Source organism: Bubalus kerabau, chromosome 3 (assembly GCF_029407905.1).
Source record: "Bubalus kerabau isolate K-KA32 ecotype Philippines breed swamp buffalo chromosome 3, PCC_UOA_SB_1v2, whole genome shotgun sequence".
Classification (NCBI taxonomy): Eukaryota; Metazoa; Chordata; class Mammalia; order Artiodactyla; family Bovidae; genus Bubalus; species Bubalus kerabau.
The window spans coordinates 34,016,562-34,088,650 of NC_073626.1; the positions used below are offsets into that span (position 1 = coordinate 34,016,562).

General features: G+C 46.9%; 1 long non-coding RNA gene, 1 other non-coding gene and 1 pseudogene across 2 annotated transcripts; all 3 read right to left on the reverse strand.

The window, feature by feature from the left end:
- Window positions 1–24,888: 24,888 nt before the first annotated feature.
- TRNAG-UCC (transfer RNA glycine (anticodon UCC)) lies at window positions 24,889–24,961 on the reverse strand. Its single transcript has one exon. It is a non-coding gene; the product is annotated as a tRNA-Gly (tRNA).
- A 14,458-nt stretch (window positions 24,962–39,419) lies between these two features.
- LOC129647599 (uncharacterized) lies at window positions 39,420–41,335 on the reverse strand. Its single transcript, XR_008712369.1, has 3 exons — window positions 41,139–41,335; window positions 40,261–40,386; window positions 39,420–40,114 (listed from the first exon to the last, which is right to left on the reverse strand). It is a non-coding gene; the product is annotated as an uncharacterized LOC129647599 (long non-coding RNA).
- Window positions 41,336–68,419: 27,084 nt separating this feature from the next.
- On the reverse strand, window positions 68,420–69,833 carry LOC129647219 (cyclin-I2-like; annotated as a pseudogene).
- Between the last annotated feature and the right edge of the window lie 2,256 nt (window positions 69,834–72,089).

Here is a 72,089-nt window from a genome sequence, read left to right on the forward strand (position 1 = left end):
CCAGTTACTGAAGGACCTTGGGTAATGATATCCAAGGCCTCCGTTAAAACAGAAATGGGATCCCGGAAGGCTGCTTGAGCCATTAAGTCAGCTTTCTAATGAGCGTCATGTTCGGGAGTGGGACACGGAAGAGATCAACTTTGGTGAAAGAACTGAGTGTGCCTGGGGAAGGGAGACTTTGAGTCTTTTCCTTAGATTCGTAGTTAATGTAAAATAAAGTCCTTTTCATAGCATCATAATGTTTTAGCTCTGAAAGGTACCTTAGCCATCATCTGGTTTCTTTTACACACAAGGACATTGAGTCCCAGAGAGGGAAATTGACCTACCCAGGGTCACATTGTAAATCTGTGGCCAAGCCCAAAGCAGAAATCATTGTCCTAACTTCTTGTTGTCCCAAACTCATTTTGACAGTGGGAACCTAACACTGTAGTTTCTATTTAAAGCCAGCTTGCTGCTGCTGTGTTCGTCTCCAAATTCTCCGTGAAGCGGGTTCCCTGACCACATTCTCCTGCCCTTTCGCTCTGGGATGACTTGAGATAAAGATTTTGCCAATGACCACCCTGTAAAACCCAGACCAGGATGGGCCTCCAGAAACCCAGCGTGTCAGAAAGATCTCTGACCCCAAGAAGTTCCAGCTCTGGGCCAGTCATGGGATGTGGATAAAGAAGAGAGGAGGTCAGGGTAGGAAGAAAACTCTCTCCTGGTAGAGAGAAATGGAAGGTGATTCTCAGCTACCGGGGTTAGTGCCCTTCCCAGGTCCAGGGCATCTGAGACCTTTGATTACGATGGGGACAGAAAGCTGAGCTCTCTGCTCCTCCGTGACATTGACCCTGGGGAGAGGAGGGGCTGGTGAGACACTCCCTCCTAACAGAGGTGAAGCCTGAAGACAGAAGGAACTTCAGTGTCCTGTGTGTTTTGTGCAAGAAGATGACCTGTGCTTTACGTAATGGAGGTGATATTGAGTTAGAAGACTATATGCAAAGAAGCCAACATGAATTGTATCTGGCTTCCCATCAGAGAGAATCTGCCAACTTGTTACACCCAGGTGAAAGCAAACAACACACGTGCCCTTGTGTGAACTGTCAGAGCGTGTACCTTGGGAAAGCCAACATATCATTTGAGGTCAACCTCTTATTCTTCTTTCACTTTCCAATACAATGTTCTTCCCATCACTGAATACACTTGTTTATTTCATACGCCCCCACGCTGGAAATGATTTCTGTGCTCTGAACTCTCACATAAGTATAGCTACACTTCTCCCCAAAGGGTGAATCATTTCTACTTCTTATTATGGTTCTAGATGCCCGTGAGCAACTTGAGGAAAGGTCTCCTGCCTGCCCTGCCCCTGACTCCCCTCCCACAGCACCCAGCGTGTGACAACCACACAGCAAATGTTTACTAAATGAACAAAGGTGTTTCGAAGGTTTCCACCTCTCGAGTGAGGGGTCTTAGCCTCCATGGATGAGCTGAAGAGGAGCCATAAACCTTTTGAAATCATCTTTAAATTTATTCAGTCCATGCATATATGCTGTTTGGGGAAGAGAGTCTACAGCTTCAATTAGCTTCTCAGAGGGATCCAGTTTCCAAGAATTAGCTCCAAGGTTGCTGTGTTGCTGTTGTTCAGTTGCTCAGTTGTGTCCAATTCTTTGCAACACCTTGGACTACAGCATGCCAGCCTCCGTGTCCTTCATTATCTCCTGGGGTTTGCTCAAACTCGCATCCATTGAGTTGATGTTGCCTCCAACCATCTGATCCTCTATCACCCCCTTCTCCTGCCTTCAATCTTCCCCAGCATCAGGGTCTTTGCAGTGAGTCAACTCTTCACATCAGGTGGCCCAAGTATTGGAGCTTCAGCTTCAGCATCAGTCCTTTCAATGAATACTCGGAATTGATTTCCTTTAAGATTGACTGGTTTGATCTCCTTGCTGTTCAAGGGACTCTCCAGAGTCTTCGCTAGCACCACAGATGCCATGAGGACAGACCAAAAGACATGGTGTTTATTAGACAGTCTGGACTCCCACCTGGGGTGTGTCTCGTGTTGAGCTCCTGGAAGTCAGCAGACAGGTCATAGTTCCACACCTTCTCCCTCTCTCCACACCTCACTCACAAGTAACAACATTAATACCTGTCACCATTTTTCAAGGGTCTTTTGGGTGCCAGGCTCTGCTCTAGTGTTTGCTCCATTACAAATAAAGAAACCAAAGCTCAAAAAGGAGGCGGTCACTGGGGCTTCGGGCTGGTAATGGCAAGGCTGCCTTCTGAACCCAGGCCTGACTCCTCTGAGGTGAGTCAGAGGATGCATGCAAACAGGACTCCAAGTAGTGCTCCTGTGATGGCAAGGGTACCTCAGAATGTGGCCTTATTTGGAAACAGGCTTGCCATGAACAGGATCAGTTGAGATGGGCTCATACTAGGCTAAGATGAACCTCTAATCGAATACGACTAGTGTCTTTACAAAAAGGGGGAAATGTGGACACAGACAAGAAGGACACCACGTGAAGATTAAGGCAGCACTCTGCAAGCCAAGAAACGCCGGTGATCACCAGAAAACCACCAGCAGCGAGGGGAAACAGGAGACAGATGGTCCCGCCCAGCCCTCACAAGGAGCCCGCCCTGCAGACATCTTGGTCCACTCCAGCCTCAGGACTGGGAGACAATACATTTCTGTTGTTAAAGCACCCCCCCACCACCCACTTTGTGGTGCTTTGTGATGGCAACCATAGGAAACGCATACCCTCTCTGTCTTCAAAAGCAGAGTGAAGAAGTCTACCCTGGTGGTCCAGAGGCTAAGACTCCATGCTCCGAATGCAGGGGGCCCAGGTTCAGTCCCTGGTCAGGCAACTAGATCCTACACACTGCAACTCAACTAAGAGTTCCCATGCAGCATCTACATATCCCCCTGCAACAAAGACCAAAGAATACACACGTGCTGCAACTAAGACCTGGGGCAGCCAAATAAATAAATAAATGCTGATTAAAGGTGTGAAAAGTACATGTGAACTGAACCCTAGACCTGCTCATGTGCCAAATTCTAACCTATAAGTCCCTTACCTCCCACGGAATGGAGACAAACAGGTCAGTCAGTACTGGCATGGCAGGACTGAGGGAAGGCATTTTTGAATGGATTGCATTTTGGCTTGGTTTTCATCAAACTTGTGTTAGATTGTGTAAACTTCTTCTTCATTCAAACCACTGTTCTCCAGAGCTTGGCATTACTTGTGTACTTGTTTACTTTCGATGATTTAACTAATCAAATCAGAAAACCAAGGTTCTGGAAATCTGATTGAAACACACCTTCTCCAAATGTCTAGTTTTACAACAGGACAACCCTCCAGCCTTAACTGGGACCCCGATGGGCTGGACCCTGGGCAAGCTTCACTGAGGGAAAAGAAAGCGGCCTGAGGACAGCTCCCGCCCACAGGGGTCTGCTGCCTAGCCAAGGAGGTAAGACTGAGTGACACACTCAGTGATACACACTACAAGGGTGACTGTGTGTGACACACACTACAAGGTCTGAATCAAGAAAAACAGGCAAGAATTCTAGAGAAGTCACAGCAATGGCCAAATGAAAGATGCAACAGCCAGGGGACCAGTTTGGAAAAGGGAGCAAGAAGTTTAGGCACGTCAAAAAGATGAGGACAGATAAAATGCTCAATAGCTTGAAATTCAACCTTTGCCCAACACAAGGGGAACTTGAAACTCAAGTTTCCAGATCACAGCTAAATTTAGAGCCAGAGTTTTAAGTGGGTTTGAAATCTGGCCAAATTGCCTATCTTTCAGGTTCTCTTGATATATTTGAAGCCACAAATGTGGTATTTCTAAACAGAGGAACTTAAAGAGAGTCAGCTGGGGTGGGTCCCTTAATTATCATTAGTGTCTCCAAGCCCTAAAGGAACAAGTCATTGTAGGGGAAAGACCAGGCCTATTGTGCTTCAGATGGGTTATCCATCTTATAGTCACTCCCTTGGATTGGGGGTTGTGCATGCCTGCCTACATGCTCAGTCACTTCAGTCATGTCCAGCTCTTTCCGACCCTGTGAACTGTACCTGCCAGGCTCCTCTGTCCATGAGATTTCCCAGGAGTAATCCCAAGAACACTGGAGTGAGTTACCGTTCCCTCCTCCCAGGGATCTTCCTGACCCAGAGATCAAACCTGCATCTCTTGCATTGCAGGCAGATTCTTTACCTCTGAGCCACTCGGGAAACCAGGTTGGAGGTTACCAAGCACTTAGTATGTGCCTAACAGGGCTTAACAGCCATCAACTGAGAAGCTTTGCTCTCTCACAAGCTTCCCAATCACCCCAACAGGTAAGCCACAAATCATTCAAGAGGACCCAATGACTTTGTTCAAACCTCCCTTCCAGAAAACTGTGAGGTGGTATTGATATCAGAAGGGCTAATGGGCACACCTTGCAAAGAGGAAAGACCTAGGCCACAGAGCAAAGAATCCAGGATAAGAGAACACCTGTATTTTTCTGATCAGCTGTTGGCTGTGGGGGCAGAAGTGGGCTTCCACGACTCCCACCCCTGAGGAGTAGGAGTCCCAACTTTCCAACAGGAGGGCCTCTTTTTAACATAGAAGTTGTTGATAGTGGTCATGTTTTTCCCATCTGTGGTAGAGAAAATTCCTCCCAATGAAAAATTACTGAAAATTCAGTAACATTTTTCAACTGATTTGTGTCTGGCTCCTTCCAAAGGACCCACATCTGTCATGTACTCTGTGCAATGTCAATATTGCTCTAAGTCTAGATCAAGACATTGGCTTGCCTACTGTATGGACTTACTGAGTGAACTCACTGGCGCGGCTTTGTAGCTTTTGTCAATTTGAAGTTTGGTTGAAAGAATGAAAGTCTCTACCCTAAATCTGGCCACACATCCAGCTTGTTTCAGGATTTAAATGTTGGTGCCACTGTGTTCAAAACAAGAGAATCACTTTACAATGGGAAGCCCAGCAGAAGCTCAGAAATGCTCAACTGGTACAGAATGGGTGAACTATCTCATTATAGAAAATTTTAAAAAGTCATTATTTCATTTCCAAAAGCCAGAAAAGAAATTGTTTCTATCAGGCACAAGTGAAGAGCTTAACAATTAAATTGTAGAATTTAAAAAAAAAATTTTTTTTTAAACCACTTGGGACTTCCCTGGTGGTCCAGTGATTCCAATGTAGGGGGTATAGGTTCTATCCCTTGGTCATGGAACTAAGATCCCACATGCCATACAGAGCTGAAAAAACAAACAAAAAACCCACCAAAACTATTACTCATGTTTGTCAGTTGGGAAGCAGCAGAAGTTAAACATTCAGATTTGGGGATAGACCTTAGTTTGAATACCAGCTCTGCATCTTATTAGCACTCTGACCTTGACAAGTTCCTTAAATTCTCTGGGCTTTGTTGTTATTGTTCAGTCACTCAGTTGTGTCTTCCTCTTTGCGACTCCATGGACTGCAGCATGCCAGGCTTCCCTGTCTTTCACTATCTCCTGGAGTTTGCTCAGACTCATGTCCATTGAGTCGATGAGGCATCCAACTATCTCTGAGCTTTGGTTCTCTCCAACTGAGATGCATTTATTCTATATCAGTGCATGAGGAATGGCCACAAACAGTGGCCTCGAACAGACATCCTTATCTCACAGTCTCTGTAGATCAGGATCCAGGCAGGGTCCTCTGCTCAGGGAGTCTCAAGACTGACATGAAGGCGTTGGCCAGTCTGAGTTCTGCTCTGCAGGTTCTGAGGAAGAATGTTCTTCCAAGCTCATTCAGGTGTTGGCAGACCCAGCGCCCAGCAGCTATGTGCTGAGGTCCCTGTATTCTTGCTGGCTCTTGGGCCTGACTGCTCTTGGCTCCTGAAAGTTGCCATCAGCTTCTTGCCAATGTTGCCTCCCCCACTGGCCCTTCTCAACGTGACAGCTGACTGCTTCAAGGCCAGCAAGAGAGACTCTCTCCCTGTCATAGTCTTATAAAACCTGGTCATGGGCTCAGCAAGCCCATCCCTTTCGCCTATTATGTAACCTAATCACAGGACTAACATTCTGTCGTGTTCACAGTTCTGCCCACAGTTAAGAGGGAGGGACTTCCCTGGTGGGCCAGTGACTAAGACTCTGCACCCCCAGTGCTGGGGGCCTGGGTTCAATCCCTGATCAGGGAACAAGATTCCACATTCAACAGTGAAGATCCCTCATGCAACCAAGACCCAGCACAGCTAAATAAATAAAAGAAGAGGGATGTAGGATGTGTGTACAAAGATGCAGATGTCTGGGGCCATCTTAAAAGTCTACCTACCAAAGTGGTGTGGGATTAAATAAGACTCTTCATGTCAAGTGTTTATCTCTGCACCTGGCATGCAGAAAGCTTCTACAAGTGGTTGCCATGGTCACCACCATCAATATGTGCAGCAGGCAAAATAATGACCCCCACCCCCAAAGACATCCTTGGGACCTGTGAACATGTTGTGCTACATGGTAGAAAGAAGTGAAGGTTGCAGACAGAATCAAGGTTGCTAATCAGCTGACCTTAAAATGGGAAGATTTTCCTGGATTAGCTCCTTATGTGATCACAAGGATCCTTCAAGGTGGAAGAGAGAGGCAGAAGAGTCAGAACCAGAGAAATGGCAGCATGAAAAGACCTGGCCCAATGTCGCTGGCTTTAAAGATGGAAGAAAAAGGTCACGAGCCAAGGAATGCGGGTGGCAAGATATGTGGCCAAAACTGGAAGGGGCAAGGAACAGATTTTCCCCTGGAGTCTCCAGGATGCAGTCTTGCTGTCTATCACCTTCATCTTAGCCCAACAAGATCTATGTCATACTTCAAACCTCCAGACCTGTAGAAGCATAAATTTGTTTTGTCACATTTTCTAGTAATTTGTCACAGCATCCATAGAAAACTAATACTATACTATGTATTTACTGGGGCTAAAAGAAAGATTAAAATGATAGCTTTTTATATTTAAAATGGATAACCATCAAGGACCTACTGCATAGCATAGGGAACTCTGCTCAATATTATGTGGCAGCCTGGATGGGAAGAGAGTTTGAGGGATAATGGATACATGTATTTGTATGGCTGAATCCCTTCACTGCCCTCCTGAAACTATCAAAACTCTGTTAAATAGCTATAATCCAATACAAAATAAAAAGGTTTTTTTTAATGATAGCTTTTAGGGAACATGTTGATTCACTGACAATTTGTAAAAGCTGGTTGGGAAACTGAAGTGGAGAATCTAAAATGGGGTAGGTGGCAGTCTCCTGGATCCTCCCTGCTTGGCTTGCATTTATGTTGTGTGAGGCATATGGAATGTGAAGACAAGCAGAGTGCTTTCAAAGGAGACTGATGTGTCCTAAGATAACAGTGGAGAAACTAGGGCTGAAAAGACAGTGGTGTTGTGGGGATTGGGGTTGTTGGGAAATACTTGATGGACTGTCTTTTGGAAGAGAACTTAGAAACGTGTACATTCCCAAGGGGAGATCTACTGGATGGAGGCTATCAAAACTCATCACTCAGCTCCGTCTGAGTAATTGTTTCCTGGAAGTCAATGATCAGTGATAACAGAGACCAAAACTAACAGTGGCTGAAACAAGAGAGAAGTGTCTGTCTGTTATGGTGAATGTGAGTGGAGGCGAGTAGTCCAGGACTGGTTTGAAGGCTCCATGACATCATGGATCCAGGTTTCCTGATGCACTGCCTCCCCAGGGTTGAGGCTCTCGGCCCCATGGTCCAAGATGGAGAAGCAAATCCACATTAACAGCTGCAGGAAGGGCGAAGGGCACAACCTTCAGTTCACATCCCAGAAACTGAACACATCGCCTTCACTCTCATCCCAGAGTCAACAACATAGTCTTATGCCCTCTTCTGGCTACAAAAGAAACTGGGAGATTCATCCCTATTCTGGGTGGCCATGCAACCTGCTGAGAAATTGGAGATTTTATGATAGTGGAAGAGGAGAGAGGAGGGAACCAACTGGCTCTGCATAAGGATGACAGGGCGATTTTTGGAGGCAGAGATTATTTATCCTCCCTGTGCTGGCCCCTCACTGGTTTGGCATTCCAGTAGCATCCTAATTCCTTTTTGGGAAATGAACTTTTCTCCCATGGAACTATGCAAAGGGACCATTAACAGAGGTGCTTCCCTGCCATAGCCAAGAGCTCCATCAATCACTCTACCTCCAGCCTCAGGGAGAGAGTGATTTCTGGTCCCCTGCCCTGAACTGCCTAGTACCTGCCCTCTTTCACACTAGTTCTCAAACCTTTCCTAGTCTGTCTAAAAATATCTTTTCTGCTTTGATCAGTTAGAGGGGGTTTCTGTTACTTGCCACCTTTCTGTTACTTGTATCCTCACAGATACACTTGTTTTGAATCTTCTAGCAGAAGTTTGCAACATCTTGGCAGAACTGAAAGCAATCCTGTGGGTGGTACACTTTTTCCTATTTCATCTGAGAGTCAGAAAGCAAAATACCCACTAAATAAAATGATTTATGCGAGGATTTATATTGCCACCAATAAGACACTCGGAGATAAGCAATCCAGAATTGGCTCAAGATGCCTTAGTGCCATTAAAATGAACTTTTTCTGAAAAAATCAGACCATAAATACTTAGGCTTTGCCAGTCACACAGACTCTGGCACATTACTCCATCCTGCATTGTAATGTGAAAACAGATGGGCATGGCTGTGTTTTAATAAAGCTTTATTGACAAAAACAGATGGCAGGCCAGGTTTGACGTATGGTTCCTACTTGTCCAACTCTGCTGTTAAGGGCCCAAAATCTTTCTCTCTCCTCCTGCTCTGCTTTAGCATGTGGCTTTTGTCACCATGCTTGTCACATCATTGTCACAGGTGGCTACTCCATCATCTCCTTTTAGAGAATCTTGCTAGATCCCACTGACTTCCACCTACATGTCACATGACCACCCGGAAGAGTCAATAAAAAAATTGAAACATAGTGGTCTTTAGAGGAATACTTTGCCACCCTGAATAAACCAGGGTCCATTATTGAAGGAAGAAAGAGAGGGATGGAGAGTGAGGACTGGAAAGGAGAGAAGGGGAAACAGGAAAACGGGTGGATAAAGAGCAGGCGATGAGCAGTGTTTACCGCACATCCTGTTCACTCGAGTGTCTCCACAGTGCTGGGCACACAGCGAGAAAGAGGAGGAGGAAGGTGGTGCCAGGCTAACCCATTTCCATTCCTTGTTTGTTTAGCCCTCAAACCAACCCTGCAGCATGGGTGTCGTTATCCTTCCAGGTCTACATGCTGTGGACCTGGAAGCTGAGTCCTGGCCAAGGTCACAGTCAGGAGGTAGCAGAGCCAGCGTGTAGCTTTGCCTCTGCCTGACTTTCAGCCGTGCTCAAAGCCACCAGGGCGTGTTTATGGAAAGACCGAGGCTGAACCAGACGACCTAGACGTTGACGGCCCCTCCACCCTGATAGGCTGTGATAGCTACCGTTGCTTAAGCAAACTGAAATGGAGCCTCTCTGTGGTTTCAACCTCATGCCCAGGACCAGGCTCCAACTACTGTCCTTTCCAATTTCTCTCTCCCCGGTTATCCTGAGCATATTTTCTGAAACATAAATCAGGACACATTCATCTGGCCCTGGCCTGACATGTGGCCTCCCAACACAGCAGACTGTTTGAAATCGAGACTTCTTGGAAATTCTGGGATGAGGACTGGCTGCTCCAGGGTCCATCTGAATCGAGGATGAAGGCTTTGCCCAGCCAAGACGCAAGGACCAGAGCCACCACCTGTGACTCTCATGTTCTTTAGGAAAGAGGGAGGAAGAACGTGGACATTTTGGAAATAATGAAACTTGTAGGTTTTCCACCTCACAGCAGAGATCAGGCGATCAGAAATCGGCTGGAAATTTGGGGTCTTTGGGTTATGAGATTCTGCTTCACGGAGGCAAAGACTGTCAGAGAATCAGAAGGTAAGAGCCTCATAATGATCACGTGAATTCTCCCTAGAGAGCCAGGAAGGAACCCACAGAAATGAGTTCAAAGAGAAGCTAGGGGGACTTCCCTGGTGGTCCGGTGGCTAAGACTCTGTGCTCCCGATGCAGGGGGCCTGGGTTGGATCCCTGATCAGAGAACTAGATCCCATGTGCTGCAACTAAGGATTCTGCGTGACGCAGCAAAGATTGAAAATCCCATGTGCTACAATCTGAGGCCTGGCACAGCCAAATAAATAAATAAATATACACTAAAAAAAGAAAAGAAAAAAACAGGAGCTAGCAAGGATGGCCTGGATGGTTAGGCCTCACTCAACCTAAGAACCTTTAGATTAGGAATGAGGAGGGAGCCGTGACCTCTTGCATTTTCCGCCAACCTCCTCCCCTTTAGAGACAACCTACTACTCCATCTTCTGCCTCCATGTGTCTCCGAGCACCCCCATGCTGCCCCCAGGTAGCCCAGCCCCCTCCTAGAAGGTACCTGGATCTAACAACCTCTCCCAAGAGCTGCTTCTTCACCAGAGGTACCTTCACACCCTCACCTCTAGTGACACAGCATCACTAGAGACTGGGTGACATCTCACTGTAGCCCAGAGGAGGGGCTGGAAATTCAGGCCTAGAAAACCCCCATCGCCACTCTCGGGCCCACTAGTCTCCCTAACCCACTCTGAATGCAGACCTAGAGATAAATGGGAAGACTGTGTAAGCAGGGCAGGTACATGAGGTACTATTGGGAAGCTGGTACAAGGACCAGCAGGGTCACCACAGTCTTCTGGGCTTGAACTGAGCAAAGAGAGGACAGGCTGGGCCAGGTCTCTCCCCAAGGTCTCCTCTGACCACACGCCAGCCTCGTAACACTTGCAGATTCCCCAAAGGGCAGTGATGCCTCTGAGTTTCTGCTCACACTGCTCTCTGACACAGAACATCATTTGCCACCACCCCCCACCAGAAAACATGACCATTGAGGAAAATAAAGCCATATTGCATGACCCAAAAAGTGCTGTTTTTCATCTGTAAATTGAGAGAGAGGATGTTCACCTTCACGAGTTGCCAGGAGGATTTGATGAGATGTACTGAGAGTGCCTATAACCACACCAGCCACAGCAGAGCCAAGGAGTGGGAACATGGAGAAGTCGAAGAGTTCTGGGTCTCTGGACCATCTCCCCCATGGGGGAGAAGACAGGCTCCACGGCAAACCGTGTCCATGTCCCAAGTTGTACAGTTCTTTTCTAGCCTTGATATAAACTCTGCCTTTGGACAGAAGTGAAGCATGGGTTCTAGAGCCTGCCTGCTTGAGTTCAAATGGCAGGATTTCCTTCCTTTTATGGCTGAGTAGTATTCCATTGTCAGGCTTCCCAGGCGGTGCAGTGGTAAAGAATTCACCCGCCAGTGCAGGAGATGAAAGAGACGTGGGTTCAATACCTGGATCAAGAAGCTCGCCTGCAGTAGGAAATGGCAACTTACTCCAGTATTCTTGTCTGGAAAGTTCCATGGACAGGGGAGCCTGGCAGGCTACAGTCCATGGGATCACAAAGAGTCAGACACAACTGAGCATCTGAGCATGAAGTATTCCATTGTAGATAGACCAATAGATAGATAGATGATAGATGGATAGACAGGTAGATAGATAGAGATAGATAGAAATCACATCAGCCAATAATATGACCAATAGTGTGTTAATATTCATAATATATAAACAGCTAATATAACTCAATATAAATTTAAAAGGAGCAGGAATCACCTTAATGTCTCCCCAGCCATGGTTGAGAACCACTGGGTCAGACCATGAAGGTCTTTCAAGGGCACATGTTAGGGATTAAATCTGGCTCTATTCAATCCACCTTTAATGGAAAACTGCCCTGTTGCATGAACTTGTGTCATGAAGTGTGAAGATGCACAGGGCAGGCTCCCAGGTGAGAGTGAACAGCTGGAACAAGACGATGCCCTCTCAGCATCTCTCAAACCCAAGACCCAGGGCACCACGATGCACAACTGTAGGGGATGCCCTTCACACCACAGATGCTAGAGATGTCTCCAGAGGGTGCTACCAACATGGAATACATGCTTAGGAAGCCCTGCAGCCATGCCACCTGGAGGTCCTGTGGGAATGTGAGTAGCTAATGAAGGCCGAATGCCAGTGCCCTCTTTGGACACACATGGATTCCCAACAAGCCACTCCCCACCCACAGTCCAGCTTTATCTCACTTCACTCATTCCAGGAACACGAGCTCACTACATTGTGAGCTCCCAGCAGCATCTTCATACTACAGATGAACATACAATGTATGGTCCAAGCCAGGGAGCCCCTGACGTTAAAAGGAGGAGCTAATAAGAATGACATCAGGACTCTCCTGGTGGTCCAGTGGTTAAAAATTCACCTGCCAATGCAGGAGACATGGGTTCGATCCCTGGTCAGGGAAAATTCCACATGCCCACATGCCTTGGGGCAACTAAGCCCGTGCACCACAACCACTGAAGTCCACTCTCTAGAGTCCATGCTCCACAACAAGATAAGCCACTGAAATGAGAAGCCCCCACACCGCAGCTAGAGAGTAGCCCCCGCTCACTGCAACTAGAGAAAGCCCGTGGGCAGCAAGGAAGACCCTGCACAGCCAAAGAAATTAATCAATCGGTTTTTAAAAAAATAATTACATCAGATTCTGTTACATGTTTTTCTCCTTTTCCCATTCACTTCCTATATTAATTATCTACTGCTATGTGACCAGTTATCCCAAAACACAGAAACTTAAAACCAAAGGAAAAAAAAATAAAATTACATCAGAACTACAGGTATAAGCCAGGACCACTGCAAGCAATAGGAAGGGTGCCCCCCCCCATTCCGCCCACCCACATCTACTATTCCTCCTATATCCCCCTCAGGGCTGCCACAACAGAACTTTGCACAGGAGAAATGCTGAGAATATTTAAATATTCTTTCCTTGATGGATTTACTTCCCTCTTAGCAGCTGAAAAAGTACACACTTCGTTTTGAGAAGTGGAAGTCTCTCAGTTGTGTCCAACTCTTTGCGACCCCATGGACTATACAGTCCACGGAATTCTCCAGGCCAGAATGCTGGAATGGATAGCTGTTCCATTCTCCAGGGGATCTTCCCAACCCAGGAATTGAACCCAGGTCTCCCTCATTGCAGGCAGATTCTTTACCAGCTGAGCCACCACAGAAGCCCTCGTTTTGAGAGGGTCCTACTTTATATCACCAAAGAAGCAGGAGCCAGCTCAGGCTCTCTGTGTTGAATTAATTTCCCTGGTGTGTGTTAGTCATTCAGTCATGTCCGACTCTTTCAACCCCATGGACTGTAGCCCTCCAAGCTCCTCTGTCCATGGAATTCTCCAGGCAAGAATATTGGAGTGGGTCACCATTCCCTTCTCCATGGGAACTTCCTGACCCAAGGATTAAACCCAGGTCTCCTACACTACAAGCAGATTCTTTACCACCTGAGCAACCAGGGAAGCCCCATTTCCCTGGTAGAGCAAAACCAGATTTCAGATTCACTGACTTGAAAAAGTGGAAATGTTAGTCGCTCAGTCGTGTTTGACTTTTTGCAACCCCATAGACTGTAGACCACCAGGTTCCGCCCACTTGAGAACACACCAAGTGGCACACATCCTACTTTTGCCCCTACTCTGCAGGGATGGTCAAGGGGCAAAGTCATCTCCCTCCCTCTAACATGGAGCCTTGAGAAAGGATTAAGTCCTGGGGTTTAGGTTGAATCTGGGGGAGACAGAAAGGGGATTTCCACTTCCCTGGTAGAACATAGTAGAACAATAGGAGAGCTTTGGCAGAGTCATCAAGGATCGGCTCCATGAACCTCTGGACCAGTGCATGGCCCTGAATCCAATCAGCCGACCAACACAGTGAAGCTGGTGAAATCGGGACTTACTGCCTCTCTATAATTCTCAATCAGTACCAGTTCAGTCGCTCAGTCATGTCTGACTCTTTGTGACCCCGTGAACTGCAGCACGCCAGGCCTCCCTGTCCATCACCAACTCCCGGAGTCCACCCAAACTCATGTGCATTGATTCAGTGATGCCATCCAACCATCTCATCCTCTGTTGTTCCCTTCTCCTCCAAAAGTGTATTATAATTCTCAACACACTTTTGCTAGTTACCAGGTACCCAAGCTGCTCCTCTCAGTAGGAACTTCCTCCACTGGCAGGGACTTTCCTCTGCTTGCCTGCATATCAAAAGGCTCCTGTCCTGTGTTACCTGCCCTTTACCATGGACCCTCCCCCTCCAAAAATATAAAAACCTGCTCAGAGGTTGCTTCCTCTTCATGGTAAAACAGCTGTTCCTTTTCGACAGGAGCCTTCTTTTTTCTTTTTTTTTGGTTGTTGTTTTTCATGCTTTTATTTTTCTATAGCAGTGTGTACATGTCCATCCCCAACTCCCTATCACTTCCCCCATTTTTCCCCTTCCCCACCTCCCCCCGTAACCATAAGTTCGTTCCCTAATCGACAAGAGCCTTCTTGACCTGAAGTCATGTCTCCTAGGAGGAGAATTACTATTTCAGGCCAAGGCGTAGCTGGACATCTCTGAGCTCTTTAAAATCACATCCTATGTAAGTGGACACTTCTCGCCTGACCCACAAAAACAGAGAGGACCAAGGCCAAACCCATCAGTAGCTGGAAAGTGGTGCTCTGAGGCGATGGGCCGTGTTCTCTGGTTTTGTTTGTGACTCACTCACAGCCCAAGCTCTTGAAAATAGACCTGCTGCATCCCTGTGGCTCACGTCTGTGTGACTGGGCCTGACAGAGAGCCCATCTGAAATGACAGACGCTCGTACAGAGCAACGTAAGAGGACCGGCCCCATTGGGAATGCGGAGGGTTTCTTGGAGGTCAAGGGATGGGAGCACAGGCCTGCGGGCAGGTATCATGTTCCCTGGCAAGTCTAGAAGAGAAGGGGGGTGAGGCAAACAGCCCAAATGGCCAAATGACTCCGAAAGCTGGAGGATTGAAAGGCAAGGAAGAGAGCTCGCTTGTCTTTTCTCCCTGGCTCTCTTCACAGCTGTTTTTATTTTGCCAAATGTACTGGAATTAAAATACTGATTAGAATTAGAGTCTCAGTTTGAGGCTTCAAACAGGACTCTCTCTCTCTAATTAGGGGACTGAGTCTCATCAGCTACTCAGCATGGCACACATGGTTCCCACTTGTGGGGACCGCTGCGTCCCTCACCCACTGCAAATGCGTCCAGGGACTCGGCTTCTCCGCCCAAAGTTGATACTTCCAGAACCAGGCAAAAACTCTCTCCTGCACCCCCCACCCTGAGAGCCCCAATTCCCTGAACCACTGAAGGTCACCCCATCTGCCCAGGAAAAGACACCCTCCGCCCATCGTTCAGCACCTCCTCATCCCTGCTTCAGCGGGGGCCTCCCTGGACAGTGCTCCTCCCTCAGAACATTTAGGGAGAAGGAATACTTGTTGAGTATCTGGACATCCCAGGTATTCCACTCGGCACCTAACACCACCATCACATTTCCTCTCTCTGATCCAAAAGCAAAGACAGAAGTATCTCTCTGATCACGTAAATGTCCTTGTCAGAGTGAAAATCTGAACTAATCTTGACAGCTCCAAAGCCCAGGCTCATCCCTCCACTCAAAACATAGTTGTCAGCCTTTCTAAACCTTTGGTGTCTAGCTCTCTGATAGCTTAAGAGCCAGAAAGTGCTCAACTGTTCATAGTTTCGGACAGTTTCAATGCCTGCCGCTGTCTTCCTAGCTTAGTCAGAGACAGCTGACTTTCAGTTCTGGATATCCAGGTGGTATCTCTCTCCCCACCTCCACCCCATTCCTGGTCTCTTTATCTGTTGCTGCCAGACCCTCCCCTCTCCCCCCAGATCCCAGCCCAGCACCATATGAGGGAGAAGCCAGGTGCATGGAGACCAAGCCTGGCCCTTAGCTATTGCTGTCACGTTGAACAGATCAAACCTACCATGGATTTGGAGATGTTTCCATCTCCCAAAGGCCTTCCCTCTGTAAACATGTGCCTTATCTCTGGGTTACACACCATTTGCTCCCTCGGAGTTGTTGCAGTTTGTGAATCCATATGTCAGGTAATGTTGGTAAGTCACATAATGGATATAAATAGAGAATATAACATACAATTTCTCAAATGTCTATAGATTAATAAAGGAGAAATTCATTTAAAAGTACTTTGTACTTTTCAAGCGTAGTTTCTGTCATGCAGGTATCTATGAAATGTTTTGAGCTTAAAAGGAGCCTTCCTACATAAAAAAGGTTGTGTGTGTATGTGTGTGTGTGTGTTAGTTGCTCAGTCATGTCCGACTCTTTGCAACCCCATGGGCTGTAGCCCACCAGGCCCCTCTGTCCGTGAAATTTTCCAGGCAAGAAACTGGAGTGAGTTGCCATTCTCTTCTCCAGGGGATATTCCCAACCCAGCGATCGAACCCGGGTCTCCTGCATTGCAGGCAGATTCTTTATCGTTTGAGCCACCACAGAAACCCATTAAAACAAGGTTAGGTGTTGTGGATTAAAATGCTACAAAAGCTCCATCCCAACCTCAGCATCCTCAGTTTCTAGATCTTCAGCTTATTCAACAGAGGTTTGCTGGATGCCTACCACATGCCAAATTCTTTTCTAGGGGCTGCAGCGGTATCCATGAACATGGTAGACAGAAACCTCTGCCTTCCTGAAGCATATATTCTGGTAGGAGGAGAGAGAAAATAATAAACAGGCAAAGGGTATTATATGTTGCTGCTGCTGAGTCGTTTCAGTCGTGTCCGACTCTGTGCGACCCCAAAGACGGCAGCCCACCAGGCTCCTCCGTCCCTGGGAGTCTCTAAGAAAGAACACTGGAGTGGGTTGCCATTTCCTTCTCCAATGCATGAAAGTGAAAAGTGAAAGGGAAGTCGCTCAATCGTGTCCAACTCTTCACGACCCCATGGACTGCAGGCTACCAGGCTCCTCCGTCCATGGGATTTTCCAGGCAAGAGTACTGGAGTGGGGTGCCATTGCCTTCTCCCATATTATATGTTAGGGCTTAAAAATAAAATAGGGCAGGATAAGGGAAATTGGAAGTTTCCAGTGACTGGACACAGCTTTGAACACAGCGGTCAGGTGGACCTCATTGCGATGTGGCTTTGAGCACGGGATTGATTGATTATGGGCTTTCCAGAAACATTGCCAAGCCAATGATTTCACTTTGGGTGGGCATTTTCAGATTTTTAAAGGGTAATGGGAGACGTTAAGGAGCCTGGGAGGGGGCGCTTTTTAGAACCCCACAAAGATTCTTCGCAGACCACCACATAGGCACGGACTGTCCTCAGTTCAGGTCAGCATGGAAATGTGAAGGAACTGAATGACTTTGGTCCTTCCATTACCTAAAAAGAAATGAGAGTTCCTTCCTAAATGCCCTCGTGCGGGAGAGTAAGGGCCCCAACCTTGTCCCTGGTGGTTTCTTTAGGCAAGAGGCCAGACCCTTCACCATGAGGCCAGCTACACCCAGGCAGGCTGGCCCCGGGCACACTCTTGTTCCAGAGCCGCCTCCCTGCCCTGACTGCACTCGGCATCCTCAGTCTGTCTGTTGCCTTGACCTCACCTGGCCTGGCGCCTCTCTCTAGGCTCCTACGACTCCAACAGCGGGGCCACATCCTTTTTTCTTCCTGACTCATCAAGCACATACGCAAATGCTCCAACTCTAAAAAGCAAAAGTGTCTTTACAGGCCCCAGGCATAGTGAACCAGGAGTTTTCTGCACCTGTTTCCCACTCCCAGGTCACCACCTTGTAGATCACAAGCCACGCTTTCTCTTTGGAAGGTTTTCTTTCAACAAGAAACAAAGTCCCAAGGTAGATCCATGAGAGGAGAACAGGGGTGCTTGCTGCTCATGAGGCCCCCCTCCCATGTGCTCCCTGTGGCAGAAGTGATTCAAACTGAGCCTCAGCAATTTCCCAGTTACTTCCCGGGACCAGTCAAACTTCAGAACTACCAATGCTCTTGGAGAAGGAAATGGCAACCCACTCCAGTATTCTTGCCTGGAGAATTCCATGGACGGAGGAGCCTGGTGGGCTCTAGTCCATGGGGTAGCAAAGAGTCAGACATGACTGCATGACTAACACACACACACACACACACACAAACACACACACACACCAGTGTTCTGCCCACAAACACCAGGGGCCTTGCCTTGTGCCCTTTGTGTCGGATAATTTGCCAAAAGCTCTACTCGCAGTCCCCGCCTCCGGGGATCAGGTGGGCTGTCTGGGCTCAGGGTCACTGCTCAATGGCCTGGAATGGAACCCACATAGGGAGAGCTCTCAGATATCTCTCTCTGGGGAAGGGAGACAAGGCTTGGAACACATGAGGGATCCAGAGCTGGAAAAAGTCCTGGAAACAGCATCCCTTCATAGCCTGGCTTCCAGTCCCCTCTCTAGCACATTTCAGTCCTGGTCTTGAATTTTTCAACATTTTTTTCTTTATTATAACAGCAGTTGTCTCCTGATCATAAAAATTCAGGACAGTGGTCACATATAAAGGGAGGTTCTGGGATGCTGGTAAATGTTCCATTTCTTGACCTGGTGGTAGCTGAAAGGAAGCTGACTTTCATATGCATTCAGTAAACAGTGTATATATGTTTTAAACCTTTTTTGTAAAGGTTAATTTTTCAATTTTATTTACGTACTTATTTCTGACTGCACTGGGTCTTCGCTGCTGTGCACGGACTTTCTCTAGTTGTGGTGCTGGGGGCTACTCTTCATTGCGGTGCACAGGCTTCTCTTTGCAGTGGCTTCCCTTGTTGCAAAACACAGGCTCTAGGCTTGTGCTTCAGTAGTTGGAGCTCATGGGCTTACCTGCCCTGCTGCATGTAGGATCTTCCTGGACCAGGGATTGAACCTGTGCCTCATGCATTGTTAGGTGAATTCTTAACCACTGGACGACTAGGGAAGTCCAATACACTTCTCTATATGTACGTTATTTACTGCATATAAGAAAAGATGTTGACATGAAGACACCACCCCAGTCTTGGAAGGGCTGTGGTGAACTTAGGGCCTCACAGGCGTGTGCTCCTGACCAGATGTCCTTTCCTCTTCCCCCCACCTCCATCCCCTCTCCCGCCCCCTCCTCCTCTCCTCTTCCCCCTCCTCACTCATCCTTTGCTGTTGCTGCCCTTCTAGTTTCTCTTCCTCCCCACCTTCCTGCAGACATCACCGGTAACCCACAGTCCCCCACGCCTGCCCTTTCTTTCTATCTTTGTCTGACATTGCTGACTTTCAGTTCTGGATACCCAGATGGTGTCTCTCTCCCCACCTCCATCACCCCCTCTCTTGTGTCTTTTTCTATCTGTTGCTGACAGACCCTCCTCTCTCCCCACAAAACCCCACCCCAACACCACATGAGGGGGAAGCCAGTGAGCTTTGGCCCAGAGAGAGATGAATGGAGATGTGGCCAGGCCCTCAGCCATTGCTGCCATGCTGAACCCATCAGACCTGCTTGTGGATTTGAAAATGTTTTCCTCTCCTAAAGGCCTTCCCTCTGTAAATAGGACTAAAACTGAGAGAGGCGAAAGGATGACTCAAACAAATGAAACTCACAGTACAGTCTTGGAGAGGAAGATTCAGTATCAAAATGCAATGACCATCTCTCCTCAATTACTGTTTTAATTTAATGCATTCCCCAAGAAAGTGCTGACGTGTATCTTTTGAACCAATTATATGATTCTAAATCTCATGTGAAGAAATAAACAAGTAAGAATAACATCAACATAGCTGAAAAGAAAAGAAATGAAAAGGTTCTGCTCTACCAGATGTTGAAACATATTCAGTGTTTCAAATGACCGAGGTACTGGCACATAAATAGATAAAAATAGAACAGAACAGAAAGATCACAAATGGGTCCAAATAACATAGAATTTGTTATGATGAAGGTGGTATTTCAAATCATTGGTGAAGAAGCTAGATTATTCAATAAATGGCATTGGAATATTTTGCTAGTAAGGTGGATAAAAGTAAACTTGGACTCCCTCAATTAGAAAATTTCAAAATTGATCCAAAACTTAAAAGAAAATAAATCTATAAAACTGTGAGGAAAAGACATGGGAGAACTCTTTAAAAACTTGGGAGTTCGAGAAGGCCTTTCTAACTTTATTAGAATGTCCATATTATAAAAAGAAAGTGTGATTTGATTATATAAAAATCAAAGCTTCTGTGTAGCAAAAAGACAAAAACAGATTCTAAGCAAGAAGACTGTTTTTAAGTCAAACTAGGAAGAAACTGAACTTCTGTGGTGGCTCAGTGGTAAAGAATCCTCCTGCCAATGCAGGAGATGTGGGTTTGATCCCTGGGTAGTATTGACAAAGAGCTAATCTCTAATAAGTAAAGAGCTCCTTCAAATTATTAAGAAAAAGACAAACAACACAGTATAAAAATAAGTAAAGGATAGAAACAGAAAAAAAATTATTTAAAGAACAACAAATCTCTCTTAAGCATTTGAAAACACATTAAAACCCACTCATAAAAAAAGAAATGTATTATAATCAACATCATTTCACTTTTGTCCTATCAGAATGACAAAAGTCTGAAAGTTTGAACACACGTTCTGTTGGTAGAATTGTGCAGAAAATGACACTCTCACCTACAGCTGATGGGAATAAAAATTATCACAATAAACCTCTAGAGAGGGCAATTTAGTATCTGTCAAAATATAAAATGCATATATCCTTTGACGCAGCAATTCCACTTTTAGGGACTTACCCTCCAAGTGTACTTGAATACCTGCAAGATGACATATGTGGAAGATATTCATTGCATGAAGATTTATAATAGCAAAAGATTGGAAGCAACCTAAATGTGTACCAGTAGGGATCTAGTTAAACAAACCATGGCCTTCTTACAACATATACATCTGTTGGAAAGAGAGGCAGCCATCTTTATGCTCTTTGTTGTTGAACGGGAAATACTTTCAAGATGTAAGAAGTGAAAAAAAGCAGGATGTAGCATTGTGTCACACTATTCACAAGAAAAGCAAGGGTAAAAATAATAACGTATTTAAATTATCCCGCAAGTTTCCAAAATAAGATCTAAGTGGGAATAATGGACTAAAAACAGTGTGACCTGTCAGATGGAAGGGTGGGGTCATGGGTGGAAGGTGTCTTTTTATTCTCTACCTTTAAATACTTCTTAATGTTTAAACCTTTTCTAGTTGTTTTGTCACTCAGTCATGTGCAACTCTTTGTGACCCCATGGACTGAAGCCCAGCAGGCTTCTCTGTGCATGGGATTTCCCAGGCAAGAATGCTGGAGTGGGTTGCCATTTCCTTTTCCAGGGGATCTTCCCCACCCAAGGATTGAACCAGCATCTTCCTGTATCTCCTGCATTGCACAGGCAGATTCTTTACCACTGAGCCATCTGTTTGACCCTTATATATGTAATCTATTTTAAAAATAAATTTAAAACAGTACAGAAAGAGAAAAACAGAACCAGCACTTACGTGGCTTCGCTATAAAGGATGTGGCTGCAAACAGGCACACCCCAAAGAGGGCCCCAAATCAGGTTGAGCAATGGCAGCCCGGTTAGAACTGGGAGCACCATCAGGGTAGTGCGTCCATTGCACACTTCGTTCCGCCACGTTTCGTTTTGTGCAAAGTCTCAGTGGTTTTATTGCCACTCATCTTCCTATCCGGAGAACCAGGCGTATGCCTTCCCAGAGACTCACTTTTATGGTCCCACCTCCCTGGTCTTTCCCAAGGCTCACCCTTGCCTTCCAAGGGTCCCAAGTTGGCCATGAGGCTAAGGCTACGGAAGAAGAAGCCAAAATTCTCCTTGAAACTCCCCCTTCTTTCCTTTCTTCTACCCCACCATCAACCTGGTCCCCTACCTAGATCTCTAAGAAGCGGGTAATTTCATCACCCCCTCCACGTGTTCCCTTAACTTTCAACAGTCCTGTCTGCTAATTTTCTATTACCTTGGGCAGGTCTCTGTTACAGTTTGCTTATCTGTAAAATGGGAAGAATGGAAACTAAACTTCCTAGGGTTTTTCTGAAAAGCAAGTGATATTATGTAACTGAAAGGGCTATTTTGATGTAAATGATTATACTCATCAAGGCATTAAATGCTAGCAGCCAAGTAGACCTCCAAGTCTCAATGACTTAGCACAAAAAAGGCTTATTTCTCCCTAGGAACATTCCAGTCCAGTCAGCCAGCCTTTGTCCATCTCACAGTTAGCCCACCTGGACTATGTGCTCTCCAGAATTGCTATAGCCTTTGGAGAAACCATCTCATCTCTGCCCTATTTGCCAATTCTCAGGATGTTAACTCATCAGCTGCTTTTCCTCCACCCACCTCCCACACAGGAGCCAGGCAGCCTTGCTGGGGTGAGCAGGGAGGGGGCAGCAGTCAAGATTCCCACCTTTGCATGGGGCCAGGTGAGCCCCTTAGCTTGCTCTATCTGGGATAAGGCACCACCAGAGAGGAAAGCCACATGGCCAGACAAGTGGCACCAGGATCCAGGTCCGCAGGGACAACGTTGTGGAGACCAGAGTGAGATGGAGCCACTGGGTCTCTTTGACCTTTGCCCCTGACTTCCCCTGCTACCACTGAGCCCGGCTCCCAGGGTAACTGCACCAGGTGGCCAGCTATTAGAGACACCTCAACATTTGGCATGTGCACAGGACCATGGGGTCTACGAGGGGCTGTCACAAAACTTATTCTCTTTTTCACAAAACTCCCGTTGTAGGTGACCTCCTGCAGCCTTTAGTGAGAACCCAGCCAGAGGAGCCAGGAGAGGTTCAGGGGCCTGAGAGGCTTTCTCTGGGGCGTCCTCACCTTTCTCTGGGAAGGTCACTTTCCCATTTGGAGGCCAACGTGGTAGTGAGGGTGAAAAATAGGAGGACAACGCATCAGGGAGACGAAGCCGAGAAAACCAAAGCCAGTTCTCTCCCCGCCCAGCTCCAGTCCTCACATCCTCTCCTTCCCAGAATAGCCCAGGGGGCAAGGAAAGAGAAGGGCAGAGAAGGGCATCCTCCCGGGCTCCCTGCAGCTGCCGGTGGCCCCAGGACGGCCAGCTGCGAGGGCTGCTTCCTCTCCTGTGGGCACGTCCTCCCCACACTCCCAGGAGGGTGGTCCCCTCAGTCAGCCATGCAGGAGAGGGGCCCCTCCACATCCCAGGTGACCTTCTCCAACCTCCTGGGGCCTGAACCACCGGGCCTTCCCCTAAAGGCCGCACAGAGGGCTCCGGTCTCATCCCGTGTGAGCGTGGGAGGGTGGCGGGTGGCTTTGCCCCCAGGATCCAGAGACTCCTGGGAAGTGTCCTGTCCCCAGGACACCCATCCTGGCTGCTGTCCTTCTTCTGTGCCCCTATGTGACCCCCGTGGCTCCCCCTCCCTTCCTCAGGGCACCACAGATCCACACCTGCTCTTGTGGCAGATGGCAGGGAGGAGATCAAGCCAGGAACCCACACAAAGCCAGGGTGAGACCTCACTGCTTCAGAGGGCAGTGTGTGCCCAGCCAGCCACCGACACACACACACACACACACACACTCACACTTACACAGTCAGAACAAGCATCATCCCCCCCAAGGCCTGGTCCTCCCTTTTGTCAGAGCCCTGCCTCTGTGGCCAAATTGTCTCTCCTTTCTAGAACAACCACCACCACGACCTGCCAAGGACAGTTTCCAAATTCCTGGTTTCTTTATCAGGAGTGATTTTCTGGCAGACATCACAAAGAGGCAGAATCGCATGGTGGTCAGTGCTCTATAACAACCTAGAGGGGGTGGGAGGTGGAAGGGAGGTTCACGAGGGAGGGGACACATATGTACCTATGGCTGATTCATGTTGGTGTGAGGCAGAAACCAACACAATATTGAAAAGCAATTATTCTCCAACTGAAAATAATTTTTTTTTTAAATTGCAATGTGCTGAGTAGCAGGCAGAGCCTGGGTCATCTGCTGGGTTTCATATGCCAGCCCTGCATCTGACTGGCCATAGAACTCTGACATTTACAGACCTTTCTCAGCCTGCTTCCTCGTCTGTAAAACCAGGACACTGCTATTACTTATCCCACAGGGTAACCACCCTTTGAGGATTGGATGGTGTAACACATACAAACCACTGCAAGGGTTTGAATGGTGGTTCCCAAAAGATGTACCTACGTGCTAATCCGCAGAATCTGTGAACGTGGATTTGTATAGAAAATGGGCCTTTGCAGATGAAATTAAGTTAAGGATCTCGAGACCATCCTGCATTATCAGAGTGGACTCTAAAGCCAATGACAAGCATCCTTAAGAGACATACAGAGAAGGGACCATGGGAAGACAGAGACAGAGGCTGGAGTGATACAGCCATGAGCCAGAGTGTCTGGAGCCACCAGAAGCTGGAAGAAGCCAGGAAGGACTCTCCTATTAGAGCTTTCAGGGGAGGAGGAGAGTGCCCAACCAGCACGAGTTCTGACTTCTGGTATCCAGAACTGTGAAAGAATAAATTTCTGTTATTTCCAGCCACTCAATCTGTGAAATGTGAGCATTTGTAGAAAACACCATAGATCACCAGTTTCCATGAAGATGGGTGACATCCTGGTGAGTTGACATCATGGGCACTGGGGTGTCTGGACCAAATAAGACAAAAGAATCGAAAGGGCTTTGTAGAATGGGGAGAACTCGGTGACTGAAAGCTACAATTTCAATTGCTAATTAACTCTTCTAGTTAACAGAAATATCAAGCATGGGTTTCTACTTTTTAGAAGAATTGGTATCCAAAACATTAAATCCATTTCGAGGGTGGAAAAAAAGTCACAAAATCCAGATTTGAAAACGACGCTCTGTGGGTGGGTCCGTGAGTAAGTACTTAGGCCTCAGTTCCTATCAGTGAAATGGAATATACATGTGGTTCTCTTACAGACATTTTTAAAAATATTTATTTATTTACCTATTTTGCTGCACCAGGTCCTAGTTGTGGGCCTGCAAACTCTTAGCTGCAGCCTATGGATTCTAGTCCCCTGCCCAGGGATCGAACCCAGGCCCCCTGCTTTGGAAGAGCAGAGTCTTAACCACTGGACCACCAAGGAAGTCCTGGGCCTCAGTGTTCCTGTCAATGAAATGGGATTTGCAGCTGCTCCTCTTGCGGGCATTTTTAATGCTCTTAGGGTCATTTTTTCACGGGTGGTGGTGCTGCAACTCCGAATAATCCCAGGAGAGTAAGAGACAGAAACCTGAGCTATCATGCCACATCAGTTACTTACCAGCACTGGGACTCAGCAAGTCTCTGTGTCCTCATCTGTAAAATGGAAATTTAATCTTTCCTATTCACCTCCCAGAGCACTAGGTGGTTGGGAAAAAATGAGCCTAAGTCTGTAACAAAGACTCATTAAAAAAAAAAAAGGCAAAGAGCATCCATTGTAATGACGTCACTCTTTCTATCTCTGCTCCCATAAGAGTGTCTAAGTGTCCAAGGATGAACTTGTTTCTTACAAAAGCTTTGAGATTCAGGTGCCCCGCCCCCAAGGAGAGTGGGAACTGGCTTGCAGAGCTGGAGGAGGGCACGAGGTGGAGCAGCAAGGTCTGCATGTGGCTTTGATTTCAAGCCTGTGAGAGAAGATGATCCTCGAAAAGGCAGTGGCCTCACCAAAGGCTTAGTGGGCAGGATGCTGGGACCTGAGATGGAATTCAGCATTCTTGAAGTTCTGAAGCCTGACACTTTTTATGTTTTAAATCCTCTCCCTTATTTCCTGTTACTCTATTCTTCCTGACTGTAATCTTACCTATTAACTCGGGAGCAACGTGATTTAAAGGGAACATGGGGCTTCAAATAGGTTCAAGGTGCTCAGTTTTAAATAGACCACTCAATTCTCTTTTAAAAAATTTTTATTTTGCAGCTCAGAAAAAAATCTGGTTTTTCTCCTTTCAGCACTTTTTGATCAAAGTCAGATTGATAGAGTTTTTTAAACTCTATCTAATCTTAAAAGACAGACTGAACAATACAGTTTAACTCTATTTTTCCAAAGCTGCGGTACAGACTAGTTTCTGTTTCCTGTGTCTAATGGTTACAGCCATCACTTAATGTTGCTTTGCAGACAATAATTGTACCCAACATTTGACAAGGACTTTCACCTTCATTACCTCTATTACTTTTCGCCACATCATTCGTGTTTTACAGATAAGGAAACTAAGGCTCTGAGCCCAGGGTCTCACAGCCAGTAGACTCACATGTCAAACTCTAACTTGATGTTCAGAAGTAGCTCTCAGCTGTTCACAGTTTTAAGGTGTGCCCTGGGTGTCGTATTTCTAAGACTCTGGGTGGTAGCCAAACAGAGCTGGCTTGAGGAGACAAGAGGTTGAGTTCCCATGACAGAGGTAAGTTCCCTGGGCTGGAAAGATTGTGCAGGTAAAGGTGCAAGCCAAAAGAAGTCAGCTGGGACTTCCCCGGTGGTCCAGTGGCTGGCTCCATGTTCCCAATGCAGGTGGCCCAGGTTCGATTCCTGGTCAGGAACACTAGAACTCTCATGCTGCAACTAGGAGTTCACATGCCACAACCAAACACCCCATGTGCTGCAACAAAGATCGAATATCCCGTGTGTCACAACTGAGACCCAATGCAGCCAAATAAATATTTAAAAAAAAAAAAAAGAAGAAGTCAGTTGAGGCCAGTGGAGCAGAGTACTGTACCCTCCAAGGGCTGATGGAGAAAGGATGGGTGTGCCCTGGTCCAGTGCTCCCATCTGGATCCCATGAGGTCACATGTGTCAGCTCAGGCTAGGGACAACTGGGGAGCATGAACAAATGGGCCTGTATCAACAAGGCATTTATTGAGCACTTACTGTATCAAGCACTGAGCCAAACGCCATGGGAATACAAATGGCACATAAGACGGGTTTTCTGTCCTCAAGGGACTTGCAGTCAAGTTAGGGAGTCAAGACTAAAACGTGCAATGGCAGAAGAAATGATGTCTGTACCCCACTTCATAGCATAAAGTAGAAGTTGCGTAGGAGTCTAGAGCAGAGGATCACCTTTGGGCACATTAAGAGACATGGAGGATAGAATGAAGAGGGCTGGGACTTTCCTAGCGGTCCCTGTATTGGAAGACTCCATGCTTCCAATACACAGGGACGTGGTTCCATCCCTGGTCAGGGAACTAGGATCCCACATGCCTCACAGGGCAACAACAACAAAAGAATAAAGAGGACTAACATTTCTAATCAGAGTTCCAGAAGGAAAGAAAAAACAAGATGCAGAAACTGTCTGAGAGACATAGGACCCTAATGGGATATGAGATACTTTCCTATTTAGTTTCTCTGAAGGAAGTTCTCTTCTGTATTTGGGGTTCGGGTAGGCGCTGTGGTATATTCAGCTGGTAAATTCTTCTGAATGTTACATCCCCCCAGTGCAACCAAGGATGGGGTGGCAGGGAGAGGGCCATGCCAGAGGAGGCTGCGTTTATCATACATCTTTTTTTGTTTGTTTTATTGTTTATGTTATTGTGGTAAGCCTACCCTGCAAACTGATCTATAATTCTAACACTCTCCTCATTTATTTTTAAGTCTTTATTGAATTTGTTACAATATTGTTTCTGCTTTATGTTTTGGGTTTTGGGCCACAGGGCATGTGAGATCTTAGTTCCCTGCATTCGAAGGCAAAGTCTTAACCACTGGAGCTCAAGAGAAATCCCCTATCATACATCTTCAAGGCTACTCTTAGTTATGTCTACACCTGACTTTTGCCTGTGTTTCTAGTTCTACAACCACCCATTCCCACCCATTCCCACTCTTCAATGTAATAAAACCCTCAAGTAGCCAGAAATCAAGATGATAGACATCTCCACTCTCCAGAGAAATGGTCTGCATTTTCTTTAAAAGCTCAGCTTCCAGAATAAACCCTGGGGTCAGTTCACCTCCATCCCAAATTCAAGAATTCCTTTAAGGGATTATTTATGTTCATAATTCTATCTCTAAGTAACTCAGTCATTCAATAAAGACTCAGCTGTATTCACTATCAGAGGCTATACCCTTTGTAAGGTGTGCAAGGCAACTGCAGACCTCAGGCCTCAGTAAACCCGGTCCCAGCTCTACCAGCACAGGAATGGGGAGTGTCCACCCTTCGCGGGAATCATCCTCCACGCCATTCACAAAGGGCAGTTTGCACGGACTACACGATCTAGGTATCCTTTATATTTTTGTCTTCTTTTAAGAAGAGACATTGTGTTTTACGGAATGAACAAGTGCAGAATCTATTGAACCAGACATTTTTGGCTCTGTGCTTAGAACAGTTTTAAGAGCTTCTTTACGCTAGGCAAAGGATAAATTAAGCACAGCTTTATTCCCCTTCTGGAGCTGTCACCCCACAATGAGCTGCCTTGAATGTGTGAGGCTGATGGACATTTGCCCGTCAAAGCGCAGCCAGGTTTCAGCCAATCAGGATTCAGCGGAGCTCCGCCCTCTCTCTCTTTATTTCACACCCCCAGAGTCACTCAAGTCAGACGCGAAAGCAAACCCAGGGCAAAGCTAAAGCAACTGCAGATGTAGCCCTTTGGAGGCAGCAAGGATCCACAGAAAAAGTGAACTCCTTGCGTCTAGTGACTAACGATTAACTGATAAGAGACAGTGGCATTCTACCTGATTTCTGCCTAAGACCTTGCTGCTTCTGAAGCTGCTTCTCTATAGAAGTCATCTTATGAGACAGGGACAGGGCTGATAAATTCTGTTGGGATTTTCCGTCCTAAGATTGAAAAAAAAAAAAAAAAGTGTTTTTGCTTTTCAGAAGCTTCAGTCAAACAAAGCCCTTTCCTTAACGCTTAAGTAGAAGGAGTTTGGACCAACTCATATCTACTCCCCAGAGCCCTGTAGCTGAAATGCTATGAGGTATAGGATCTGGGCCATTTCCCCCTTAGTGCTGGGGGAAGAGACAAAGGAATAAAAAAGCAAAGACCCTCTGGAACTTTCCTAAAGGGTCTCAATGATCCTATCCATTGGGTTAATTCCTTTTCATTCCCCGGTGGACTCAAGCTGGGAGCATGGTTAGAGAGCTTGAAATGCTGAAGAAGGGGGTCTCAAGATGCCCTCATTGGAGAATTTCATTAGAAAACCACTCAACTCTCCCCAACAAATGTGTATATGCATGGGTATACATATCAAGTAGTTGATCCACAAATCTCCTGGGTAGATGACGAACCTTCAGGAAAGGGGAGGAGAGATGAACAGGTAGAGAACTTATCTACTGGCAAGATGAGTAAAAGCTACATAACATTTCTCAAGGAAACTTGGATGGAGCCTTGTCCTCAGGCAGCAAACATTTGTGTCTGAACCCAGAAATCTGGTTTGGGTATCCCAGGGTAATCTCTTTGGATCCATCCTTATGCCTTTTTTAAAAATTTATTTTTGGGGGGCTGTGCTGGGTCTTCATTGCTGCAGACAGGCTTTCTCTCATTGCAGTGAGCAGGGGCTTTCTCTAGTTGCAGTAAGTGGGCTTCTCTTGTTGTGGAGCTCTCCGTGCAGGGACTTCTGTAGTTGTGGTACATGGGCTTAGCTGCTCCATATTATGTGGATCTTCCCGGACCAGGGATCGAACCCGTGTCCCCTGCATTGGCAGGCAGATTCTTAACTATGGGACCACCAGGGGAACCCGTCCCTATGCTTTCTGGCATACTCACTGGTGGTACGAGTGAGTATACTCATACTTCCTGAGTATACATATGAGTACACTCATACTTTCACTCCCATACTTTCTGGCAGTGGTGATGTGAAACAAGCATCATCATAATTGTACAACTAACTCATTTGGTTCTTTTGCAGTCACTTCGTCTAAAAAAAGCACAGATTCTTAGGCAGCTAACAAATGATTTATTTGCTTTCTTCTTAAGTAATCAAACAAATCAGTCTAAAACTCACGAAATACCTTAGAGATCACTGAATGTGGTCCCTTCTCATTTTAAAGCAAGGGGAAACTCTATCCCAGAGAAGGGAAATAGTTAGCCCTGAGTCACACTGCTGGCAGAAGGAAGCCTCGAGCCCGGGGTCTCCCAACAGCCAGCCTAGGTCTCTTGTCACAGCACCACATGTCCAGCCACCCAGGACCACAGGCTTGATTTACATCACGACCTGTGGGCTCTTACAGCCTCCAGCCTGGGCTCCCCACCACGCCACGGGGGTCTGGATGTGCCTCTTACCCCACACGTCGACTTCAGCCACACCACCCCATTGGTTGCTCTGCCATACAGCCCAAGTCTCCCATTGTTAATCATCTTTTTAAAAGAGTTTAACATCTGCTGCAGGGAAATTTACTGGCCTCAAGTTACCGGCTGTAATTTTGGTCATTTGGGGGAAATAATGATGCTATAGTCGTCACTTTCCAAATGTTGCAGGAACTTGACCCAGATCAAGAAACCTCTCCATAAATCAGCTCAAAAGCAGCATCAATTTCTAGCCTCGCCATTTAGAATGCTGCAGCTCTGAATCAGTGTCTGGGCTGGAGAAAGCATCCAATTCAAAGCCTCTAGATTTTAATAATAGCTGCCATTGTTCAAAGAGGGATTCATAACTCTCAATGGACTCCAGCCAAAAATCTGGAGCCAGACTCTGTATTTATGTGTATTTGGATGTGCTAAGTGCTCTACGAGTTTCATGAGTGGTTCTTTCAACATGGGAGCTACTCAGATCTCCAAGCCTTGGTTCTGCTTGTGGACATCTCTCTGAACCAAGCCTTCCCTGCTCACAAGTCTTCTTTGGCTCTTGATTTATGTACAGATGACCAGCATCATTGTACATAAGGGCATAGGTCATTAATAATAAAAACAACATTGACTTCCTTGGCTGCCCTGTGGTTAAGACTCTGCACTTCCATGGCAGGGGGCACAGATTCAATCCCTGGTCGAGGAACTAAGATCCCGGATGCTGCATGGTATAGCCCAAAAATAATAATAATAAAATAGCAATAATAATAATAGCAATTAACACTTTATGGAGTGCTTGCTCTGTGCCAGGAGTTGTTCCATGAATTCATGTAACCCTCACAATGCTATGAGGCTGGTATTGCTATTATTTTCATTTTACACAGGAGGAAAGTGAGGCACAGTGGGGATAAATGATCATTCATCAGGGAGTGATCAGAGGAACAAGGGTTTGAACTCAAGCAGTCTGGCTCCAAAGACTTTTCCCCTCTCTCTTTTCCAAATAGCTTTAAAGAAATGCAATTCATATGCTGTACAACTAACCCTCTTATAGTGTATAATTCAGTGTTTTTCAGGTACATTTACACAGTTGTGTGACTATCATCACTATCTAATTCCAGAACATTTTTGTCACCCCCAAAGAAACCCTGTATTCATTAGCAGATGGCTCCTAATTTCTTCCATTTCCTAGCCCCTTGGGCTCTATTAATCTATACTATGTCTCAATGGATTTACCTGTTCTGTACATTTTATATAAATGAAATCATGAAATATCACCTTTTATGACTGGCTTTTTTCTCTTAGCATGTTTTCAGAATTCATCCATGTTTTAGCATGTATCAGTACCCCCACTCCTTTTTCGTGACCAAGTAATGTTCCATTGTATAGATATACCGCTTTTGCTTATCCGTTGACCAGTTGATGGACTTTGGGTTTCCATTTGGAGGCTGATACAGATGATATTGCTATCGACATTTGTGTACAGGTTTTTGTGTGGACATCCACTTTCTTTCCTCTTGGGTATACCTAGGAATGGAACCATAGGGTCATGTGTTAACTGTGCTGGTGGTTTGTTTTTGTTTGTTTGTTTGTTTGTTTGTTTTTAGGAACTGCAAATTCCAAAGTATCTGTACCATTTTACAGTTTTTAACCATTTAAAATTTTTGCTAACTATGTATGATGATTACAATTTCTACGTATCCTCACTAACACTTATTATTTTCCACTGTTTTGATTATAGCCATCGTAGCAGATGTGAAATGGCATCTTACTATGGTTTTGGTTTGCATTTCCCTAAAGACTAATGATGTTGAGCATCTTTTCATGTGCTTATTGATCATGTATATATATTTTTTCCTTGGGGAAATGTCTATTCAAATGCTTTGCTCATTTAAAAAATGGGTTGAGCTGTAAGACTTCTTTATACATTCTGTGGATACAAGTCCCTTATCAGATAAATGATTTGAAAATATTTTCTCTTCTGTAGGTTTTCTCTTTACTTTCTTGATGCTGTGCTTTGAAGCACAAAAGCTTTAGATTTCAGAAAGTCCAATTTATCTATTATTTTCTTTTGTTGCTTGTGCATTTGATATAGTATCTACGAAGGCCTTGCCCAACCCAAGCACATAAAGATTTGCCTTTTGGTTTTGTTTAAAGAGTTTAAAAGTTTTAGGTTTTGTATGTATTTAGGTCTTGATATGGTGTGAGCTAGAGGTCCAAATTTATTCTTTTGCATGTAAGTATCCAGTTGTCCCAGCATCATTTGTTGAAAACACTATTTCTTCTTCCATTGAATGGTTATTGCATCCCAAAGGACTCTCTCTTAACTACTATATCGAAATATTTTAGAGGCTGAACACCTCTGTGTGTGTGTGCGTGTATGTGTGTATAACAAAAAGCAGCAGGAACTATCCAAAGCAGCAACCTAAAATGCTGGTCTCTCCTGAATGTAAATCATCAAATGGTTGGAAGTCTGAAGGGTAAAGATGATTAAATAAGGCCAAGACCAGAGTATCCATCTGTCCTCCAAAGGCTGAAATATCACTGGAAAGGTGAGAGGGTCTTAGTAAGAGTCTGAGAAATGAAGCTCTCCCAAGGAAGTAGGAAGAAAGACAACTCCATGAGAAGATGGTACCCAGAGTAGCAGACATCTTCTGGTCACCTCTTGTGTGGGATCGAGTGTTCTCAGCCCAAGGCACAGATGAATGAACATACAGAGTCAGATAGTGAGACTGGGATTTCAGATCTGTAATGATTTCTCTCTTTTTAAAATTTATTTGATTATGCCAGGTTCTTGGGCACAGCATGTGGGATCTTTTTAGTTGCAGCATGTGAGATCTAGTTCTCTGACTAGGGATCAAACCCAAGTCCCCTGCAATGGAAGCATGGAGTCTTAACCACTGGACCATCAGAGAAGACCCTGTCATACATTCTATCAGGTCCTTCTCAAATCTTAGCATTATTTCCATCTTTGTCACAGCTCTTAATAACTTCCTGCCCATTATCTGTGCCAAATTCTGTCCCATCAGTGACTTAGGGTCCCCATTTCCTAGCCACTCCCAGGATAGAGAAGCTGTGATTCTATTACTCTGCCCTCTTTATAAACATCTCTTCAGCCTCAGAAGGAGCCCTGACATTATCCAGTTAGTGATTCATTACCTCTTCTCTCAAAAGAGCACCTCACAAATGAGAGGTGCTCAGATAACTCAGAGATCCATGGCTTTCAGAAGTGATTCCTTTGGGGCAGGGGTAGTACCATATGAGGAAGACTTCATACTACATGGGACTCACTTAGAAGCGGTCAAGCTCCAATCATTCTCCCTTGAAGAACTTCTGTAGGGTTTTCTTTCTTTTCTTCCACTTTCATCATGAGCCAATTCCTCACTCCCTGAAGGGTTTATATAAGTCGGGGTAAATAACACTAGTTGCTGTAACAAATGATCCCCCAAATTAAGATTGCTTAACTCAATAAAAGGTCATTTCAGAAACTTCCCTGGTGGTGCAATGGCTAAGACTCCGCACTCCCAATGCAGGAGGCACGGGTTCGATCCCTGGTTGAAGAACTAGATCCCACACACTACAAGTAAAAAAGATCCCACATGCTGCAATGACAATTCCATGTGCCAGAACTAAGGCCTGATGCAGCAAATAAATAAATATAAGTAGATAAAAGGTCATTTCTCTCTCCCGCAAAGTCCAGTGCAAACGTTCCTAGCCAGTGGGCAGCCTTCTACACAGCCATCCAGTACCCCAAGGTCCTGCCACCTTGTGTCTCTGCCATACTCTTAGGACTCTAAGTCCTCTGCTGGGCACTTTCCAGCCAGCAAGCAGATAAGAAAGGGAGGTTATGGAATCACAGTGACATTTAGGGGCCAGACCTGAGCTATACGATTTAGCCATATTCCATTGGCCAGAACTCAGTCACAGGGACACGCTTAACTCAAAAGAGGCTGGAAAAACAAGGCCTCCTGTGGCCAGGAGACAAAGGAAATGTTTTGCTGAACACATGGTAGTCTCTGTTAGCAACTATGAAGATGCAGAATTTAGCGGCCACAATAACAACATCTTTATGCAGCATCCCACAATAGCATCTTTATGCAGCATCCCAGCATCTTTATGCAGCATCCCAGCTGTCCTAGAGTGTTCCTTCCTCTAAGCTCAGGATGGTCTCCCTGACCATCTGCCTTTATTAGGTATGACCAGATCCATGCAGAGGGGACTCATAGGCAAATCTGCAAGCTAGTGAGATGAGTTTGGACAAGAGCCTTCCTTTCCATAAGAGTTCAAGTCTCAGGCAAGAATTCTGCAAATACCCAAACATGGTCAAAAGTCAAGAAAAGATTCTAAGAGCTTGACCTCAGATTCCCTCTAAGTGGTGACGAGAGGATGTCTGCTAGTCTAAGCAGCATCTTCTCCTCATAGAGTTGCCTTCCTTCCTTCTCCCTTAAGGAAGTTTCACTTCTCAAACTTTTTCTGACCTGAACTCAGTCTCCTGAACAGGAGACTGAGATTGGACATGTAGGCTGAGAGGGTGTTGCTTAGGGAGATCAGGAAAAGTCATGTCACTCCAGAGAGCTGAGCATACAGACAGAACCAGATGCAAGGCCATGGAGCAGAGCCTGGAGACATCAGAACAAAGCATGAATAGATAAATCAATCTAGGCATTGAGGATCCATAGCTACTAACATCACAAAAAAGAGACAACCAGATATGGTGAGGCTTCTGATGAAAGAGTATACAGCCACCTCTCCTCTAGGGAGAAAAATCAAAACTGAATGTGATCAAACCTCTAGGTCCAATTACTAATTTGGCAGAAATAGACAGGGTGGAGGGACAGGCTAAATGACACCATGAGGATGCAATCAAGAAGATTCAGACATAAAAAGAACAAAATAATGCCATTTGCAGCAACATGGGTGGACCTAGAGATTGTCATATTGAGTGAAGTCAGACAGAGAAAGACAAATACAATATGGTATCATTTATATGTGGAATCTAAAGAATCGTACAAATGAACTAATTTACAAAACAGAAATAGAGTCATGGATGTAGACAATAAATTGATGATGCCAAAGGGGGAGGGGAGGGATTAATTGGGTGATTGGGATTAGCAGAAACACACTACCATATATAAAACAGATAACTAATAAGAACCTACTGCATAGCACAGAAAACTCTACCCAATAGTCTGTAATGATCTATATGGGAAAAGACTTTTAAAAAGAGTGGATATATGTGTATATGTGCATATACATATACAACTGGTTCACTTTGCTGTACAGCAGAGACTAACACAACATTATAAATCAACTATATTCTAATAAAAGTTAATACTAAAAACAAGATCCAGGCTGTGGGAAGCCCTACAGGGCAAATGACCGTGGTTCTTCAACAAATACATGACAAGGGAAAAGAGGGCATCAGGGAGGAATGCTTAAATTAAAAGAGAAGCTAAAAGATGTATCAAAGGCATAGGAAAAATTAAGCTACAGTGTGAGGGGTGCGTACTTGTGTGATAAACTATTAAAAACCTGTTTGTCACAAAAATCTGCCCCCTTCGCATAGGAGGACAGTCTCTGTGTCCCATAGAAGCTGAGGAAGTGACCTGGAATGGTATCCCACCTTAGATGTGGGCTTGCAGGGCTGCAGTGACATAGTCACTCGAGCCACCTGCTTCCTTCTCTGCAGACCTGTTTTCACTCATCTTCACCTTCCTGTCCAGCACCTGGGATGGACCCTTTAGCTGGAAAATCTTCTGGGCTCTCAATTCTGGCTTTACCCGCAGGTGCCTCAGGGAGGCTTTTTGACAAGACAGGTTTTAGGATATCGGTTACTTCCTCTTCCTAAACCAGGAGCTAGAGTAACAGCTCAGCAACTCCCAGATAGCCAGGAGGTGTAATAGGCCTGCCAACTCCAAAGCTAGACCCCAGGGGTATCTCAGACACATGTGGGAGCTTCAGAGCCCAGGGGTGGCAAGAAATGTAATGGGGGAATTTCTCAGCGCAATGGCCAAAAGGGACATATAAGAGAAGTAGGGTTTCAGATGCATCCTCAGCAGCAAACCCTCTTGCCTGGGATGCAGGCTGTCTCTGGCGGGGTCTGCAAGATGATATCAGAATTTCCTACCTGAGAGCCCACCACTGTCCCCAAGACTTAAAAATAACATCCCAGCCCTCTTTCTGTGACAAGCTTTGGAAAAACTGAACTGAGAGTGAGCTGGAAGCAGGTCCATGAGCCACATCCCAAGGCCAGGTCTGCAAGGGAGAGGAACAGCCTGTACCAGCTCCCCTTCCTGCTGCTGCTGCTGGGCTCCTGTTTTCCCAGCCACTTCCAGCCATCCCTCCTTTCAGCTGCGGAGCGAGCAAGAATTATGGAATTGCTATTATTACCCCAGCCCGGCGTCCTGGGCTTCATGGCTGCTGCCCTGGCAGCTCCCACGCAGACAGGAGCCAACTGCAGTGACAATAAAACAAAGTCTTTGGCAGCCGAAGGCCTCTCCTCTGTGCGCCGAGGCTGATGAACGGGCTGGGGAGCCAGCCCTGACTCCAGCTCCTTGGGAAGTCTTGGAGCTGGAGTCTTGCTCCCCAGCATCTGATTCCAAAGGCATTTTTCAGTCCAGTTGGGAAGGCTGTGACGATCTCAACAAGGCTCCTTCTATCAGCCTTGAGAAATGAGTGTCTGCCAGCCTCAGCTGTCTGTCCAGGGCCTCTTCCAGAAGAGGAGATGGATTTGTTCTATTAACTTGGCTGGCTTTATCAGCCAACCAACCAACCACACAGCATTTAGAGAGCACATGCTAGGGACTACTCAGGATCCATTCATCCAACACATCTTCCTGCAGCACCTACTTGGGGTGAGGTACCGTGCCGGTGCTAAGTTTACACCCACAGACAGAGGAGCTAGGAAGCCTCCTGGGAGCTTATCCCCGATTGTCAGGAAAGAGAGGAGGAACAGAATAAACAAGTGATGTAGTGACATAGAAGGTGGTAGGTGCCATGGGGGAATTTGGGCAGAGTCAGGGGGATGGAGTGTGTAGGAGGCAGGGGTGAGGTTTAAACAGGTGGTCAGGGAAAGCCTCTCTGGGAAGGTAACACTGGAACCAAGACTTGAAGGAGGTAAAGGGTCCAAACCTAAACCCCCAACTGATGTGCCTTCCAGGCGTTTACTGGCTCCACGGGAGAGCAGATGTGTCCATAAACATCCTAACAGCCGAAGCCTCTTGAAACCCCAGACAGAGGGGTGGTGGACATTCAGAGGAGGAAATGATTAGAACCTGCTGTCACCCAAGAAGGGGCATGACTCTACCCTTGGAATGGCTCCCCAAAAGCACTTCATTGCTTGAAACCTGGGGGAGAAGCCTAAGACTGGTGGGTGTGACCAGTAATATGAGGAAAGCATGTAAGTGGGGCCCAAGAGAGCAGAGGAGGGGACATCTGAGGGAGCCGGCAGGCCCATCCCACAGCTGGGGCGGTCCGGGGAAGAGAAGTCCCCAGGGAGGTTTAGCAAGCTGAGGCCATGGGAAATGTGCCTTTTTCCCCCTCGGAACACCTGGGGGTGTTGATGATTGTTGTCCTGAAACCAAACCCACTACACCACAGGGCCTCAAACCTGCCTGCCCATCAGTAGGACTTGTTTTCTCTTTTTTCCACTGACTCAATGGACATGCGTTTGAGCAAACTCCCCAAAATAGTGAAGAGCAGGGAAGCCTGGCATGCTGCAGTTCGTGGGGTCCCAAAGAGTCCGACACAACTGAGAGACTGAATGGCACTAACGTTTATTTATTTGGCTGTGTCAGGTCTTTTGAGCCACGCAGGATCTTTAGTTGCGGCATCCAGGATCTACTTCCCTGACCAGGGATGGAAACCTGGGGTCCCTGCTTTGGGAACGCAGAGTCTTAGCCACTGGACCACTAGGGAAGTCCCCTATTATCTGGTTTTCAATAGCACAGTTTCCTGGGCTCCATTTTAGACCTGTAAATTAGAATCTGTGTTTTTTAAAAGCTGTCCAGATGTTTCCAAAGATCCATCAGGTTTGGGGTCCGCTGTAGAAGGCAATGGCAACCCACTCCAGTACTCTTGCCTGGAAAATCCCATGGACTGAGAAGCCTGGTGGGCTGCAGTTCATGAGGTAGCTAAGAGTCGGACACGACTGAGCGACTTCACTTTCACTTTTCACTTTCATGCATTGGAGAAGGAAATGGCAACCCACTCCAGTGTTCTTGCCTGGAGAATCCCAGGGACGGGGGAGCCTGGTGGGCTGCCGTCTATGGGGTCGCACAGAGTCGGACACGACTGAAGCGACTTAGCAGCAGCAGCAGCAGGTCTGGCCTGACACTGTTTTTACTGCTTGAATCAGGTCAGAGGCAGCTCATGGGATCAGAAAAGTGTGTCAGGGATTTCCCCACTGAGAGCAAATGCTGGATTCAAGTATCAGTCTCTGCTGTAAGACTGTGAGCCCCTGAGGGCAAGGACCCCTTACTTCTCTATGTGAAAACTCAGGCCCTGAACCATGGGAGGCATCAGTAAATCTGTACTGGGCTGGACTGAGCTAAGCCCGGTTCCACTAGCCATCTGGCTGTGGCCCTGACCTTTAACCTCCCTGGGTCTCCGTCTTCATCTACAAAGTAGGTACAGGTCTGTCCTTCCTGTCTCATGGGATTTCTTAGAGGCAACAGATAGACTTGCAAGAACAATTGAACAGTTTCCCAGTGGAGGGGAAGCTAGGCACAGATGATCCAAATTAGATCACCTTAAAGTATTGTTAGACCTTGGAATCCATCCTGTGAGTAGGATGACCTTCTTGACTTTTTCTTTCGCTTTACCTAAAACTCACTTGTTCATCCTGAACAATGAGTTAAATAAGAATCAACTATGTGTCACACACTGTATTTGTATATGTATCACAAAGGAATAAGACATAGTCCGACTGCTGCAGAGTACAAATTTGAACTGCGAGGAACAAACACATGGACACATGATGCTGATCTAAGCAAGTGGGAGGGAGGATTCTGTCCAAAAGCTTTGCTTCTAGGCAGGAAGTAATGAGCAGAAGAAATCTCCCAGAGTCCAAGGCAGAAAACATACAGTGGCTAGACAAAGACAATGAAATAGGATTCAGAGAAAACAGCTCTGAGGAGTGAGGAATGTGTGCCGAAGGGGGCACCTCTGTCCACATGGCAGCCAGATCATGTCACTTGCTCACTCAAAAGCCACCAACAAATCCTAACAGCACTTAGGATAAAACCTGATGTCCTCCCCATGGTCCAGAGGCCCACTGTGGCCCAGTCTGTGGTTGCTCACTAAGCTCTTCCTTCTCCTGGCTCACTCAGCCCCGGCCAGACAGTCCTTGTTAGCCTCGCTGTCTGGATTTCTCTTCCTGCCAATGGTCTGTTTGTTCGACTCTCTCTTTCAGTCTCTTCAGAAAAGACTTCTTGGGGACTTCCCTGGTGGTTCAGTGGTTAAGAATCCACAATGCAGGGGACACGGGTTCCATCCCTAGTCAGGGAAGTAAGATTCCATGAAACAGTTAAGCCCATGGAGAGTCCAAGCACTGCAACAGAGATTCTGCGTGTTGCAACTAAGACCCTATACAGCCAAATTAACTTACTGGTGTTTATTTTGTTGTTTGTTTTTTTTTAAAGGCTTCCTGATGAAAAGGCATTTAAGCTGAGATCCTAAAGAAAAACCATGAAATTTGCCATCTTGGAGGAATTTGGGAGATTGGCCTCATTGTTTTAGGTTGCCCCGGCAGGATTAGTAGTAGTAGAGCAAACAAAAGCTTTCCTGGATGATCCCAGGACCGTAGGGCTGGGGGGCCTGAATCCCAGAGAGAATGGGATGTCGCTGGTTGTGTGGGACATCTCAGCAGGAGGCCCTCTGCGCTGACCACCCCAGACCCTTCCCCTCAGCCAACAGGCTTGAAACAGAAGCCAGGTTGCAGGGGTTTCCTCCGCAGCCTGCGCAGTGAGGTGACAGAGGCACAGGGAGGTGACGTGACTCTTCCAGGCTTTCTTGTCCCCAGCTCAAGAGCACTCATCATCCTTGGGTCTTCAAACACTGAGCCCTAGACAGAAAGAAGTAAAGATATCTTAATAAGAAATGACATGTAAAAAGTGCTTTGTCGATTGCTATTCATTTATAACCATCTTAGCTTATTATGTGTGGGTTTGAAGCAGTCATTCATTAAGCAGACCTTTGCTGGCCACTTACCAATCATGCGGTCAGGCGCCGTGCTAGGCAGCAGCTACTCACTCTGTCTGCCGAGGGTGTGCCTGGGCGTGCCCTGTGAGGCTCAGGGTTGGGGGTTCTCAGTCTGCAGGGCCAGGAGGAGGGGACCTGGAGAAAGGAGGGCATTTTCTGGGCTGGTTGCCTGTGGGTGGTGAGAACCACAGCCCCTGAGGAGTTCTTCATCATCTGCCAGATGAAGGGTCTTTACAGCCTGTCCCCGTCTGCTCACAGCCAACATCGCCCTGAGCTCTCGGGAGGCCTCCTACAAGTCACTGGACCCAGCCAGCTGGCAGCAAGGCCACGGCAGGTATGGCGAAGGTCTCTTGGCCGTGGGCAGGGCCGTGGTGATGTAACACAGCTCCACCAGGCAACCCATGAGTCACTGGTGTGCCCCTCCCCCCGAGTCCTCCACCTCATCATCCCCCTTACAGGCCACCCACAATGTCCTCCAAATGCCAGCTCTTCTATTTTCACTTTTCCCTAAAGACAGAAGAAAAAAAGTGACAAGAAGTTGGAAAAGCAAAGGGTCAGGTAGTAAGAAGGGAGGCGCCATCAGAAGGAACCAGACAGGCTGGGAGCAGCAGGCTTCAGAGACAAAGGACTTCAGCCCCACTGGTGCAGACAGGAACCCTCCAGAACCCCCAGACCAGACCCGGAAGAGGCTTCAAACACCATCTCACCCAATCTTGGTTTCAAGTCAACTGATGTTCAAAGAGGTTAGACAAATTGCCCATGTTGGTAATTAAACCAGATTTGTTCTGGCCTTAGAGAATGGAATAGAAAGTTGAAAAAATAGTTACCTTGGACAGAGAGCCTGTGTTTTAAGGCACTCAACCATATAATGACACCTAATCATTTACCTATGATCGGTCTCCATCTGGTTTCCTCTAAGCAAGTCTAAGTGCCTGAAGGGCGGGCTGTTTCTGAGATGCTCTTATGTCACAGACACCCAGGAAGCGCTGGCTCACATAGGTGAACAGAGGGGAAAAGAAGAGCAGATGAATCCCAGGCAACGAACAGAATAAATGATGAGCAGAGACACCTCCTAAGTCGCCTGCAACTCACTCCTGCTGAGACATCAAAGCAAAATTAGGAACACATGTACACCCATGGCTGATTCATGTCAATGTATGGCAAAAACCACTACAATATGGTAAAGTAATTAGCCTCCAACTAAAATAAATTAATTAATTTTTTTTTTTTTTTAAAGCAGTGTGGTCTACAGATAGAGAGAACAAACCAGTGGTTACCTAGTGAGGAGAGAATGGGACTTCCCTAACAATCCAGTCATTGCGACGACCCTGGGCTTCCACTGCAGGGGGCATGGGTTTGGTCCTTGGTCAGGGAACTAAGATCCCACATGCTGTGAGGGGCAACCAAAAACAAACATTGGGGAGAGGGAAGTGGGGAGAGGGAAGTGAGGAGGGGCCATACAGGGGTAGAAGATTAAAGAGTAGAAACTGTTAGGTATAGAATGAGCTACAAGAACATTTTGTACAACACAGGGACTATAGCCAATATTTTACAATAACTATAAATGGAATATAACCTTAAAAAATTGTGAATCACTGTGTTGTACACCTGTAATTTACATGATATTGTACCTCAACTCTGCTTCAATAAAATAAAACAAGGTTTTTTTTAAAAAAAAAAAAGCAGTGTGGTCTAGTGGAAAAGCACAGAATCATAAAGAATGATAGTCACATTCATTATTAATATCAAGAAATGCATGTGGAACGGCACAGTTTTGTCTCAGACCCTCTATATTATGACCAAGGACAGCTGGCCAGGGAGGATCACTGGCAATGCCCGAAAAACTCAATTTCCACACCTGCCTTGAATGAAAAATAGCATTTTTCAGAGCCTGCTTCGTGTTCATCAGACTCCCCAAGGGGTCATGAGAAGCCTGGAAAAAAGCATGATCTAAAATTACCATTGGTTTGGGGTTTTTTTTTTTTAAGTCCCTATGTCATTTATTCTGAAATTTCAAAAAACATCAAGAGGGGGCACAAGATTGTTTTAACGTGTATCAGGAGGGGGTGCAAGTTTGAAAGACTGAGACATCCCACAAATGTGTCTGCTTCTGCTGGGGGCACGCTCCCCACTCCCTTGTGTCCCCAAAAAGAATGCAGAAGGGGTGAGCTGGGGTTTCCTTTCCTTGCCGTTCTCCTTGCGAGGGTAACAAATAGCCCTCCAGCTGCGTGAGAAAATCACTTTCATCTTCCTCATTTTATGTGATCCTTGTAAGATCTCTGCGAGATGGGTGGGAGCACAACTGAATTCTACAAATATTCACTGAAGGCGAACCTAAGAGGCACCGTGCTCAGCGGACAAGGACCCTGGGCCCTAAGAGATCCAGAGTTTCTAACTGTGAGTCTCAAAGGTGTTCTCGAGGCCGCTCCCTTTCCAGATGAAGAAATGAGGCCCAGAGTGGGAAGCAGGCTGCTCTCTGTCACCCAGTTAATGCTGAAGCTGAGACCAGAACCCAGGTCCCCCAAACCTTCACAATCCAGCGTTCTGTCACCATATCTCATGGCCCGTCCACGGGCCCCCCGCCCTAGAGGGGAGGAGGGAGGAGGAGCAAAGGAGGAAACCAACATGGATCTACTGGAGACAGTTGCTCACCCCGGTCTTTGCATTTCTGTACAGTAAGCCCCCTACATACAAGCCTTCAAGATAAGAGCTTTCAAAGAGGCGCACGTGTGTCTGCTTCCAGCAAGGAGCCAGAACCTGAGCCATCAAAGTCAGGTGTGGGTGAATCTGCAGCTTGCCCTCCGTCTCCGACTGCTGACAATCCTTCAGCTCCAGCGTCTCCCTCCTCCAGTCAGTAACTCTTCCTGCCTGTTCGCTCGATGCCAGCCCCTGTACGTCAGCTGCTGTACTGTACTACTGTACTCATCAAGGTCCTGTACCATAAGATTAAAAATGGTTTCTTTATTTTTCATGTTTGTTATGCATTATTTGTGTGAAGAGTATTATAAACCTGGTAAAGTACAGTACCATACAGCCAATTGTGTTCGTTGGGTACCCAGGCTAACTTTGGTGGACTTACAAATTGGACTTGCGAACCTGCTCTCAGAATGGAACTCACTCATCTGAGGGGACTTACTGTACTGACTCAGCAATTCCCGGTCTGTGAGTCGTTCACCCCACCTTCCAAGCACTGCGAGTCTCAGAACCCCTACATGGGCTCTTGGGCTCTTCATCTTTAAATGGCCATAATCCCATGTGCTTGTCCAGGGTTGCAGTGAGGATAGGTGGCCTCAGGTCTTAAATATCCACCCTCCCCTTGTAGACTGCGAGATATCTCCTCACCCTTATCTTGCATCTGAATCGCAGAGCTGGGGCATGCCACTGCTGGTGGTGATACAGAGGTCCCCGACTCCCAACAGAGGGCCTTCGTCTGGCGCTGCTGCGGGACCAGCCTGCAATGAGCCAGGTTTTCCCTGTGTGAGAGCACGTGCATGCTGCTAAGTCGCTTCAGTCGTGTCCAACTCTGCGATCCTATGGACTGTAGCCAACCAGGCTCCTCTGTCCAAAGGAATCTCCAGGCAAAAATACCAGAGTGGGTTGCCATGCCCGTCTCCAGTGTGAAAGCACAGGACGATCCTAATAGGAAACAGAGCCCCAGCACCCCCACACTCGCCAACTTGGAAAGCAACCACTGTCGATTCAGGCCAGGCATTTTCTTTTCAAAATCAGATTTTATTTGTGAGTTCACTTCTGAGTCATCGAGGTCTGTCTCAGGCTCTTGCAATAGCTTTTAGGGTTGAGAATTCTACTGGGGCCCCAGAATAACCCTGGAAGCAAGTATCCTGCAGGCAAAGCAGTTCAGGCTCTGACACCAGCTCTCAGGTCATTGGTCACTTGTGCACCAGAGTGCCTGCTGGCCCCAGAGGGTCACACAGGGCACGCTGTTCCAGGTACTTACGCCAGGGCTGTGAGTCTGGGTGAGCAAACTGGTAAACTCCCTATGATAGACGTGGGAAATTTCTAGTTAACTAAAATCTGACTCTTTCACTTGCAAAACTCATTCCCCACCCCGCTGTTTCAAGAATGTTTCCCAGCTTGCTGGTTGGGAGTTCCTATCCTTTCCTTAAACCACCCTCTTTACACTTCCTTCTAGGTCTTCAGGGTGGAACCTAGTGCAGTTCATCACAAACAAGAAGTTCCCAGATGTCAAAAGATTGTTCTTACTTCACTGTCTTCTTAGACTATGTATGGGTGAGGGGTATCCAGATGGGCTTACAGGCAGCTGGGCAGTAGAGCCTTGGGGTCTGGCCACTGGGCTCTAATGCCCAACCTTGCTACCTTGCTGTGTGGCCTTGGGCAAGTTACTTCTCTCTGAGCTTCAGTTTCCTAGTTTATAGCTTAACCTGCCTTTTGGTGGTCAAGTCTGAGGGTCCTGCCTAGTTCAGGTTCCTAAGACTCCAGGATCCCCGAGAGCATTGACTCAGGACATCTTGGGTGGACCGCTTAATCTCTCAGGGTCTGGGTAACACTGAAATGATGGTATAAAATGCCTACTTCTTTGGGCGTTGCGAGGAGTCAATGACTCAATCCTTGCAAAGCGCTTAAAGCAGTGCTTGGCACACGACAGGCATAAAGGATTAGCTTGTACTTCGGTGACTTTGACAAGGGTTGCGTCTCACTCATCTTTGTGCCCTCAATACCTGGAGAAAGCAGCCAAACAAATGCAAGAGACAACTTGGAGCTCTAAACCAAACTCACAAGAGGTGGGCTCAGTGTGGGGAGCTGTTCAGTGGAGCAGCAAACAGATTCCCTGGCCCTGGCCCTTTGAAGTGTCTGTGTCCTCACGGTTGGGGGTGGAATGTAAGGACCCCAGCCCCGCCCCACCCCCATCGCACTTCTGGAGCCCAGGAAAAGCCTGGCCTCTGACTCCCGGTCTGTGGTGGTGGTCCCCATACAACCCCACTCCCCCAACTCAGCCCACCTCCATGGCCCCTCCATCTCCTTTCATCCCATACACGGTTCATCTTCAAACTCAAGGGAAACAGTAGTCAAAAAAGAACCAGCCCTCCGCCCCTCAGCCCCCCGGCCAGTAATCTGAGCTGCAGAAGGAAAGGCACAATTATGGTTTGGGATTTCTCCCCCTCCTTTTTCAGCTCCCTGACTCAACTTTTCATCTTTCTTGGGCCTTTGGAGAGCTCAGAGTTGAGCTAGACCCGCCTGCAGCCTAGCAGGGGCTGGGGTGGGGGCCCAGCAAGACCCTCCACCTCCTGCTGACAAAGATGGGGACAAGGGGGCAGCAGACCTGGGGCCCCCTCTGCTGACCCACCGCCAACCACTCCCTCGCCCAGCGCCTGGCAGGCTCAGCCCTCTCGCAGGACGAAATTTATGAGCCGAGGCTGCGGGGAGGGCTGGGGTTACTGAGACTTCATTACTCTTACAAAATATACTATGGGACGTTTACTAGCGTCCCGTGAAGCGTGCCCATAAATCAGGGGCTCAGCGGCGCTTGTCAGAAGAAATGAGGAAAGTGCGTTTGCTCACGCCTGCCTTGGCCTTGCTGTCGACCCCAGCCCCGGGCAAGGCCCCCGGGGGCTGGACACAGCCCCACCACGGGCCGCCCTCCCTCGGGGGAGCCCTCTCGGCCTCAGGGCCATACACAGGTCTGTCCCAGCTTGAGCGTTCTGAATGAAAACATCGTCCAGTTTCAAATTCACACATATCACACACTGAATCTCTCCTGGAAATAATATTTCCTCTGCCAATTTTATTTTCCCGACCCTAGGGACCTACAAAACTTCTGTACAGCATGACCCTGTTTCTAATATATACCTATATGAAGGAAATACACCCAAAGGTTAACAGTGATGCTCTCTGGGCAGAACAATTACAGGGAATTTTTATTAACTTGATTATACTTTCCCAGGTTTTCCACATTTAAAAAAAATATTAATTTCTGCAACTTTCCTAATCAGAAAAATGTTACTTTTTAAACAAGTAAACTCAAGAACAAATCATGGAAAAATATAAATATGTTTGTGTTATTTATTTTTTAAAAAGTAAAACTATAAACAATCTAAATATGTAACCATTATTCCACATTACCAGAACAGAACATCACACAGCCACTTAAAACACTGGTTTTCAAGAGTAAGGAAATGCTTAAGATTTAATGCTTAGAGGAAAGAAAAAAAGGCAAAAACAGGCCATTTTTGTACGCATGTGCTGATGGGTAGTATATAAAATTGTACATAAGAAAAATGCCCAGAGAGAAATACTATTGTTGTATTAAGGTGTGGGCTTCTGAAATATTTTATTTTTCTCTTTTCTGTTTTCCAAATTTTGTGTAATGTGGTTATACTTCTTCCGTAATTGGTGTTTGAAAAGAGGAAAGAAAATGTAGTTTAGGTTAGGGTCCCTGCTCCCCGCCCTGCCCCCCCCCCGGCCCCCCTCCCAGTACCACACACGTGTTCTCACCCCGCATTAAAACAGGAGGCCCAGGGTGCCGTGGTGGGTTCAGTTCCGTTGGGACAATGTTGGACAATCAGCCCCACCAATGAACTTTTTATGGAGTTTCTGACTTTGAAGCTAAGTAATGAGACTTGGCCCCGACCAGGCCTTGAAATGTTCAAAGTGGTCTCTCCCCCCACCCCCCCACCCCCATCAATTAGCTAAGCCTAGGCATCCGAAGTGGGCAGGGCAGGCGGGCAGCCCAGCGAGGCCCCGGTGTCTGGAGGCGGACAGGAGAGGGAGGTGGCCCTGTCCGAGGCCAGGCCAGGAGCTGGAGGGCCCCCCTTCCCCAGATCAGCAGCCTGTGTGCCCAGACCCCTTCCTCCTGTCTTACTTTCGGGGGCAACTCCACAGAGCGGGGGAAATCTCAGGGCTTTGAGCTGGTCTCTATCCGAGCAGGGCTTCACTTGGAAATGAACCGGCCGTTTGAAGGAAACAAGCTGGTCTCGAGCGCCCCCTAGCTGCTTTCGGTGTCCACTGCGGCTAACCACTACCCCGAGCCTTAGCACCGGAAAGAGGTGCCCGCGCTGTCCCTCTTCAAAGAAAGGCCCTGGGAGTTTTCTAGACGCTAGATACCAAGAAGATCTGCCTTACTCTCACACCAAGAATTTAAAAATAAATCGACTTTCCCCAGTGAAGAGATTCCTCGACCCCAGGAGAGGGGTGCCCTTTGCCAGGTTTGGCTTTTTGGTCGTCTTCGCCACCTTATTTCTTTATAAGCAGTCACTCTCTCCTGACCTAGGGTGCGTGGGGCAGGTGAACCTCTGGCCCACCCTGGTCATCCCCCTTCACTCCACGTTTTGAATGGATCTCATAGAATCTGGAATTTCAGTGGCATTTGGTTTTGATTTTTAACAGGAGGGGGGAAAAAAAGCTTTGCCTTGAAGCAATGCGTTCTCTTGGCAGCTCTAGGGAGCCTGGCAATGTTGAGACCTTTCCTGGCAGCACTGAGAAGATGAGCTTGTTGGTTGTGGTGTGTTTAGAAGTTTAAAACAGCAAAAAATACAGAGTGCGGGTTTGTGGGAGGTGGGGTCTAGGCCTGGGGGGGCGGGGAGGGGGGGTGACAAGACCTCCAGATCTCTCTCTTCTCTACTGTAAATTACAAGCCTGCTTTTTTTAATTTCCTTTCCCAGAACAATGTTATTCATTCAATTCCAAAGTAAACATTGGGCTTAGATACTCAAAGTTTGGGAGAACAAACTGTCCTGGTTGTTAAGGTCTTTACCTGTCAGGGGCCTGATTAAACCCATATATCTTCATGGCAGCCATCGGCAGCCACTGGGGGGCTGTGAGGAAGGACTGGGCACCAGCCCACAGCCCCCCACACCCCCATTCCTCCAGGGGTGAGGGCAGACCCTCGGTGCCAGCCCTGGGCTCGGGCTTCCCCTCTCTCCTGGGCAGCTACAGTAGGGTGTCTGTTCAGCACTCCAGCCTGATCCTGAACCTCTGGGGCAAGGGGGCAGATCAGAGGAAGTGCTAAGGCCCAAAGGGCACTGCGAAAGGGGGAGGAGAAGGGGAAAGTGGCGTTTGAACCGCCTTCAAAGTGATAGATGTTTGTGCTATAGAGGAGCTGATTTGGGGAGAAACGCAGGCCTCAGGTAGTAAATCATGCGATCTGATGTCGGAGCTAAGAATATGGAAGCCCATTTCCTTTCTCCTAGGGGAAGGCCGCTTAATTAAGAGATCTCCGGGTACTCGACTTCCTCATAAATTTTAGAGAGCTGTAAAACTCAGAGTGTGTGTGTGTGTGTGTGTGTGTGTGTGTGCACGCACACGCGCACGTGAGCATGTGCCTGCAAGGCAGGCAAAGAAGAGCACATTTGGAGCCCTGTTCAGAATGTCAGGCTCACAACTGCTCACCCTGTAGTGCCTCAGTTTCCCCCACATGGGGGGCATGCAGATACTAGGCTGGAGGGAAAGGGAGTGGGATGAATTGGGAGACTGGGGTTGACATATATACACTATTGATACTATGCATGACACGTAACTGATGAGAACCTAGTGTATAGCTCAGTGCTCTGTGGTGGTCTAAGTGAAGTGTTAGTTGCTCAGTCATGTCCAACTATTTGTGACCCCATGGATTGCAGCCCGCCAGGCTCTCTGTCCATGGAATTCTCCAGGCAAGGATGCTGGAATGGGTAACCATTCCCTCCTCCAGGGGATCTTCCCAACCCAGGGATCAAACCCAGGTCTCCTGCTTTGCAGGCAGATTCTTTACCTTTGGAGCTACCAGGAAAGCCATGGTGACCTAAATGGGAAGGAAATCCAAAAAAGAGGGGATGTATGTCACCTCTCGGGTGAGCCTTCCTCGGAAATCCATGGCTGGAATTTTAAGTTTCCTGTCTCCTCTAAGGAATATTTAACTTCCCAAGTACAATCTGTTTCTCTTCCAGAAGACTTTGCTTTCCCACCTTGACTTATCTGATGGTGGGACGCTCAGCGAGCAGCTTGTTACCTATGTTTTCTGCAGAAATGAATGCTGACAGTTGGGGAGCTGCAGCAGGGGGTGGGGGTCCTGAGGAGCCAGTGATGCTGCCCCTAGCTGGGGGCATGGGGGACACGCCAGCAAGATACAGGAGGCTAAGGAAGGGAAGAAAAACCATCTATCCTAGAACAACTCATGCTAATTCAAGCTTATGGAAAGGAAATCTTCTTTTGTGGCATGTTCCCTCCATTGCAACCTTCAACTCTCATTACTGTGGGACCCACAGTGTCCCAGAGAATGGAACATGGCAGGCCAGGGTATTGTCCCACATTGCAGAGGGACAGCGCGGCCCAGGAAAAGTAAAGCTGCGGCCTGTTGTAGGTCCATGCTGAAAGGCTGGTAAATCCAGTCCTCCAACCCATCTCTGCCAGACCCTTGTCACTCTCTGGGTCAGCCATGTCAGCACAGCTCATAGAGTTACAGCTTGCAAGGGCTGGTGTGTGCTGTTTTGGGACCTCTCCTTAAGAGCACTGCAAGAGAGGATGTGACCATTGGGGAAAGTGCGGGGAGAATGCTCTCACTTCCATGGCTTATGACATAGTGTGGATCCATGGGAGTGAGTCCCAGTGTCTGGGATGGTTTGGGTGCCCCCCAGACTCCCAGACAACCTGCTTCCTTCCTGTAAGCCCTATTGTTGTTGTGTTCGTCTCTCTGTCGTGACTGACTCTACGTGACTCCATGGACTGTAACCCGCCAGGCTCCTCTGTCCATGGGATTCTCCAGGCAAGAATACTGGAGTGGGTTGCCATGCCCTCCTCCAGGGGATCTTCCTGACCCAGGAGTCGAACCTGGGTCTCCTGCTTTGTGCATATTCTTTACCATCTGAGCCACCAGGGAAGCCCTCCTGTAAGCCCTAGGTGCCATGTGGTGGGGAGCGCTGGCAAGGATCAGACGAGGCACATCTGTGAGCAGGTCAGGATCAGGGTGGTCTCCCGGGACACCCTGGTTTCACTCTCTAGAACATGGGAACACACATCTGAGCCCAGCAATGGACACGCTGCAGCCCTACCCTAAGCTGGACTCGTATCGGAAACAAGATAAGATACTGGCACTTGGTTTCTTCATGGGCTCCTTTCTTCAAAGAAAATGCCAAGGAGACAGAGAATGGGGATGGGAACACCGAAATGAGGTCTGCTGTCAGAGGAAGAGAGTTGAGGTTTCAAGAATATTCCAGCTCAAAAAGCAACCTCCCTTAGGTTCAGAGTCCCATCATGTTATTGTTAAAAAAAAAAAAAAATTTTTTTTTTTTTTGCTGACTCGTTTTTTCTGCAGTAAATGTGCACTGTATTTATAGACATACAAATATGGATAATGTACAAAACAATAAAATGTTTTAAAAAGAAAATTCTTGGGCTTCCCTGGTGGTACAGTGGTTAAGAATCCGCCTTGCAATGCAGGGGACTCCGGTTCAATCCCTGGTCCGGGAAGATCCCACATGCCTTGGGGCCACTAAGCCCACGTGCCAAAACTACTGAAGCTTTGGGGCTAGAACCCGACAAGAGAAGCCTCCGCAATGAGAAGCCCACGCACATAACTAGAGAGTAGGCCCTCCTAGCCACAACAAGAGAAAGCCCGAGTGCAGCAACAAAGACCCAGCTCAACCAAAGATAAAATTAAATTAAAAAAAAAAAAACCTCATGTATAGAGCACATAAGACCCCCAGTTCCTTTCCTTTCTTTGCACTCAGACGCCTTTTAAGGCAGGTTAAAGTTACGACAATTCCATTTAGACAAACCTGCTGGAAGTAATGCTATTACACAGTTTAACTGACAACCGTATACTGACCACCTTGCCTGTGTTGGGCAAGGCGCCATCTTGTGGTGGTGTGGAGGTGATGACTCACCCTCCTGACACGGCTTGAAACAAAGCCCCGTATGTTCCTCACACCTTCTACTTTCAGAATGTTTCGGAGACCTACAGACCCACCCCAGACTGCTGTCTGGCTAGTGAAATGTGCTGGAAATAAGCCTGGACCAGAAGTCAGGAATGGAGAAGGAAATGGCAACCCACTCCAGTATTCTTGCCTGGAAAATCCCATGGATGGAGGCACCTGGCAGGCTACGGTCCATGGGGTGGCAAAGAGTTGGACATGACTGAGAGACTTCACTTTCACTTTCTTTTTTTCTTTCATAAATCAGGGAAGAGGACTACAGTCCAGGCTCATAACTCTCTGGGTGACTTTGAGCAAATCCCTTCCCCTCTCTGGGCTTCAGCTTTTCCATCTGCATCACGACAAGTTGATCTGTAGGACTCCCAAGCTTCCCTCCAGCTTGGTCCCACGATCCGACCCCTTTCTAGCCCAGGTATATCCCCCAAGCCCTGTTGTGTGCTGTCTGGGCCTAGGGTTCGCCCCCATGACACCTCCCACCCCCACACATTGTCCATGCTGGGGACCTTGGTGGCATGGCTGGCTTTCCTGCTGGCCTGGGTCTAGAGCACACAGCCTTTCCAGAAGGTGAGGGATGTGACCTTCCTCGTACCTAGCCTCCTTGCTGTTGCCATCACATCACACAAAATGACAGAGGTGAAAAGCAGTACAAAGAAGATCCAAACCACTCACATCTGAAGGAAGTATGTCAAAGGTAGAGGCAGACAGGCACCCAACTACAACACAGATCTTCACTGAACTACATGCCAAATTTTCAACTTGACATCAGCCCGTTTTCCTTATTTGCATTAGACATAAGGGTTGCCTGCTCTGAGCTGATATTTGCCCCCGGCCCCTAATATTTAGCAGTCTGGGCTTCCCTTGTAGCTCACCTGGTAAAGAATCTACCTGCAATGCAGGAGACGTCGGTTTGATTCCTGGGTCAGGAAGCTCCTCTAGGGAAGGGATAGACTAACCACTCCAGTATTCTTGGGCTTCCCTGGTGGCTCAGATGGTAAGAATCCACCTGCAATGCGGGAGACCTGGGTTCAATCCCTGAGTTGGGAAGATCCCCTGGAAGAAGGCACAGCAACCCACTCTAGTATTCTTGCCTGGAGAATCCCCATGGACAGAGGAGCCTGGGGGGCTACAGTTCAAGGGGTCGCAAAGCATCGAACACGACTGAGTGATTAAGCACAGCATAGAAACTTTAGCAGTGTGCCCCTTTGAATGCACATACCTGCCCAAGTTCAAGGTATCTATCTATATATAAAAGTCAATAGAAAGAGATCGCTGACCTAGAAAACCTGCTTCAGTTCCCTCTATTGACCAGTTGGTGACTTTGAGCTCATCCCAACCCCTCTCAGGGCCTCAGTGTCTCCTTTATACGCTGGGGGAGCTCCCCTCCAACATCCTCCCTGCATGGATGTCCAAGGCCCTTCTAGCCCTGACTGCTGGGATGTCCAGGACTGCAGGTGAGGCTGGCTCTGGTGGCATGGAGCAGTGGCCCCGCCGGCCTCCAAGATGCTGACCAGTCACTGCTGGATGGCAGGGTGACAAGGCTCAGGGCCCTGCTGGCTTCTCTTCTGCATATTTTGAGGCCTCCCTGGAAATCTTTGGGATAGCCAGCATTGCCCCAACCCTTCCTCTGGTCCCTATGGAAACAACTTAGCCACATCAAAAAGCTTTTTTTTTTTAAGATTTTTTTTTTCTGATGTGGACCATTTTTTAAGTCTTTATTGAATTTGTTACAACGTTGCTTCTGTTTTTCTGTTTTGGTTTTTTGAATGCAAGCCTTGTGGCATCTTGAGTCTCCAATTAGGGATCCAGCCCACATTCCCTGCATTGGAAGGTGAAGTCTTAACCACTCGACCGCCAGAGAAGTCCTTTGAAAGGCTTTTGAGGGAGATTTAAGGCTTCAGGGGGGCCTGGCTGGGCTTCCCAGGTGGCTCAGTGGTAAAGAATCCACCTGCCAATGTAGAAGATGTGGGTTCAACCCCTGGGTTGGGAAGATACCCTGGAGGAGGAAATGGCAACCCACTTCACTATTCTTGCCTGGAAATCCCATGGACAGAGGAGCCTGGCAGGCTATAGTCCATGAGGTCACAAAGAGTGGGACATGACTGAGTGACTGAGCACACACACACAGCTGGGCCCCGCCATCACCCCAGAGGTCCAGCTGCCCACCTGACCTCCCACGGCTCGATCTGCATTGATGGGCCCCTGGTAAGCCTTCTGTTTCCACCCAATTATTAGCACTGCCTCACCTCACACTCAAGTGTGACCCACTTCGGAAGATAAATACCTGGTGACCCTGCCCCTGAGGTAGAGTGGCCTTCCCAGACATAAGAATTCTGATTTTACTACACCAAGTGTGGGGACACAGACCCACTCTTGATCAAAATGTGAGCCCCTCTGTAGGGGTTAGGGTCTTCTGGGACCCCCCCCCCCCACCTAATTTGCAGCAGCCCAATCCGAGGCAGTGTTTCATACCCTTCCCAGGAATCAGTATCTCAAATTTACACATTCTCCTGGAACGGAGTTCTCAAAGTGTGGTCCCCAGACCAGCATCAGCATCCTCTGGGAACTTGCTAGAAATTCAGGGCCCCCAGGTCTATTAGATGAGGAGCTCAGGGTGGGGCCCAGGAATGTGGGTTTTAACAGGCCCTCCAGAAGATGCAGGCACTGAAAGGAGAATGAGGACCGCTGCCCTAGACAAAGTGAGAACTGACCTGGAAATTCCTCAGGCCTGTGTCTCCTCTACTTCCTGTTGCAGATGGAGATGCTGGGGGCGGTGGAAGCGATGCTGCAGCCTGAATGCCCATGCAGGGCTTCCTGCACCTCTCCTGAATAGCATCTCACCACCTGCATTTCAGTCCCTCGGACATAAGGTGTCCCCCTGGTCAGTTGAGCTAACTGTCACCCTAGAAAGACACTTTCTTCCTTTGGGCCTCAGATTCCTCATCAAAACAACAGAAGTATTTGCTTGCCATTGTTCAGTCATTCAGTCGTGTCCGACTCTTTGCAGCTCCGTGGACTGCAGCATGCCAGGCTTCCCTGTCTTTCACCATATCCCGGAGTTTGCTCAAACTCATATCCATCCAGCCATCTCAACCTCTGTTGCCCTCTTCTCCTCCTGCCCTCAATCTTTCCCAGCATTAGGGTCTTTTCCAATGAACTGGCTCTTCGCATCAGGTAGCCAAATATTTGAGCTTCAGCATCAGTCCTTCCAATGAATATTGAGAGTTGATTTCCTTTAGGATTGACCAGTTTGATCTCCTTGCTAACCAAAAGACTCTCAAGAGTCTTCTCCAGCACCTCAGTTTGAAAGCATCAATTCTTCAGTGCTCAGCCTCCTTTGTGGTCCAACTCTCACATTCACACATGACTACTGGAAAAATCATAGCTTTGACTAGATGGACCTTTGTTAGCAGTGATGTCTCTGCTTTTTAATATGCTTTCTAGATTTGTAATAGCTTTTTTTCCAAGGAGCAAGCATTTTTTGATTTACTTAGATGCTCTTTAAGGTCCCTTCCAGTGTGACATTCTTTCTTTGTTCCATAAATCCTCCTCCAGGCAGTGTACCCTTCACAGGAGCCTCTGGGCTCAGGCTGTGATGAGATGATTATAGACCATGTTTCAAGGCAGACGGTCTTCTAATGACCCTCCAATTCATCTTAGAATCAGACTGGTAGATGTGAAAGAGGATCAAGGGCAGACTAGGATGATTCCTAGCATCCCTGGCCTCCACCCACCAGATGCTGGTAGCAACCCCAGGTTGTGACAACTGAAGATGTCTCCGGGCATTGCCACATGTGCCCCGGGGTGCGGGGAGGGGGGTTGGGGGTGCACAGTCATTCTTGGATGAGGACCACTGCCCACAGGCTCTCTGAGCTTTGAGCCCTCTCACCCTCCTCCCAAATCTCCCCCATCCTCACCTGCACAGCGTCGGCAGGAATGCTAAATGCCTTGGGAACCCGACCCGTGCTGCTCTACCCCAGCCCCAGCCAGGTAAGAATGTTTGTCCGGTCCAGTTCACAGTTGAGGGCTGCATCACTGTGCCAGCACCACTCCCTGATTATGCAACCCTGTACCGGTTCCCCAACCGCTCAGAGTCTCACACTTCTCATCTACAAAATAAGAACAATCCTTCCTACCTAGTTGGCAGGATGATAACAGTTTAAATGGGATGCTCACAAAGCACCTTCTGCTTGGACTCAACCATGGTGTAATAGTTGAGAAAAGGGGAGTCCTGATACAATTAGGTGTTATTCTGTTCTTACTTTCTGCCTCCAAATTATAACTTCATCTTCAATCCAAAAAAGTAGATTTGTCCCAGGAGAGATTCTGTTTGGTTTAGATTTTCCTCTTCAGCCATCATAACTGCCTGCCACCATTGACAGGTAAAGCTGGAAGGACATTTCTGGGCAGATTTTGGGGATTAAAGAGAGTTTATTTATGTGGATCTATGCCTGGCCTGGGCTTCTCAGGTGGTGCTAGTGGTAAAGAACCTGCCTGCTGATGCAGGAGACAGAAAAGATGCAGTTCGATCCCTGGGTTGGGAAGATCCCCTGGAGGAGGGCATGGCAACCCACTCCAGTATTCTTGCCTGGAGAATCCCATGGACAGAGAATGCCAGTGGGCTGCAGTCCCTGGGGTTGCAGAGAGTAGGACATAACTGAAGCGACTTAGCATGCATGCCCAGCCCAGCCTGAGAGAACAGAGGAACCAGACCGTAGACCAGGGGGGCCAGAAAGGACGTGAAGGAAGGATGGGCCCTGGGCAGGCACCGGATGTTGTTTTTAAGGGGAACCATCTCTAATCAGCTCTTGATAGTCGATCTACATGGGATAATCGACTGAGGTTGTCATGGTTTTGTCTTTTTTACGAGAAACTGAAAATCTGCATTTTGGTGTGAAACTTCCAGATTTTAAAATATATATATATAGTTGACTCTTAAAGCCTCTGGTAGAGAGAAATTCTAAAATAACTCAGTAACTTAACAGTCACTCATAACAATGAAATATACGCTGTGACTATCTCGGTTTTATATGGAGGATACAGAGGCACAGAAAGATTAACTCATGGCCCGAGGTCACACACTTTGAAGTGGGCAGAGGGGAGAGCCCTGCACAGGAAGGGTAAAGGGAGAAACTACAGGGCCCATGTTGAATAAAAGGAGACAGAGCCAATTTTTCTACCATAACAGTAAATTGGCCCCAAATTAAGCCAATACCCAGTTCTTATTGCTTCTGCAAGGAATTAATAAACCATGACATCTCCTGAAACAGGGGGGAGGCCAGCTGCTCAGAGAAATGTCAGAAAGCCCTTTACGGGCCTGGAGCTGTTCAGCCTCAGCAAGTAAAACGATTCTGCCAGAAACATGCAGAGAGGGGAACACAGAGGGGGCTGCCGCCGCCAGTGCCCACCCCGGCTCTGCTCAAGTGTGCCCACCACTAGGAGACAAGGCTTTGCAGTAGCCAGCTCCTGGGCATTAATGGCTGCAGCCTCCCAGAGAACATTCTGGAAGATTTTCGGGTTACATTTCGCAGACAGTGTGCCAAGTCGTTCTCTCATTCTGCCTATTAGATGGTTAGTTTCCTTTTTCTAGTTAAAGGATTAGCTAGAATTACCAGTCATCATGAGCTTCCCCCAAGGACAGGTCAAAGGAAATTAATGGAAACGGCTGCCGTGGGGACATGGGTTTGCTCCACCAGAGGGATTCCTGACTGGGAGGAATTGTCCCTGGCATGGGACAGGGCTGGAAATTCCTCCAGGCCCTGGGCTTGGAGAGGAAGTTACAGGCAAATAAGAAAGCAGAAAGGAAGCTGGTTAAATACTTTATGGTGAAAAGTTCTAAAAACTTGGAACTGGAGGGGCCTTTGAAATATTCCAGCCTGACCCCTTGATCTACAGAAGGGAAAACTGTCCAGAAGTGGGCAAGGACTGGCTAAGGATCACACAGCTAAGTAATGATAAAGCTGGAATTCGGGGCCCCCTCTGGCCATAGTTTCCAGGTTTGAGCTGGTCAAGTTCCCTAGAGATGAGACTGTAGGCTTCCAAGGTCCACCTCCCTTTTATACAAAAATGTATTTGACTTCCCCAGGTCTTGGTTGCAGCACATGGTCTCTCCACGCTGCTTTGCAGCACCTCTTGCAGCTGTGGCATGCAAACTCTTAATTGCGGCCCGTGGGATCTAGTTCACGAACCAGGGATCAAACCCGGGCCCCTGCGTTGGGAGTGCAGAGTCTTAGGCACTGGGCCACCAGGGAAGTCCCAAAGTTTCTCACTTTGTCCATCAATTAAATGGAGTGTTAGATTTAACACATCACAACGCAATTATCTCCTTACATGTCTCTTCCCTCTCTAGGCTGGGGGTGAATGTCTCCAGGAAGGAGACCCAGACTTCCTCACCTGAAAAGGATGGGTGCCCTCCATATGTCCTGGCACACAGTGGTCCCTCTGTAAGTCTCACAGGATTGGGAGAAGAGTCAACTATAAAGGTGCTGAGGCTCAGCTTGTGTATGGACACAATCTCTCTGAAGTTCTGGATGAGATGTCCCTGGACAAGATGGTATCACTGTTGCCATTGGACAGATAAGAAACCTGGGTTCTGGGAGCTACATCAACTAGAGCAAATGCTATTAATATTTGTTAAATCTAGGCGATAAGTTGATGGCACCCCACTCCAGTACTCTTGCCTGGAAAATCCCATGGATGGAGGAGCCTGGTGGGCTGCAGTCCATGGGGTCTCCAAGAGTCAGACATGACTGAGCGACTTCACTTTCACTTTTCACTTTCATGCATTGGAGAAGGAACTGGCAACCCACTCCAGTGTTCTTGCCTGGAGAATCCCAGGGACGGGGGAGCCTGGTGGGCTGCCGTCTATGGGGTCGCACAGAGTGGGACACGACTGAAGCGACTTAGCAGCAGCAGGCGATAAGTACAAGAGCATTCATTTCACTCTTCATTATAGTCAAAATGATTTATTTTATTCTTATGCTAGTTTGAACTTTCTCCTAAAATATAGTCCAAAAAGTTAATAAGAACCTATAGCTTACCCCTAAAAAAGTATACACCCATGAAGCTTGGTTGTAGAAAACAGCCACCTCATTCATTCAGTAAATGTCTATTGTTAAAGACACACGTACTGCAATGTTCACAGAAGCACTATTCACAATAGCCAGGACATGGAAGCAGCCTAGATGTCCATTGACAGGTGACTGGATAAAAAAGTTGTGGTATATATATATATATATATATATATATATATAATGGAATATTACTCAGCCATGAAAAGGAACAAATTTGAGTCAGTTTTAGTAAGGTAGAGGAACCTAGAGCCTGTTATACAGAGTGAAGTAAGTCAGAAAGATAAAAAAATAAATATATATTAATGCATATATATATATATAGGCTTCTCTGGTGGTTCAGGCAGTAAAGAATCTGCCTGCAATCTAGAAAAATGGTACTGATGAATGTATTTGCAGGGCAGGAATAGAGATGCAGAGGTTGAGAACAAACTAACACAGTAGGGGAAGGAAATGGGGACACAAATTGAGAAGAGCACTGACATAGACACACTGCTGCTGCTGCTAAGTCTCTTCAGTCGTGTCTGAGTCTGTGCGACCCCATAGACGGCAGCCCAACATGCTCCCCCGTCCCTGGGATTCTCCAGGCAAGAATACTGGAGTGGGTTGCCATTACCATGTGTGAAATAGACAGCTAGTGGGAAGCTTCTGCACAGCACAGGGAGTCAGCTCAGCGCTCTGTGATGACCCAGGCGGGTGGGATGCGGTAGGAGGGAGGCTCAAGAGGGAGGGGATGTGTGTATACTTACAGCTGATACACTTCATGTACAGCAGAAACTAACAGAACACTGTAAAGCAATTATCCCCCAATTAAAAAATAAATTTAAAATACATTTTGCAAATGTCTACTGTTGCTAATGGGATGAATGTTCCTGACTCACTGGTGGCATCCAAGTGAAGTAGACTCAGATGCTGCCCTCAGGAATCTGAAAGGAAATGAGACTCAGGCGACTTTGCCACAGAGCAAGACCGATGTGACTGCAGGGAAAACGTGTGGAAAGCCAGGTCAGCCAGGGTACAGCCACAGACCCACTCCCTGACCAGCAGGGCTGACACAACCCATCGCACACCCACAGTCACACCACAGGCGTGTATGGAGGCAGCCAAAGGCTGACCAGGGTCCCCCCTCTCCAAGGAAAGCTTGGGACCCTTTGCCTCCACTTCCACCGCCACTGCCCCTCCCACCCAGCATCACTTCCGACTCTAGAATATTTGCACAGAGATCCATGAGGTTGAAGTGAAACAAAGAGGAAAATGAGCTGCAAAAAGGCACATGTGTGTGAAACAGGGGGAACAGGGTCGGTCACGGTCAAGGGGTATTGTGTTTTGGAAACGGGAGGGGAGCTGTATTTCTGGGTGAATTATATGGTTAAGAATGCCAGGGCCACAGCAGGACACCCCAGGTCCAGGGAGCATATGTATGAGCTCTGGGCTGTGGTATGAGAGCATAGAAAACACGAGGTTTAGAGTCAGACAGCACTAGATTCAGATGCCAGCGCTAACAATTGCTGGCAGTGTCCAGCAAGTCGCTTAACCTCACTTTTCCCAGCTGCAAAATGGGGTTAACAGTGAGTATTGACCTCACAAGGCTGGTGCAGGCAGCTGCCCGACTCAGCCTTGCATAGGGAGAGTGCTCGGTAAATGCTCCCTATTTATCCACTCTTGCCCTCGACAGGGGCAGCTTTGGGTTTGTTCAACTATCATATCAAGAGTTGCTATGACAGCTTCAGTTCCCTGCTCCATGATTTGTATGCTCTGTGCTACCATCCGAAGCCCCTGGCAAGCATTCCCAAAGGTTAGTGGATAAAATGACACGCACTGCTCCAAGCCAGAGGCTCTATCCAGTCCTCCGACTGGTAGATCAAGAGACCCAGCTGACCTCCCAGAGAGCAGCCGAGGATTAGAGGGCAAGATGACAGCCAGTAGGAGTGGAATGGCAGAGAACTGAATTTGGGGGAATGAAGCTGGGGGCAGAAAAGGCAAAGCCAGATCTTTGTGGATGAAACCCCCAGAGTCACAAAATCCATCCCACTTAAGACTGCATTATGGGGTCTTCCCTGGTGGTCAGGTGGTTAAGAATCCACCTTCCAATGCAGGGGATGCAGGTTCGATCCCTGATCGTGGAACTAGATCCCACATGCTGCAACTAGGAGCATGAATGCCTCAACTAAAGATCATGCATGCCATAACTAAGACCTGGCTCAGTCAAATAAACAAAGATATATATATATATACTGCTGCTGCTAAGTCGCTTCAGTCGTGCGACCCCATAGATGGCAGCCCACCAGGCTCCCCCGTCCCTGGGATTCTCCAGGCAAGAACACTGGAGTGGGTTGCCATTTCCTTCTCCAATGTGTGAAAGTGAAAAGTGAAAGTGAAGTCGCTCAGTCGTGTCCAGCTCTTCGAGACGCCATGGACTGCAGCCTACCAGGCTCCTCCATCCATGGGATTTTCCAGGCAAGAGTACTGGAGTGAGTTCCATTGCCTTCTCCAAGATAGATAGATAGATATTAAATTGCACTATGCCCTTCAGAGGAGAACACAGGCTACTTTTAAAAACCTACAAAGAACTAGACAATCCCTGACCCTTCCATTGTAAATTACCAGCCACGCTGTCATGAAAAGTCAGAGACAGAGAGAGAAAAAAGAAGCAAATGCTCTCTAGTTCCAAGCCAAAATGCCCAAGCTTCAGGTAAATGCACAGCTCATGGTTTCAGCCAGGACCCTCCAGGAACCGTCTGCCCTCCTGGTAAAGGGCCAGAAGCCCAGAAGTTGCCCAGAAAGCCAATCGCTCAGTCTCCCTCCTCTGGCTCCAGGCTCACTGGAGATGGTGAACAGCTGTTTGCTATTCTGAGTGGAGGAGACTTTTATATACTTGACGACATATTAAATCATATCTTAATGATGACTGGGAAGACTTCTTGTTACAGCTACCGCGTGGATAAAAAGTGACGGTCCATATGGCACTGGTGTTAATTTCATCTGGGCTGTGGACATGTGGGCACAGGGCAGAAACCAAACAAGAGGAATGGTTTGGTTTTTAACACTTTGTCTTCAGGCAGAGACGCTGTTTTTTTTTTTTGTTTTTTGTTTTTTTTTAAAATACATTTCTTGAAAAGACTAAAATATTAGCAGAAGTCTAGCTTGAGGTGGTAGAAAGATAGGTGGATTTCATTTCATTTCCTAAAAACCTACCAAGAGCATGAATAATTTTTACAACCTGGAAAAGAGAAACAATGTATACTTCCAAACAGTGTGGATTTTTTTGAGCAGGCTGTTAGCTTATACCTGTGGAGATTTTAATTCAGGGCTGTTTTTGAGATGGTGATGAGATAGAACTAGCAGAGAAACTAAAGGAGAAAAGTCTAGAAGGAAAGGTAGCAAATTCTTCAGGCAAGCACATAGTGGGCATGCAACAGTGATTTGAAGGAAGGCCATTACTTGCCTGGGGCTTCCCCAGTGGCTCAGTTGGTAAAGAATCTGCCTGCAATGCAGGAGACCTAGATTCAATCCCTGGGTAGGGAAGATGCCCTGGAGAAGGAAATGTCAACCCACTCCATTGTTCTTGCCTGGAGAATCCCAGGGATGGGGAAGCCTGGTGGGCTGCCATCTATGGGGTCGCATAGAGTTGGACACGACTGAAGCAACTTAGCAGCAGCAGCAGCAGCAGCGGCAGGGAAGATGCCCTGGAGAAGGAAATGGCAACCCACTCCAGTATGCTTGCCTGGAGAATTCCATGAACAGAGGAGCCCGGCAGGCTACAGTCCATAGGATCACAAAGAGTCAGACATGACTGAGTAATTAACTTGTTTCTTGCCTGGTATGTCTTTTTGTTTGTTTGTTTTGTTTAACTTTTTATTTTATACTGGAGGATAGGCGATTAACAGTGTTGTAAGTTTTCAGGTCGACAGCAAAGGGACTCAGCCATACATATACATAAGCCCACTCTCCCCCAAACTCCCTTCCCATCCAGACTGCCTCGTAACATTGAGTAGAGTTCTCTGTGTTATACAGTAGGTCCTGGTTGGTTATCCACTTTAAATATAACAGTGTGTACACGTTCATTCCAAACTCTCTAACTATCCCTTTACTTCATTTCCCCACCACCACCCCCGACCCGCTGCTGACAACCATACATTCCTTCTCTAAGTCTGTGAGTCTGTACCTGTTTTGTAAATAATTAACTTGTATCTCTTAAACATAAAAGCTTCCCTTTATCTGAAGAGACCAATAGTGGCAGACAGACACAGCATCTTCCAAGGAAACTTTAGAAGGAGCAGAGTACGTTAGACCTCTGACGACTCTCACCATCAGGTTAAAAAGTGTCTGGCTTCTGGAGTCTAACCGAGGTTTATGGGATTCCCACATTTGCATGGGACAGAAGGAATTCCACAAACATGAATGCACTCACTGAAACAGCATGAGTGCTAGAGAAATGTTGATAATAAAATACTAAATGAAGAAAGCAAGCCATAAAATACTATGAATACATACTGACCACAACTATGATAACATTGTATTCACAGAGATAAGGGCTCTAAAGAGTCAAAATAGTTGCTGTGTTGGAGTAGTTGAATTATAGGTAAGATTTTTTCTAAGTTCTTAATGTAACTGTTAGCCATTTAGGGATTTCAGCCAACACTTTATATTCAAGTTTACAGCAAAGTGGAGAGAATTTTACAGTGAATCCCCATTTACCTGCCACAGAGATTTTGTCTTTCATGCTGCTCAATTTTTAAACTGTTTAAATTGTTTTCTATTGTGTGATATTTGGCACTTATATTAACATATATCAATTATAAAGCCTAATTATAAAATGAACACCTACAGTATAGATGATCTTATTTGCAAAACAAAGACACAGATGTAAGAAACAAATGTATGGATGCCAAGTGGGGAAGGGGGAGGATGAATTTGGAGATTGTGATTGACATATATACACCATCGACACTATGTATAAAACAGATAACTTGTGAGACCTCCTGTATAGCTCAGGGAACTGTGGAGACCCAAATGGGAAGGAAATCCAAAAAAGAGGGGACATATGTATGTATACATTAGCTGATTCACTTTGCTGTACAGTAGAAACTAACATAACATTGTAAAACAACTATACTCCAAAAAAAATTAATTTTAATATTTTTGAATTTAAAACATTTTATTTTTAATTGGAGGATAATTGTTTTACAATGTTATGTTGGTTTCTGCCATACAACAATATGAATTAACCATAAGTATACGTATGTCTCACCTAGAGCCAGACATCCTGGAATGTGAAGTCAAGTGGGCCTTAGAAAGCATCACTACAAACAAAGCTAGTGGAGGTGATGGAATTCCAGTTGAGCTATTCCAAATCCTGAAAGATGATGCTGTGAAAGTGCTGCACTCAATATGCCAGCAAATTTGGAAAACTCAGCAGTGGCCACAGGACTGGAAAAGGTCAGTTTTCATTCCAATCCCAAAGAAAGGCAATGCCAAAGAATGCTCAAACTACTGCACAATTGCACTCATCTCACACGCTAGTAAAGCAATGCTCAAAATTCTCCAAGCCAGGCTTCAGCAATACATGAACTGTGAACTTTCAGATGCTCAAGCTGGTTTTAGAAAAGGCAGAGGAACCAGAGATCAAATTGCCAACATCTGCTGGATCATCGAAAAAGCAAGAAAGTTTCAGAAAAACATCTATTTCTGCTTTATTGACTATGCCAAAGCCTTTGACTGTGGATTTGACTGTTTATTGTGGATCACAATAAACTGTGGAAAATTCTGAAAGAGATAGGAATACCAGACCACCTGACCTGCCTCTTGAGAAACCTATATACAGGTCAGGAAGCAACAGTTAGAACTGGACATGGAACAACAGACTGGTTCCAAATAGGAAAAGGAGTACGTCAAGGCTGTATATTGTCACCCTGCTTATTTAACTTATATGCAGAGTACATCATGAGAAATGCTGGGCTGGAAGAAGCACAAGCTGGAATCAAGATTGCCGGGAGCAATATCAATAACCTCAGATAGGCAGATGACACCACCCTTATGGCAGAAAGTGAAGAGGAACTATAAAGCCTCTTGATCAAAGTGAAAGAGGAGAGTGAAAAAGTTGGCTTAAAGCTCAACATTCAGAAAACGAAGATCATGGCATCTGGTCCCATCACTTCATGGGAAATAGATGGGTTAACAGTGGAAACAGTGTCAGACTTTATTATTTTGGGCTCCAAAATCACTGCAGATGGTGATTGCAGCCATGAAATTAAAAGATGCTTATTCCTTGGAAGGAAAGTTATGACCAACCTAGACAGCATATTAAAAAGCAGAGACATTACTTTGCCAACAAAGGTCCATCTAGTCGAGGCTATGGTTTTTCCTGTGGTCATGTATGGATGTGAGAGTTGGACTGTGAAGAAAGCTGAGCACCGAAGAATTGGTGCTTTTGAGCTGTGGTGTTGGAGAAGACTCTTGAGAGTCCCTTGGACTGCAAGGAGATCCAACTAGTCCATCCTAAAGGAGATCAGCCCTGGGTGTTCATTGGAAGGACTGATACTAAAGCTGAAACTCCAATACTTTGGCCACATCATACAAAGAGTTGACTTATTGGAAAAGACCCTAATCCTGGGAGGGATTGAGGGCAGGAGGAGAAGGGGACGACAGAGGATGAGATGGCTGGATGGCATCACCGACTCGATGGACATGAGTTTGAGTGAACTCCAGGAGTTGGTGATGGACAGCAAGCCCTGGTGTGCTGTGATTCACAGGGTCGCAAAGAGTCGGACACGACTGAGCAACTGAACTGAACTGAATACATATGTCCATTCCCTCTTGAACTTCCCTCCTGCCCACCACCTCTTCCACTTTTCTAGGTTGTCACACAGTACCAGGCTGCGCTCCTTTTGTTATACAGCAACTTCCCACTAACCAGCTATTTCACACATGGTAGCATATATGTTTCAATGCCTACTCTCTCAATTCATCCCCCCTCTTTCCCCTACTGTGTCCGCAAGTCCATTCTCTTAAAAAAAATTTTTTTTAATTAATAAAATGAACACCTAAAAACCCATCACCTGGCTTAAGTACCAAACCATCACCTTCCCTCTCTCGTCTCCCTGTGTGTTCTTTCCTGTCCCCCGTCCCTTTGCCTTCCCCCAGGAGCCAGCCACATCCTCCACTGTGGGTTGGTCATCATACTCGCCTTTCTCACAGCTCTTGTGTGCATCTGCACAGCCAGGACAGGCCACATCCCACTGCAGTCATGAAGCAGCCTAACGCTTCAGCTACTTAACACGTCAGCCACGGTTTGTCTCTGGGTCAAGCAAAATCCACTGCAGGTGCAGCTGGCTTTCCAGAACAAGTGTCACATGTCCTCCACAGTCCAGGATGCCTCATTCTGCAGGACTCCACCAAAACAGGAGGCTCCCCCAGGATCACTGCAGCTGCAAGTAAAGCCTCTGTGACTCATGGCCCATTGACAGAACTAGTCACGTGGGCTAATTCCACTGCAAGGGGATGTTCCCATGTGCCCAGCAGGAGAGGATAACAGGACAGGGGTCAGCTCTAGAGATGTCCATATTACCCCCAAGCCACATAGGGTTTACCTGATACTTGCAGTTCTCTTAGTCTTTGAGTTGCTGTATAAAAAAGAAATATATATATATATATAAAACTATAAATTATACATATTTTTACATATGCTATACAGTACTCTGCAATCTGCTTTTCTCATTCATTATCATATCTCTACGGCTTCCCAGGTTGCGTTAGCAGTAAAGAACCTGCCTACCAATGCAGGAGACATAAGAGATGTGGCTTCGATCCCTGGGTGGGGAAGATCCCCTGGAGGAGGGCATGGTAACCTACTCCAGTTTCTGGCCTGCAGAATCCCATGGACAGAGGAGCCTGGAAAGCGACAGGGTGACAGGGTGACCCTATGTCACTCTTTGTGCAATGTCACACGTTACATAGGGTCACAAAGAGTCAGACACAACTGAAGCAACTTAGCGACACATAATCATGTCTCTGTGATTTCTCCATGTTATTGCAGGTAGCTGTATTGTCATTCATTTTCACTGGTGTCTAATATTCCATGGTGCAAATAACAGATCTTGATGTTTTGTCCATCCTCTTATAGGAATACTGGAGTTTCCAGTCTTCTGCTATGGCAACAGTACTGCCACGGACAAGGTTTCTGGTGCTCATGATGCTCAGGAGTTTCCCTGGGGCACAGGCTGTCTGGGTTTTTCACAGCTAAACTTCTTAACATGAGGGAAAAGAAAAAGAAGCAGCAAAAGGTGAGTCATGTTGCATTGGTATCTTTCCATTTTGCAAAGGGAGGAGGTGACATAGGATTACTTAAAAGTAAAGGCAGATGAAGACAGGCAAATACAAGGGTACAGAAAGATCACAGTTTTTAATGCCTCTCTTGAACAAGACACAGGTTGGACTGAGAAAGAGTGGAAAGTCAGAGATTGAATAAATACCTGGGACTTCTCTGGTGGTCCAGTGGTTAAGAATCCACTGTGCAATGCAAGGGACTTGGCTTCAATCCCTGGTGGGGGAAGTAAAATCCCACAACCTAGGGAGAAACTAAGCCCGTGCGCCATAACAAAAAAACCCACATTACGTAAAAAAGATCCTGCATGCTGCAACTAAGACCTGACACAGCCATTTGTATATATACAATATATAATACAATATATATATAATGAGTAAACAAATAAATTTGTCAGCATAAAACTGCAATTTACAGGGAAGAAATAAGTGATGAACCCCAGCAGTTTCCTTTCACACAGTTTGGAGTTTTTATGGCTCGTTTCTCAGTGTCAGGATGTCACCATTTCAAGAGACAACCTGAATTCTTGATTTCAACGTGAAATTAATTTTGATTTGCTTCCATTTTGAAAATAAATGCCATACTGTGATCTTTTTTTCCTTTTTGCTGGAGGGAGGCACATCTTGGAATCAAAGAAATAATGACAAGGTATTTCAACTCCCCAAAGATTGATAATCACCACCATATGGCCCTGGAAGGAAATAAATGAGGCAGGGGAAACAAGGCTATCAGTGACAGGTTTTGACATGGCTTACTAAGGAAGAACGTTAATCATACAAATTTTCCTACCGGGTTCCTCGTAGGATCCCTCAGGTTGGCATTGACCATAAGTAAAAAACAATGGCCTTGATAAAATCTGTTTTATGGCTTATTTCAGGGAGAGAGGTAGCAGAGAAAACCTGGTGACCCACCTCAACAAGTCAGCAAAGAAGTTGAGAGTCGTCCTAAACACCTCTGGAGTAGATGCTTGCATGCTGTGTGCTCAGTCGCTCAGTCATGTCAAACTCTTTGTGACCCTATGGACTGCCTCCAGGTTCCTCTGTCCACGGGATTCTCCAGGGAAGAATACTGGAATGGGTTGCCATTTCCTCCTCCAGGGCATCTACCCAACCCAGGGATTGAACCTGCATCTCCTGTGTCTCCTGCATTGGCAGGCAGATTCTTTACAGCACTGCACCCCCTGGGAAGCCCCTGGAGTAGATGGCCGATGGGCAAACTGGATGAATGTTGGAAGAAGTCTGGGAATCTGTCACCCTTGGTTTTGCTGACAAGAAAGAAGATAAGCTGGATCTTAGCATTGACCTTAGAAGACCAGGACACAGAGCTGGCCTCTGACCAAGGGCAGAGAAGAGCCTCCAGAGACCTTTCCATGGAGAAGGAAAGATGATCAGCTGCCCAGGAATTAGTAGGAGCCCCAACTTGTCCTTCAGTGATCGCGGTATGGGGCTCCATCAAGCTGAAACAAAAATAGACACATTGTTCATTGTTGCTGCCACTGATGGGGCATTTCTAAGTGCCATCCACCATACTCTGTTTCCTCATTGATTTTTGTTTGGTATCTTGCTCCATTTAAAGTTTTTAATGGTTACAAAAGCAGGACATCTCAAACTTACATAGGAATCACCTAGGGATCTTTTCTCTTTTTCTTTTAATTTTATTTATTTACTTTAATTGGAGGATAATTATAATATCATGTTGGGTTTTGCTGCCAACATGAACTGGCCATAGGTATACATGTGTCCCCTCCATCCTGACTCCCCCGCCCCACCTCCCTCCCCACCCCATCCCTCCAGGTTGTCAGCGAGCATGGGCTTTGGGTGCCCTGCATCACACATCACACTCACACTGGTCATCTGTTTTACATATGGTAGTGTATGTGTTTCTATGCTATTCTCTTAAGCAGAATGCAGATCTAACTCGGTAGGTCTGGAGGCAATATGACAATAAGACCTCAGGCGTGTTCTCAGCTGCTCTTTCAGTGCCTTCTTTCTTTCTTGCTGTGGGAGCCAGAAAGCATAGAGTACAGAGACGGCTAGGCAAGGGTGACTGCCGTTATGCTCTACAGGGCACCAAGGTTGCAGGGGAAACAGAAAGTTGTCTGTGCAGGAGAACTAAACACTTGTCAGCTGATGCTTTACCAGTTCCTTGTAGTGGTTCAACTGCCTAATGCTTGATGCCTAAAGTGCCTTCTTTAGCAGATCAGATGCAGGAGCACAGCATCGGGCATGAGCCTGTCCAATTCTAAAGTGATGATGACCGAGGTCAGTGTGGACCCCTTGAACTGCAGCAGCTGGTGGCCAGGGACTCGGGGCTTCAGCTGCCTGGTCAGGGAGGTGGCCTGGAGAGAAGGATGCCTCCAAGGCGACCCCTGTACACAGGGCCAGCCCAGGACCACCAGGGAGTGGAATAGGGCTGAGAAGTCCAGTGGTGTCCCAATATAGAGATCCCAGTGCATTGTGTCCAAAATAGCCAGCTCCATCCTCAGAGGCTCATTCAGGGAATAGTCAGAGCCATTGTGCTTTATGAAGTCTTCTCCTTATGGAATTCGGAGAAGGCAATGGCAAGCCACTCCAGTACTCTTGCCTAAAAAATCTCATGGACGGAGGAGCTTGGTAGGCTGCAGTCCATGGGGTCGATACTAGTCGGACACGACTGAGTGACTTCACTTTCACTTTTCACTTTCATGCATTGGGGGAGGAAATGGCAACCCCCACCAGTGTTCTTGCCTGGAGAATCCTAGGGACGGTGGAGCCTGGTGGGCTGCCATCTATGGGCTCGCACAGAGTCTGACACGACTGAAGCGACTTAGCAGCAGCAGCAGCAGCCTCATGGAATTAACTCCTCTTCATCATTAACTTTGACAGAGGGTCTCAAAGAAATCTTTGTAACACAATGGAGTAAATGCTTTTTTATCTTTACTGAAATCATGAGGAAGATGAAGATGGCGAGAGCCAGGTTAAAATGGGTCTGATGCTGCTAAGTCATCTCAGTCGTGTCTGACTCTTTGTGACCCCATGGACTGTAACCCACCAGGCTCCTCTGTCCAGGGGAATCTCCAGGCAAGAATACTGGAGTGGGTTGCCACATCCTGCTCCAGGGGAACTTCCCAACCCTGGGATCGAATCCACGTCTCTTTTACATCTCCTCCATTGGCAAGCAGATTCTTCACTACTAAACCATCTGAAGCTCAGAATGGGTCTGGGAGAAATCAAAGATGTTCTCAACTCTCAAGAGCCACAGCTTGATTTCCTGGAAGGTGTTGTGGATCTCCATCTGCCGAAGTTGACTTCTAAAGATAGAAATATGCATTTCTGACCAGAAATGCATATTTCTGGTCATTTTAACCTTTTTTTTGGGGGGGGGGATGCCAAGTCTCTCAAATCCAGGTGTACATTTCATACTTGTATTTTTCTTGTTTGTTTGCTTGTACTACACCATGTGACACACAGGATCTTAGTTCCCCGAACAGGGGTCGGAACCCATACACCCGGCGGTGGAAGCACCGAGTCTTAACCACCGGACCACAAGGGAAGAGCCCCCCCGCAAGTAACCCCATTTTGAATAGTGAAGATTGAAAGGGTTAGTATTAAATAATAGGGATGATGAGCATTATGTGTTTTCCATCTGTGTCACACAGCTGCTATATTTTAATAACTCAATGAAGAACTGTTTGTGTTATAATGGAGAATTTTATTTCTTCCAGGTTGTGAGCGTTTGTGTTATTTCTTGATCAATTTTAAAGATGCAGGCTTGATGGGGCAAAGTATTGCACAAATGAAGTGGTTGTTTTGTGAAGGTTCTGGTCTAGAAAGAGCCACAAGCAGAGGGTGATACCACAGCTTGAGGGGCCAGCCAGGTTTGGAAATCCAGCCCTATGGCTCAGAAATCTGCCAGTCATCAAAGCAAGAATTTCACAGATAATGTGTCTCAGCCCGAGAAATTCAGAAGCCTGTCTCTCATCTTAAAAGGAAAAGCACTCCTGAAAATTTATAAACAGCCAATATCCCTGCCAGGAGAAACACATATAGAAGACAGGAAGAACAAAACAAATCTAAAAACCTTCACAGGGAGAGAGAGCAGCCACATAACTCCGAGGGCCTGCCTGAAGAACAGCTGGACAAAACCCAACAGCCTCATTGGAACCAGGTCACCGATAGCCCTGCAGAATGAAGGTAAGGGAACCGACGGAGACAGCTGAACAGGAGATGAAAACCATGCAAAACCTAAAGAAAGCAGAGGGTTAAGAGAAACAACCACCTCCTTGTGAAAGTAAGCAAAGACAAAAAGAGAGAGAAGCAAAGGGCACCGCAAAACCAGAGCGGCAGTGGCAGAGCCAGGGAATGACAGCTGGGGACAGGCACAGCGGACCCCAGTTAGGGAAAGGGAGTTGGCATCACCCAGCCCTCGACAGTCATGTTTGGGGACAGGAGACAGTAATTAGAAAGCTATTTTTATGGTTTCCTTTTGTCTCTCTGAAGCTATGCCTAGGTTCATTCATTTGGGCGCCTGAGAAAACAACACTGATTTCACCAAAACCCTTGACTTCTTAAAAATAAGAAAAGAAAACACCCTTCTAAAGCTTCCACAAGTTTCAGCCCTTTTCCAAAATATGTATTTCTTTGCAAAAGGATATTACTCCACAGTGTGGTTTCTCTTTCTCCTCTCTCCAACTTGATTGCCCCATGCTTACACATCAAAGTAGGAAAACAGGGGTGGAATATTTTTACATCCCTAAGTTGTAGCCTTTGAGGGTGGGGAGCATGCTGGGTCTCACCATTCTGAACGATGCTGTCCATCTCAGACAAGGCTATCCTTCCCCCTGCAAACTCCAGCCTCCTCACAGCGCCCCTTCCCAGCAGCAGGAATGCACACCCTCCCCGACTCCTCAAAGTGTGACCCTGGGCTCTCTGGATGGACTTGCACTCAGTCCTAAAGAACGAGCCACCTTCCTTCTCATGCTAAGCCTTTCTCTACCCTCCCACTCCTCCCCATCTTCCTCCTGTGATGTTCTCATCACCCTGCTTGGTCCACACTTAGACAAGGTAGGTTGCCCCTACCAACACATCTGCAGGCCCTGTAAACCCCACTGATGTTCTTCAGATTTAATAGCTCCCAGTCTCTGCCTATAGGGCTTCCCTGGTGGCTCGGTGATAAAGAATCTGCCTGCCAACGAAGGAGATGTAGGTTCAATTCCTGGGTTGGGAAGATGCCTGGGAGAAGGAAATGGCAACCCTCTCCAGTATTCTTGCCTAGGAAATCTCATGGACAGAGAAGCCTGGCAGGCTACAGGCCATGGGGTTGCAAGAGTCAGACACAACTTTGCAACTAAATAATAACAATTCTACCTGTAGGTCAGTATTATTGGGTGTTATTGTCTAGATACTTCCTCAAAGGAAACTTTAGGCTCTTGTCTCAAGGGAGTGGGGAACAACTTCCCAGTGTAGCCTAAGAGGGTGTCATCCAGAGTATTCTATGGGGTGTCATCCTATAGAGGTGTCTTCACACCACAGAGGGGTCCCTTCCAAGTCTCTGTTCATAGCATTATTTCCACCTGCCCATGTTACC